The 72,089-nt window shown below is 40.8% G+C and overlaps 4 protein-coding genes and 1 pseudogene across 4 annotated transcripts; 3 read left to right on the top strand and 2 right to left on the bottom strand.

Moving 5' to 3' along the window:
* The first annotated feature begins 7,787 nt into the window (after positions 1 to 7,787).
* Positions 7,788 to 8,279, top strand: LOC122055126 (pathogenesis-related protein PRB1-2-like). Its single transcript, XM_042616513.1, has one exon. It carries the CDS (start codon positions 7,788 to 7,790, stop codon positions 8,277 to 8,279), a length of 492 nt encoding a protein of 163 aa, XP_042472447.1.
* A 2,473-nt stretch (positions 8,280 to 10,752) lies between these two features.
* On the top strand, positions 10,753 to 11,510 carry LOC121968527. The gene has a single exon (XM_042518858.1). It carries the CDS (start codon positions 10,795 to 10,797, stop codon positions 11,326 to 11,328), a length of 534 nt encoding a protein of 177 aa, XP_042374792.1. The 5' UTR covers positions 10,753 to 10,794; the 3' UTR covers positions 11,329 to 11,510.
* Positions 11,511 to 12,896: 1,386 nt separating this feature from the next.
* LOC121968528 (photosynthetic NDH subunit of lumenal location 3, chloroplastic-like) lies at positions 12,897 to 13,995 on the bottom strand. The gene is made up of 3 exons (XM_042518859.1): positions 13,652 to 13,995; positions 13,276 to 13,562; positions 12,897 to 13,089 (listed from the first exon to the last, which is right to left on the bottom strand). The coding sequence occupies exons 1-3, from the start codon at positions 13,929 to 13,931 to the stop codon at positions 12,991 to 12,993; spliced, it is 666 nt and encodes a 221-aa protein (XP_042374793.1). The 5' UTR covers positions 13,932 to 13,995; the 3' UTR covers positions 12,897 to 12,990.
* A 623-nt stretch (positions 13,996 to 14,618) lies between these two features.
* Positions 14,619 to 15,783, top strand: LOC121968530 (peroxidase 57-like). Its single transcript, XM_042518860.1, has 3 exons — positions 14,619 to 14,836; positions 14,898 to 15,246; positions 15,327 to 15,783. The coding sequence occupies exons 1-3, from the start codon at positions 14,639 to 14,641 to the stop codon at positions 15,779 to 15,781; spliced, it is 1,002 nt and encodes a 333-aa protein (XP_042374794.1). The 5' UTR covers positions 14,619 to 14,638; the 3' UTR covers positions 15,782 to 15,783.
* Positions 15,784 to 31,182: 15,399 nt separating this feature from the next.
* Positions 31,183 to 31,254, bottom strand: LOC121968920 (annotated as a pseudogene).
* Between the last annotated feature and the right edge of the window lie 40,835 nt (positions 31,255 to 72,089).

Consider the following 72,089-nt stretch of genomic DNA (forward strand, 5'->3'; position numbering starts at 1 on the left):
TACTTAAAACCAAATTTTTATTTCTACTAAAAGATAAGTAGACGTCTCCCACTGCAACAGCTGCCACCTTAGTAGCATTACCCATGTAGACGGTAATCTCTCCTTCAGATAGTCTTCGGGTTTTCTGGAACCCCTGCATAGAATTGCAGACATAATCAGTGGCTCTCGTATCTACACACCAGGTGCTGGTAGATAACACCGCTAAACATGTTTCAACAACTAGAGCATGAGATATACCTTTGTTTTGGTTCCTACGAGGACAGTCCGCCTTCCAATGTCCTGCCTGCTTGCAGATGAAGCACTTGCCCTTCGGCTTCTTCACTCTAGCTTTAAATCCCGTACTTTGAGATTTATTCACTTTCTTTGCTGAGCCTGCTTGTTTCTTCTTCTTCTTCTTTCCTTTCGGTTTAGAAGTAGAACCATTTTCAGCAAAGTGAATTTGAGAATTGTAACGAAATAATCCTTCTGCTGCTTGAAGTTCTGTCAGTAGTTCCCCTAATGAATAAATCCTTTTATTCATATTATAGTTCAGGCGGAACTGCTCAAAACTTCTAGGTAGCGTTTGGAGGATCATATCGATCTGGGTTTCCCCATCAATTTCTCCTCCAAGGATCTGTATCTCGTTCAGATAAGCCATCATCTTTAGGATATGATCCCTTACAGGAGTACCCTCTTGCATGGTGGCTGTCCGAACGGCATCTGCTTGTAAAGTCGGCCAGAAGTATCCAGCTAGCAGGATCTTCTTAGCTAGTGCTCATCCGCCCGGATGTCCTCCGCACGATCCTTGATGTACTTCTTGGAGGATGTAAGCCGAGTCCTCCGAGCTCACGCATTTCAACAACGGGCGTGAGAAAGCCTTTTTATAAAGCTGATCGCCGATGAGTGTGAACCGACCGGCTCTCCTCCTTAGCAGCTGGGCTTCATATTCATTGGATGGTGTGGCGCCCGAGCGGAGGAACTCTATGATGGGCGTCCGCCAGTCGCTTGGAAATGTGAGGCCTTCCATCCGGTCGACGTGCGCCACCAACAGTACTTTTTCAATTGGCTGCTGAATGGCGACCGGCGTTATTGAGCTCGCGAGCTTGGCTAACTCATCGGCCGCTTGATTTTCTGCTCTGGGTATCTTCTGAACAATAACTTCTCGAAAATCAGCTTTGAGCTTCTCGAAGGCTTCAGCGTAGAGCTTGAGCCGAGCGCTATTGATTTCGAAGGTACCAGAGAGCTGCTGAGCGGCCAACTGCGAGTCCGAGTGGAGTGTTACCCGACCGGCTCCCACATGCCGGGCAGCCTGCAAGCCAGCTATGAGGGCCTCATACTCCGCCTCATTGTGGGTAGCTTTATAATCCAGCCGGACGGATAGGTGCATCTTTTCTTTTTGTGGGGAGAGCAGCAATATTCCAATCCCGCTTCCGAGCCGAGTGGACGACCCATCCACATATATTCTCCACATAGCTTCCGGCTCTGGCCTTTGCACTTCGGTGATAAAATCTGCCAAGGATTGTGCCTTGATTGCCGAGCGGGGTTGGTATTGAATATCGAATTCGCTCAACTCCGTCGTCCATTTGATGAGCCGCCCGGATGCTTCTGGATTCAGTAACACACGACCGAGCGGACTATTGGTCTTAACGATGATGGTGTGCGCCAAGAAGTATGGGCGAAGGCGCCGAGCGGCTAGAACCAGAGCAAAGGCCAACTTCTCGAGCCCGGTATAACGGGATTCAGCATCTTTTAAAATGTGGCTCAGGAAATACACCGGCTGCTCTTCGCCGCTCGACCCCACAAGTGCTGAGCCTACAGCGTGCTTGGTCGAGGATAGATAAATACAAAGTGGCTCACCAATAGTCGACTTGGCTAATACCGGGAGCGAATTCAGATATGCCTTCAAATCTTCGAACGCCCGGTCGCATTCTTCGTCCCAGTAAAATTTTGTAGTTTTGCGTAAGATCTTGAAAAAAGGAAGGCTCCGGTCGGCGGTTTTGGAGATGAATCTGGATAGAGCGGTTATCCGACCGGTCAAACGCTGCACTTCCCTTGTATTTCTTGGGGGCGGCATGTCTTGTAGGGCTTTCACCTTGCTGGGATTTGCTTCGATTCCCCGCTCGGTCACTATGTACCCCAGAAAACGCCCCCCTTTTGCTCCGAACAGGCATTTCTGGGGATTTAGCTTGACTCCATATTTGCGCAGCGTTCGGAAGGTTTCCTCCATGTCTTTGAAGAGATCTGCCGCTCGGACTGATTTGATGAGAATGTCGTCCACATAAACTTCTAGGTTCCGCCCGATCTGCTCTCTGAACACTTTATTCATTAAACGCTGATGTGGCTCCTGCATTCTTCAATCCGAACGACATCACATTATAGCAATAAGTGCCGTCGGCCGTCATGAAGCTGACCTTTTCTTGATCTTCACGGGCGAGCGGCACTTGGTGATAGCCCTGGAAGGCGTCGAGCATACAGATTAATTCGCAGCCGGCCGTAGAGTCCACCAGCTGGTCTATCCGGGGCAGAGGATAAAAATCTTTCGGGCAAGCTTTGTTGAGATCCCGAAAATCTATGCACACTCTCCATTTGTTGCCCGGTTTGGAGACTAATACTACGTTCGCCAGCCAACTCGGCAACTGAACCTCGCAAATATGGCCGGCTTCCAGAAGCTTCTCCACCTCCGCCTGGATGATGACGTTCTGCCCGGCGCTGAAATCTCTTTTTCTCTGCTTTACCGGCCGAGCATCCTGTCGGACATGTAACTCGTGCTGCGCTAGGCTCGGCGAAATTCCGGGCAGCTCATGTGTCGACCAGGCGAAGACATCATGATTTCTTCGGAGGCATTGGATCAGCTCTTCTTTCTGCTTCTCCTCCAGATCGGACGCAATAAAGGTTGTGGCCTCCGATCGGGATGGGTGAATCTGCACTTCCTCTTTTTCTTCATAAATTAAAGAGGGTGGTTTTTCGGTGATGGCGTTTACCTCGATCTGGGGCGCCTTCCGAGCGGAATTGGCTTCTGCTCGGACCATCTCGATGTAGCATCGCCGAGCTGCTAGCTGATCTCCTCGTACTTCTCCCACTTTATCCTCCACGGGGAACTTGATCTTCTGATGGAAGGTGGAGACGACCGCTCGGAATTCGCTGAGCGTCGGTCGTCCCAGAATGACGTTGTAGGACGAGGGAGAGTCGACCACCACAAAGTTTGTAGTCCTTGTCCTCCTGAGCAGCTCTTCTCCCAACGAGGTAGCCAGCCGGATCTGCCCGACCAACTGAACTGCGTTACCCGTAAACCCGTAGAGCGGAGTTGTCATGGGTAACAGCTCGGCTCGATCAATTTGCAGCTGATCGAACGCCTTCTTGAATAAGATGTTGACTGAGCTCCCTGTGTCAACAAATACGCGGTGAATTGTGTAATTGGCTATTACCGCTTTGATGAGCAGAGCATCGTCGTGGGGTACTTCAACTCCTTCCAAGTCCCTTGGCCCGAAACTGATTTCCGGTCCGCTTGCCCGTTCTTGGCTGCAGCCAACGGCATGGATTTGGAGCTGCCGGACGTTCGCGTTTCTTGCTCTGTTAGAGTCTCCTCCGGTTGGCCCGCCAGCAATAACGTTGATATCGCCTCGGGAGGTATTGCTTTTATTTTCCTCTTCCCGAGCGGACGGTCGAGACCGTTCCCTGGACGCTCGGCGATTCTCCTGCCTTGGGGAACGGTGCCGATCGGGAGTCTGTTGCTGTCGCCTGTCAGCTCGCGTCCGATCGACTTCATTAGACCTCTGTCGCCTGTTGGCTGAGGGAGACCGTCGTCCGGCATTCCGAGGCACAGGATGAGCCACAAAGGGAAGACTTCGACAATCCCTCGTGTTGTGCGTATCCGTCCGGTGGAAGGAGAAGAACATCGGGGTCCATTTCTTCTTTGGCTTGGGCGGAGCGGCGGATACCTCTTGCACGTGGGATCTGGCATGGGGGGATCGAATTGCTTCGGCCCTTGGTCCTCTGGGCGGCTGATGAGTGGCGTGTGGTTTCCGCTCGGCCGGAGGAGCCCGCTCGGTTGGAGATTCTTTTTTCCTAGCCGCTTGTACTTCTTCCACGTTGATGTATTCGTTAGCCCGGTATAGCATGTGATCATAATCTCGGGGCGGCTTTCGGATGAGCGCTCGGAAGAAATCCCCATCCACTAGGCCTTGTGTGAAGGCATTCATCATGGTCTCCGAGGTGGCCGTTGGAATGTCCATCGCCACTTGGTTGAACTGCTGGATGTAAGCTCGAAGCGATTCACGGGCTTCTTGTTTGATGGCGAACAGGCTCACGCTCGTTTTCTGGTAGCGTTGACTGCTAGCAAAATGGTGGAGGAAGGCCGTTCGGAAATCTTTGAAGCTTGTGATGGATCCGTCCGGCAATCTCCGAAACCACCGTTGAGCCGACCCGGAGAGGGTGGTGAGGAAAACTCGGCACTTTACTCCATCTGTGTATTGATGGAGAGTAGCTGTGTTGTCAAACTTACCCAGATGATCATCCGGGTCGGTTGTCCCATTGTACTCGCCGATCGCCGGGGGTACGTAGTGCTTAGGCAGAGGATCTCGTAGAATAGCCTCTGAAAATTGGCGATTGATCCGCTCGGGCGATGCGTCCGCTCGGGGGGCTTTTCCTTTTCTCTCGTCTCGTCTGGGCATTTCATCCGAAGAGGATCCCCGATCTCTATGAGCTGCTGTGGCTTCAGGGGTGCGAAATAGGGCTCGATGAAATGCAACGGTGGTCTGCGGTGCTTCCGCTCGGCCACCAGACATCGACGTTGCTTGCTGTTCTGGACGCTCGGCTGTTGTTTTCTATTTTTGCTCCACAAGCTTGGCGGCCCTTATCTCGATCAGAGCGTCGAGTTCCTCATTCGAGAGCGTCACCATATGTTGTCGTCCAGCTTCGTCCATTGTTTCCGGTCGGAAGCAGGAGCGTTCCCACAGACGGCGCCAAATTGATCCTGTCCGAATCGCCAAACCAAAGGACGCTGGGCACGTGTCGCTCTCCTAGTCGATGGCGTAGGCCTCCAAAGCTCCGGCGAACCTGCACAGAAGTCGGGCCGAGAAGGGGTTCCCGGCGGCGACCCTCCGACGCTCAAGTCAGGCGAAGCTCAATAGAGAGAAAGGGGCTCCTAAACTAGTAGCGTGCGTACCTCCGGCGAAGCAAGAGGGCTTTTATATAGGGCAGCGAAGAAGTGGGTGTACACCTACCGAGGTGTACACGTGTCCATGGCCCATACCCCCGTAAGGGCTTGTCAGTGAGCTTCCCTGACCCATACTGCTACAGTCCAAACATGTCCTCGATAGGACAGCGAAATCTCCTGTCATAAGATTTGGAGCATGGCTTGCGCGTGAAACATACCTGCTGTCAGAAAAAGACGTCCCTTGACCTTTTCCCCTTTGCTCCAGATCTGTCGTCCGGTCGGCCAGCTCCTTCAACATCCGGCCGGACGTATGCGGTGATTTACTTGGGGAGATTCTCCATCAACCCTGACTTCCTACAGGGCGCCTTTAACCATCAGCCCGACACCGGCCGGACGACCATCCGGTCGGACCCAGCCCTCCACGGACGTTGACTCCACCGAACGGCCGGTCGGCCGTTCGGACCTCCCATCTCCGGACAGGCATCCTTCCTCTTTGACTTCCACGTGGCGTTGACCTCACCGAACGGGGTCCCCTATTCTTACCACCGGATCACTAGGCTTTTAGTATACACTCTAACAGTAATCTGTGTTGCATGTCGAAGCGGAGTTTACAGGCGGTGAGCAGGAGCGCTACATCCCCAGCTTTTCATCTCATCGACTTTCGGACTCACTTGGAATTCCCTTATCTTATCAAGTATCGAGTCAACTTTGTCCTCTCAGGACGGATAGTTGGCTAGCACATGGTAGTTTGTCATAATGAGATCTGGGGGTCAAGTCTCGGCTAGTAGTAGGGTACTTACCCTCCCCCATGCACTATTCAACTACCCAAGCCTAATAGTCATCCGTAATTTACCTATTCCATGTTGGCCTAGGGACTACCTAACAGAGGCACTGGGGTGAGCGTATCACCTTTTGCCACCAAATATTCGATTAACCTTGACTTACTCGTCTCTTTACTCAACCAACTTAACATATTAATTGATTGTCAAGTATTATGTTACTCTTGATCTACTTATCTCTTCGTTCAACCAACTTAACATATTGATTGACTATTAAATATGAAATCAACCTTGACTTACTTGTCTCTTCACTTAAACTTAACATATTGATTGACTGTCAATTATCAAGTCAATCTCCCCCAGCACCCCCGTCCAAGGGCGGAGCCAAGCATTGGATTACTCGGGCTACAGCCCAGGGGCCCAGCTAAAAATTTGATTACTTTTACTTGTTCACATCTTGCCTTTTGGATTTTCAATGGGAAAAAAAGGGCTTTTAGCCCAGGGGTCATTCGGAGAATTTTTTTAGCCCAGGCAGGCTATCATTCCTAGCTCCGCCAGTGCCCCCGTCAACCCATCTCAAATCCAACACAGAGAAGATAAATCATGGACGGCTACTAGTATTTGGAATAGTGATTAGTACATAAGGGAGGTATTTACCTCGGTTTTATTGAGATTCGAACCATAGAGCTCATAATGATAACATCTCATACGTTAGCAACTCAACTCATTTGAGAAGATAATTAATTAATTGACTATCAAGTATCATGTCAATGTTAACTCATTTGATGTCTCAGTTGATCAATTAATATATTAATCAAATATTAAAATCTGAACTAAAGATGAACTAAACACCTCTCTTCTAAATTTCTAGAAAAAATACATCGGCAACTACCTCATTCAGTTAAAGAGATGTCACCACCTCACGCCAATATACAGTGCCAATAATTTGCAAGCTCCATCTTCTCACTAGACAGAGTCAAGTTCTTCTTGGTTGGAAAAAAATAATGAATATTACAAATTAATTGAAGATAATTTTAAATTAATATATATATATATATATATATAAAAATTTAAAAAAATAAAGATAATTTTAAATTGACACTTCATTAATAAAAGGAATTAAAGAATATTAAAAAATGACAATAATAATTAGAAATTTAAATGATTTCTTACTTGATAATTAATATACTCTATTAAAATAATAAATAAGGAATTAATTATAATTCCTACCAAAATAGTCATATTTTTATTAAAAAATAATAAAAAAAATAAAGATAATTTTAAATTGACACTTCAATATAAAAGGGAACAATTAAAGAATATTAAAAAATGACTATAATAATTAGAGATTAAATTATTTCTTACTCGATAATTAATATACTCTATTAAAATAATAAATAAGGAATTAATTATAATTCCTACCAAAATGGTCATATTTTTATTAAAAAATTAAAAATATAGATAATTTTAAATTGACACTTCAATAATAAAAGGGAACAATTAAAGAATATAAAAAAAATGACTATAATAATTAGATATATAAATTATTTCTTACTTGATAATTAATATACTCTATTAAAATAATAAATAAGGAATTAATTATAATTCCTACCAAAATGGTCATATGTTTATTAAAAAAAATTTATTTTATGTTTACTATAGATTTAAAAAAGTCTTATATTTTAATTATTTAAAATTAATTAAATTTCCATATTTTTTCTAGAATCGTATTTTATTCGCCACCTTTTCCTAATTTACAATGAAAATTTATATTTGCTATATGAGGCACCACTCACGGTGTATAAAAGGCCATATTGTATCACAAATTGAATCAAGTTAATTAGCGAAAAGATTAATTAATTGAGTGAATAATTATGAGGTCGTTGGGTTCCATAATTTGTGTCACCGTGGCTATCGCGATGGCCTACACCACCATCCCCACGCTGGCTCAAAATTCCCCCGGCGACTTCGTGGCCGGCCACAACTCCCCCCGTGCGGCCGTCGGCGTGGGGCCGGTGACGTGGAACAACACGGTGGCGGCCTACGCGCAGACCTACGCGAACCAGCGAATCGGGGACTGCAAGCTGGTGCACTCGAACGGGCCCTACGGGGAGAACCTCTTCTGGGGGTCCGGCGACGGCTTCACGGCGGCTTTCGCGGTGCGCACGTGGGCGGACGAGAAGCAGTACTACAACTACGCGAGCAACAGCTGCGCCGCCGGGAAGGAGTGCGGGCACTACACGCAGGTGGTGTGGCGGTCGTCGACACAGATCGGTTGCGCGCGCGCACGGTGCAAAAGCGGCGGCGTCTTCATCATCTGTAGTTACTACCCGCCGGGCAACTATGTCGGAGAGCGGCCGTACTGATACTTCAGAAAAATAAGAACGGATTACTTTATAAATAATGATTAATTGTTGCTGATTAATCTTTAACTCTGGTTAATTATTGTCAATTCACATCTTTACCTTGCGGATCAAATATTACAAAATATTTTGCTTCATTCTGCCTTATTTGCCTTTAATTACGTTCAAATTTGGTCCTAATTTCTTCTAAAATTATTGAAATATATTTCAATGTGATTTTATTATTATTATTATTATTATTTTTGATTGAAAACATACAAAGAGCTGCTTGATTGATGAAGGTAAAAAAAATCATGGGGTCTAGTTAATGATGCTAATTAAGTTTATTATTATTTTTGATTGACGAATGTAAAATCCTAATTGAAAAAGTGAGTGAGATTGATTACCTCATTTATTCATTTTATGTTTAATTAGTTCATGAGAATAATTGTTTTATTCATTATTTATATATATTTAATATCCTGTCTACTTTATAAGCACATCACACATCTAATTTTTTTCATTTAAAATTTTATTTTATTTCATGTCCATTATTTTTTCCTAAGAATGTAATTTATATTATTTTAAAATGATAAAAAATATCCTATGACCTTTACTAAAAGCTAAAATAAATTAAATTAAAAAAGCTAAAATATGGCCTAAGGTAAAAAGCTATTGACATAGAAAGCTATTTACAAAATATGGCCTAAGGTATAAAGCTACTGACATAAAAAGCTATTTATCCTTCATAGCTTCCGCCCACGGTGACGGCCTAGGCTAAAAAGCCCGTGTATTTAAATATATTTGAAAAAATTTATTTCTATATTTAATTTTAAAAATAATTAATGAAATAGCTATTCTTGTAATTTCAAATTCTTGCTTATTGTATAAAGAATTATAATTTATAATTTTATCACAATTTTGATTTGCCCTACTATAAGCTAATTGAGCTAGATGGATTGAATATGTTATTTAGTTAGTTAATCTGGACAGTTCGATTAGATTGGATGGACAAAATAATTATCTTTCTAATCAAGTTGATTGACCTTATTAGGCCGAATAGTTTGATCAAATTGGTTAGACAATCAAATGAGCTAATATGGTTTGCTGAACAATTTGGACCAACCGATATATCTAGCCAAGTGAACTAATTGACGATCCAGATAGATCAAGGGGGTCAATAAGGATACACAAATTGATTGAGTAGATTGTGAAAGTAACACTTGTCTGTTGGTTTATTTTTAAAAGAGTTTTTCTTAATTATTTTGTACATTATATTTTTTATATTTATCTAAAAATAATAAAACTTTTGATCATTAGAATTTTATCTAGTAATCTGATGAAAGGTATAACTATTTTAAAAATATATTTTATTCTCTATAAATAACTATTTTATTCCTTATCATGGATTAAATACATAAACAAGAGTGACTTCATCCTTATCATATCTTCTAATTTATTGAGAGATGAATGATTAGTTTAATATCTCATATGTTGTCAACTTGATATATAAACATTATGTAATGATGTATATATTGTCAACTTTAATAAAATGCAATGACACATTCAATTTTTCTTAAAAACACATTAGAAATCCATCAACATACGAGTGATAAGATAGATGGCTTCTCCGATCCATACTCAATCAAATCTTTTTTTTTCAAACAAAAAATACAATATTAGAACTCTAGCAAATCGATGTACAATATCTTGATTCATCAAGTAGTGTTTGCAAATAACTGTTCAGCTCATTTAATTAACTGAAAAATTACTGAAGATCTTATTAATTATGTAGAGAAATATTTTCCTTAACTTTCGGTGTTCAAAGAAACCCAAAAAACAGAAATAGTTGAGGGTGAAAATGAAAAATTCTCACCCATTTTATGATAAACATAGATTCTGTTCGGAGCTGTGACAAAGGAGTCGTTAAATTCCTGTTTCCCAAGATTCGCTTTTTTTACTTGCCCCCAACAACTTCCCGTATTTTGCACTGCTGACCTTCCAATTTGTTTGCCCAAAGCTTAGTAAATTCCCCCTCCAACTTTATCAAATCTAGAGTTAACTATTAACTATTAGAACGTTAACTGTTAACTGTTAACTATTAACTATGAAGTAACGAGTCGTTCGTATTTTTCGAATTAACTTGAAATTTTCGATTTAAGTTGATCATCAGTAAAAAAACTTTCAAAATTAAAAATTAAATACTTATTATATATAAAAAAATCGCTGTCTCCATTTTATTTTATTTTATTTTAGATTTGATGAATCAAATAATAGTATCAGATTAGATCAATCAATTCAACTAGCTGAAGCAAGATTATTGCGTCAACGAAATTGCTTTTGTTGAATAGCATTTCCGACCGATTCAATGACAAAAAAAATGCAACTCAAAGTCAAAATTATATACTTTAATTTAGTTCTTGAAAACCTCTCCTTTCTTCTTCGTCGTCTTCTTCTTCTTCTTCTTATAAGCCACTGCAAATTTCAATAAGCAAAAACCTTCCTTAAACCCACCATTAAAGCTTTTTTGTTCTCTCCAATGTCAAAGGCGCCGCCTTTCCTCCTCCTTTTGGCCTTCCTCTGCCTCTCGGCCCTGTTGCCATCTCTTTCCGCCCGCCCCGTCACCTCCGGGGACGTCCTCGTCGGTGGCGGCCGCTCCTTCCGGGAGCTCCTCCGCAGCGAGGGCCTCCCCGGCGGCCTCTTCCCCAGGGGCGTCGAGTACTTCTCCCTCGACCTCTCCTCCGGCCTCCTCGAGGTCCGCCTCCGCGGCCCCTGCTACGCCCGCTACGACGACAACCTCACCTACTTCGAACGCGTCGTGAGGGGCAAGCTCAGCTACGGCGAGCTCACCAACGTCGTCGGGTGGTCAGAGGAGGAGCTCTTCCTTTGGCTCCCCGTCAAGGGCATCCTCGTCTCCGATCCCTCCTCCGGCGTCGTCCTCGTCGACATCGCCCTCGCGCACAAGGAGCTGGCGGCTTCGGTGTTCGAGGAACCGCCGGAGTGCCGCCCGGACGCCGGCGTCGCAGAAGGTCAAGGCGCTGATAGAAATCGGATCTTGATGGGCTTTCTATAAAAACTCTTTCTTTCTATCAGAATTTACCATTTTCTGCCAAAATTTCAGCTTAGATTAGATTTTGTTCCCCCCTTCAATGGTCGAATAAGTCTCTGTAAATACCATCTATGAACTCGATTTTATCAATCAATAACAAGTTCCCAATCCACTTCTCCAATTCTTCTCTGTCCTGAAACTGTTTGTCCTGTGTTCTCCAACATTAGTCTCGACTTTCCATTCGTTTATTCCTTCACATTGCAGAACCCCATTGCAGGAAGAGAGATGATCCCGGAAGCAGAGATGACAACTACTGCCTCCTAAAACTCCACATTTTTCTCTGCGAACTTGTCCCGTTTACTGAAAACTCTCATGAGAAGAGATTCGAGAGCAACGGTAGAAGAAAAAGAAAAAGAAATTCAGTTACTAGTGCAAACGATGGTGTGAAAACAAACCCATAGCTACTAGTCAGTTATTTGCAAATGATGTGTTTTTGATGGTTTGTCAGTGATAATTAATGGAACTCTAATTAAATTGAGCAAAAGAAAGTCAGAAATGAGAACAGAAATGGAGTTTTCAGACAAAGACTGGACTGTCTTTAATTAATCCTCATTCTTAAATACATTGGCCTTCACAATTAGCTTGAAAGGCATATCAACGCCTCACGGGGCTTGGTACGGTAAGAGGCAAGACTCATTCCAATCAAAATTCAAAGGACATTTTTTGTGGAATTTGAACCATTAATAATGTCGGGGTGTCTTGGCCAGATCTACTTACTTGGTAGTCGATCTACCATCTAATTGGACCGATTAATCATAGAGCTGATATAAAAATAAAAAAATAAGAATTGAAAGGCATATCAACCAACTTAGCGTGAGGTTGACATGTGTTTAGCTCATTGGAATGTAGGGCTATTTAATGATGTCATTGCCTTCATGGATTAGTTTTTGAACAGCATTTGTTGGATATTGGGGTTTTAAATGGATCAAAACGATTTTGAGGAAGGAAGCCATCAATTGTTGAAAGTCGTAATTGACTTCAAAATTGAAATCTACGATTCGCGTAGATAGATTTAGACTATTAATTTGCTCAAAACCGATTAAGGGTGAATGAGAAATTAATGTTTAAAGTCGGCCCAAAATAACATTTATTATTCATTAATAAAGTGCATGAGAGAATAGTCCCACATCGGAAATTCTCGATGTGTATTCTCTACTTATTAATGAAGATGTGTTAATGGAGTTAACAGAAAAATAAAAGGACAGGTGCTCCCTTAACCCAGGGCGAGCAGGTGATCGCACCTGTGAGCCCGCCATCCGCCACGTGCGCAATGGGCGCTTTGTAGGCGCACTTTGCACTTCGTATTGACGTGGATGAGATTGAAGTGGGCTTGGAGAAGGGTTACAACCCTTCAGAATGGATGATCTAGATCGATCCAGCCCAAAGAACACATCCACTCACCCAAAGGGCACTCAACCTCTTCTTTCTAGATTCGCTGGTCTCGGAAGTCGGAGTACTACGATATCATTTACGGAGATAATGTCGAACACTAGCCTCGACGATCAATTTACATACTCCAGAAACTACGCGGGTTAAACAACATTTACCTCTGATTCAAAGAAGATTATTACCAAAAGATTTTCGAGTAATAAATCAAAAGTAAAACTACAGCAGCTTGTGTTCAAATCAAGCCATTCGGCTCATCACTTCCTTGAGAATCACTTCTGTCTCAGCGTAGCACGACCTCGTCAACGGCTCGCTCTTCTGCTTCACTGCCGCTTCAAGCTGCCGACCAACATCACACACTAATTCATTAAACCCCCACAAATATTAATTAATTAAGAAAAAAGAATTTCACTTTATTGGGAGGGTAAAATATAAATTGTTTAAAATATGGAGTAAAGTGAAAAATTCGAATTGACTGGAAACCAGGGATGAAATTAGTGGGGTTTATTGCCAAAACGCTACCACCTTCTCGACGCTGTCGAAGAGTCGATTGGCGAGGTCGGTGAGAAGCGGCTTCTGGTCGTCGGCGGCGGCGGAGATAACCTTGTCGAAGTCGTAGTACATGACGGTGGAGCGCAGGCACAGGTACATCCTCACGTAGTTCCACGCGTCCATTTGCTCGATCAGGTCGGCCAGAGCCAGCAGATCGAAGGCGTAGTGCTTCAGCCGGTACGCAGTCATCTCCCCGATCTCCGCCATGAAGATCCCATTCCTCAGGAACGACCTCGTTCCCGTCTCCTTGTTCTCGATCTCTGCATCGCCATGCCCAATTCCATCAAACCCAATTCAAAATCCAATCTTTTCGATCGAACCGCAGCAAGTCAAAATCCAGAGTACTCACTGTTGGTGACGGTCGGAGAGGGAATGGGGCCGGTCAGCCACAGGCCGTTGTCACCTGGCGTGTCCACCTGCTCGGCGGCCGTCGACGGCCGGATCCCCAGCTGCTGAAACAGAGTGACCGCCGTGGCGAGGCCTAGAGAAGCTCTTCTTGATATTAATGGAGGGGGAGATTTGAAATTGGAGGAGGAGAAAGTGGTGACTCCGGCCGGCGATCTTTTGCTCGGGTTGTGGAGGTTCGGCGGAGTCGATGTGGCGTTGAGGTTGGAGAGGGGAGCGGCCATGGCGGCGTGGATGAGTCGAGTGGTGCCTGGCTGAGGCCTTTGAGTTATCCATGGAAGAGAGGTTGGTTGACCACACAAAGGAAATCCACACCATATGGCTATTATGGACTTTTACCACTATGAAACCCTTCAAATATACAAGACTTTAGTGAACTCTAGAGATGCTTCAAACTCCATTTTTAAGTACACCTATAAAGTATTTAACATCCATTAACTTAAACAAACAATCAACAAAATGAAGTCAAGTAGAAGCCCTATAATTAATTCCCTTAAACATCTTCCAAGACTAAACTGGTCAAAAACTGAAAACCGCACTTTAAGAAAAGGCTGCCTTGAAAAACTTAACAAAGAGTTCGGTTACAGTAAAGTTAGCCACCGTCTCCTCCCTCAGTCAACACCACCATCTGGACAAGGCAAGCTTCGAGTATTTAGGAACAAGAAAGAAAAGCAGATTTTTGTGAAGTGTATGTATAACACATTAACAACTTCAAGCAATTGAAGAGTAATTAAGTCCACATGCACACTCATCACAGTGAACTGGCAGGGGGATCCCAAGAAATCAATAGCAATTTAGGCAATTAAGAATCTAATAGAAACATTGGATTCATCTTCGTTTGAGCTTTCATGGTCCCTTTTAAATTTGCCTTCGATAGCAGATCAGTGAGAGCCTGAGAGGGAGGACAACCTTAAGCACCTGTATCAGAAAAATGGCAGCTCTGCCTTTTGTTCTCCTTCTGTTAGCTCTTCCTCCAGCCATCGCGCTCTCTTTGGAAATCCACTATTACAGGTATTCATGTCCCAGAGCAGAGATAATCGTAAAGCGAGTAGTCGAGAAGCATTTCCAACAAGATCCATCTGTTCCTGCTGGCCTACTTCGCCTGCACTTCCATGACTGCTTCGTTCGAGTAAGTTTAATTAGATTAACAGATGTTTTCTAGAGAAGACTAATCTGTTCTATTCGCGCAGGGATGCGATGCTTCCGTTCTTGTTGACAGCACCCCAGGCAATGTAGCTGAGAAAGAGTCTCCCCCTAACCTGACTCTGCGAACGTTCGATGTGATCGACGATATCAAGGCCGAGCTGGAGAAGGAATGCAGCGGAGTAGTGTCCTGTGCAGATATTTTGGCGCTCGCGACGAGAGATGCGGTAGCACTATCAGGAGGTGCAGCTTATGCCCTGCCCACGGGCAGGCGAGATGGCACCATTTCAAGGGCCGCAGACGTGCAACTGCCAAGTCCATCTTCCTCTGTTGAGACAGCCGAAGCTGACTTCAGGAGCATCAATCTGGATTTGGTGGATCTCACTACGCTACTCGGTGAGTATTCACCATTCTCTCGAATGCAATTGGATGCAGCATTAATTGGTGTATAGCTTCTTCTGTACATCTCGATTCAGGTGCTCATGGTGTTGGATTCTGCCATTGTTCACTGGTTACCACCAGGCTCTACAACTACCAAGGCACCGGCCTATCGGATCCGACAATGGATCCTGCCATGCTTGCTAGTCTCAAACAAAAATGCCCACCTGAAGTCGTGCTGCCTAGCAACATAACCAGAGACACCAGGATTTTCTTGAACCAAGCAACGTCTAAACCCTTCTTCCTTGATACCTCATTCTATCAAGGTTTGTTCGGCGAGAAGGCAGTGCTTGAACTAGATCAAGGATTGGCCTTCACGGATGTCACCAGCAAGTTGGCTGCAAGATATGTGAGGAGGCCAAAGAGGTTTGTTCACCAATTCTCGAAGTCAATGATCAAGCTTGGTTATGTGGGGGTGTTAACAGGAGAAGATGGAGAGATCAGGCTCGACTGTAGAAAAGTGAACAATGGCACACAAACAACTTTGTCTTGATGCGAGGGGATACCAATTGCTGAGTTAAAATTTTAGTCTTTAATTGGAATAATTCAATTTGAATACGGTATTATGTCGATATAGATGGGTTTAGTATTATTCAAATAAAAGTGTACACTAATTTAAAAATCATATGGAAGCATCAACTTTTGTGATATTCTTATAAGATAAATTTCTTGTTCTCTTATATAGGTCTAGTGGCTAGCGCATGAAGTGTTATCATAATAAAATTTGGGGTTCGAATCTCGATAAAATCAAGGTAAATATCTCCCTTATGTACTAGTCATTATTTCAAAGGCTAATAGTCATCCATGATTTACCTCCTCCGTGTTGATCCTGAGATGGGTTGCATCATCTGAATCAGGAAATGGAGGAACCACTTGTGTCGTAGCCAGAAGTTGAACTTTATCGAGGCTAAAAAAGAATGAGACCAATAGTGGGCTAATGGTAGAATTTAATCCCGGATAATAAGGGAGATTGGCTTAAAAATTTAGCGATGATGAAGTAAATAATTGAAAACTTAAAATGGTATCTGGTGGAGTCCTCAGGCTACCACTCAGCTACATTAATGCCTGGTTCGCCTTTAGTAACAACACGATAAGGATATATATGTGCCTCAAAGCTTGAGTATGATCATCATCACACAAAACATATTAGACCTATGCTTAAAAGTTGAGTGTCTTCCTAGTTTGGCAGGCATTTAAAAATTGAGTCCTAGTTTTAATGAATTAATAAATAATTTTTTTAATAGACAGTTGATCTAAGAACTTTAGGTTGATGGACTGCTCACTACGAGCTCTTCCTGATTTAGACTGAATTGATTACCCCCAAAATTAATCAGCATAAGTTGAATACCTGGTATGATAAAAAAGTTAAGAGCACGATGAACCTCAATTAAAATCAAAGTTAAACTTTTCCTCGTATTTTGATAACTAATATGGTGAGTAAGGTGGGACCAATGGGACCCTCAAAGTGGAGTTCAACATCAAGAAAGTCATCTAATGTGATTGTCAAAATCAAGAAGGGGTTAACTTTCGGGTCATATCAGTGTCACGCCAAAATAGGTATAGTGTCACTGCCGAGTGCTCTGGCTGATCGGATCAAAAGATCGATTGGACACACTAGGCACATCGCTCGGCTGGACAGAACTTTATATGCAAGTATAGTGGCTGAGTGCAAAATAAACCCCCAACATAAAATTCGATCGGACATATTGTCCGAGCAGACTTCGAATCTCCAAGCATAAACCCGAATGGCTAAAGGCCGGTGGGATCTTAGGAGCTTATCTCCCCACTTTTCCAAATACAAGGCTCTTAGCTTATATTCATCCGGCCCCAGCACCGGTTGGACATCTGGGGCCTAGTTCCTCATATGAGCAAGACGCCTAGTCTACAGTCGGTCGCCCCAAAGTTTGTCGAACTCTCGCTTGGAAACAACACTATATTGTTAAAGAATCGTAACAACCTGTCAGGGAATATGTCACTAATCTGAGGCATACATACAATGGAGCCTTCATTCGCCTATAGGAAGGTTGTCGTACATACTCTATCTCCCGACATACTGTGACACCAGATATTCTCTGCCGCCTCATTAATTACGGAGGTTATGAAAGACTAAATAAAAAGGGGGGGGGGGATGGGTCTTCTCCATTGGCTAGGTACGCCCACCTAGGCGCATGAATGCATATGTATTTGCACACCATTATTGTTTTGCTATTTATCACCTTCTCCATTTCATTCGGCCATTGTTCTGACATGAGCGTCGGAGGACCTGCGCTAGGGACTCCTTCCCTAGTTCTCTCTTTAACGCTTCCATTGGCTTTGTTTATGGTGTGTGAAGGTCCACAACTCTTAGTTCCCGGATCACTTTGCGTCCTCTCCTTCCAGCTAAGAGTCCTCTCAGTCAACATATGAGCCATCTCAATGCTCCCCCTAGTTAATGTGTCATTTCCCTCACTTTCAGACAGGATCAAATTTGGTGCCATCTGTAGAAATTTCATCTGAATCTGAAACACGAAGATGAAAGAAGTTGGGAGACTCACCACCGTCACCTTATCACAAGAAGACTTGGAGCTGCTAATAGCTACCCAAGCGCAGAAGTTAGTGCAACAATAGTAGGCAGTAACTGGATGTCCTTTACCGAACAACCTTACCGTGTCAATATTGGGCCCTCACACCGAACGAGGGACCCAAGTGGAAGGCCCAATGAGGTTCCAACTAATTCCTCCTCCTCCGGCAGGCTTAGTGCAAGCGCCTGCGCAGCTGAGTAGCTTGTCGCTTGTACCACCCTCCCCGCTTGCGTATTGTTGGTACAGGAAGCATCTAACCATCGAACCTAAATTTTGATAATGACAAAGGGTTCAAAGTTAAGGTTATTTGTGGTCTAACAAGTTTGAATGAGATTGCAAGAAAGTCCTAAGGGTTCTTAGGCAAAAGCCCTAGCTGCGGTTAAGCAGGTGGAAAATCCTAGGGGATGGTGACCCTAGGTCCTAGGAGATGGTGATCTTAGGCGGAAAGTCTTGGCGAGTCGAGAGCTTCAGGCAAAATCCTAGAGTCGGGGACTCTAGGTTAAAATCCTGGTGCCGCGAGCCAGGTGGAAGTCTAGACGGGTTGTAGAGCAGACGTCCAACATGAAGACTAGAAGCTTCGAACGCTGAGCAAAAGTCCAGTTGTTCTGGATGATCAATCTGGCAATAGGTAAACTCTCCTGAGTGGAGTAGGTGAGGATGCGTTCCCCGAAGAGGGAATAGTAGACATCGATTCGACCTAGGGTTTTCGGAGGAAATCCGAAGTCAAAACCTGATAGCCCGAAGACTGTCAAATGCTTTATTTTTCATGTCTATATTATGCTAACTTTGTTTTGCAGGGTATGATTGATTTCTTGGACTAACATATTTTGCAGGAAGCGAATTGAGCATGTTTGACTCGGATGAACAGTGTCCGAGGCGCCTTGGCTATAGCTGCGCTAGAAGCAGGGCAGAAGGTGCCTTCCAAGGACGCTGAAGGCACCTTGGACAGCTGATGGAAGGCGCCTTCCAAGGATGTTGAAGGCGCCTTCAGGTGGATAATCAGCGACCACAGCGAAGCTTATCAACGATCGAGATTTGGGGGATAAGAGTTAGCTGAAGGTGCCTTCCAAGGAGCTTGAAGGCGCCTTCAACGACCCTATATAAGTAGGTCACAAATTGATGCACATCAACACTTCCGATTGCGATCCTTCTACTATGCACCGCTCTACAAGACGAACCTACTACTCAGTAATGCAACTTCGACAATCGGGCGACGTGACTCTGACGATCGAGCGATGCGACTCTGGCTACTGAGCAACAAAACTCCGACGACCAAAAGCACGACCATCCAGATCTGTAAAGTAATGTGTGCAAATATTCTGACCATTTACACATATTTTAGCGCACATTTACTTACTTTATGCATACATATTCGTTGTATAATTGCCTCTTTCATCTTGTACTCATTATATATACTCTTTTGTTCAGATATCCACTCTTTGTTTGGTTTTGTATTGATAGGGACAACTTTCGGAGCAAAAGCAGCGATTATCGACGCATCAGAACAACCCAAAGAACATGGCCGTGCAATCTCGCACGATCGTGTGACCAGACCAAAGAGGAGAATTGCACGGTCGTGCAACCCTGCAAGCCCGTACGGCTAAGACCGAGGCACATCAGTACACGACCGTGCAACCTTGCACGACCGTGTTGTTGGAGTGTATACTGAAAGCCTAAGCTTTGTAAAACATTCATTATGAATAAAGAATCACATTTGGTCAAATTGTCTACATTTGTTGTAGTTGTTCGTATAATTTATATTGTAGATAACATAGTATGTGGTGTCACATGCAGAAGATGATGTTATCAGTACCTTATAAATTATAAACAGTAGCTCATGACTAAAATGGAAAGGAACAAACCATTAGAAGGTCGTAGTGTAATTAGGTATTAGTTTATCTTGACTATATAATTACACTAGTACACTCAGAGTGTATTGAGTAGGACCATTAGAGGTCATTTCTTTTATACTGACTTTATAAAGGAACAAAGACCTCAGTTATTATGGAAGTGTGTGCTCTTAATCCTAATATAATAACAAACACATATGTTTGATATTTATTTCTTTAATTTATCAATGGGTGAGATTTAGTTCGATGAATCAATAAACCCGATAAGTTGGGAAATGATATCACTTATAGTGTGTGTTGTTGATTATAGAAGGAAACTGTGTCCTAGAGATACTAGGTTGATAATGTCCTCAAGAGGAGCTCATAAAGATTGTCATGTTAAACCCTGCAGGTGGACTTAGTCCGACATGATAATAAGGTTGAGTGGTACTACTCTTGGACTTAGATATTAATTAAATGAGTTGTCAGTAACTCACTTAATTAGTGGACATTCGATATCTTAAACACAGGGAGACTAACACGCTCATAGTAAGAAGGAGCCCAAAAATGTAATTTGGGATTGGTGCGGTAGTTCAATGATAGTTCTCTAGTGGAATGAATTATCATTGATAAAATTAAGTTGTGTGTTCGGGGCGAACACGGGATGCTTAATTTTATCAGGAGACCAAAACCAATTCCTCCTCTCGGTCCCTATCGTAGCCTCTTATTTGTAGAGTTCTATACCCACCTATACCCACCTTCTATACCCACCCAATAGGGGCCGGCCAAAGCTAGCTTGGGAACAAGCTAGGGCCGGCCTAGGTATGAATTTGGGTGGCCGGCCCTGGCTTGAACCCAAGCTAGTGGGGGCCAGCCAAATTAAATTAAAAAGGAATTTTAATTTTAATTTTTATTATGTGGAAGAAATAATTTATTAAAGAGAATTAAAATTAAAATATCTCTCTTATAAAAGATCTACAAAAGATTAAAGAAAGATATCAAATCTCTTTCCTTATTTGTAGATTGGTGAGATATTTTATTTTTCTCTTTAAAAATTATTCACATGTTATAAAATTAAAATTATAGAAATTTCCTTTTATCAACCATGAAGAGATTTTTTAAAGAGAAATTTTATTTTAAAATTTCTGGAAACAAATTAGGAAGTTTTAATTTGTTGATTGAAACTCTCCTAAATTGCTCTTTTGATTGTGGCCGGCCATCACAAGGTTGATTAGGAAATTTTATTTTATTTTTCTCAATTAATTCATGTCAAGGAAAATTGAGGAAATTTTATTGTAATTAAATTTCCTAATTTGCCTAGGCCAAGGAATATAAAAGAAGGGGTAGGGGTGCCTTCATGAGATACAACCTCTATTATTTTCTCTCCCTCTTTTCCTTGGTGTTGTGGCCGACCATCATCTCTTCTCTTCTTCCTCTTTGTGGTGGCCGAAACTCTCTATTTCTTGGAGCTCTTGTGGAGGCCGGATACTACTTGGAGAAGAAGAAGAAGAAGGAGAGGAAGCTTGCATCTCTTAGAGCTTGGTTGGTGTTTTTCTTCTTCCTTGGTGAAGCTTTCTTGTTTTGGCCGAACCTAGCTAGGAGGAGAAGAAGGTGCTTGGTGGTTTCTCATCTCGGAAGATCATTGCCCACACAACGTCCGAGGTTAGAAGAGGAATACGGTAGAAGATCAAGAGGTTTTTCTACAAGGTATAACTAGTAATTTTTCTTTCCGCATCATGCTAGTTATTTATGGAAATAATACCAAATACAAGAGGTTTACGTTCTAGAATTTCGAATATGTTTTTCGATGTTGTGTTCTTTTGTTTTTTCTTTTCCTTGTGATTTGATTGTTCTCTTTGGTTAACCTAAAGTTATTTTAGGAAATTAAATATTAACTTTCTATAAAAGGTTTTGTCTAATCGGTGGTGGTTGCTCTCATATCCAAGAAGGCCATGTGCCTCGCCACGTCAGTACTGGGAACCAATTATGGAAATTAATATTTAATGGAATTAATAACTTAAGGAGACTTGGGTCGAACGTGTTAAGTTCCGCAGGAGATCCAAGTCAAAACCTAAAAGAACAAATAGATTAAGTTTTGGATCAAACGTGTTAAGTTCCGCAGGCGATCCAAAATTTAATTTAAAAGAACACATGGTAGCTAGGAAAAGGTTCAGACCTTTGTACAAAATTTTTGCATGGAACCTATAGATTTTCCGAGTAGCAACCAACAATTGGTATCGAGCTAGGGTTTTGCCTCTGTGTCTTTGGTATTAGTTTAATTATGCACATGTCATACATAATTTAGGCAAGTTAATAGTAGGATGTGCTAACTTTGTGGATGCAGGATCCAACTATTATGGCTTTTAGTTATTATGTGTGATTGGACCCTTGGACATGTCAAGGGCATTTATATGTGTGTGCATGATTGTATTAAAATACAGCAGGAGCTGTATTTAGTTTTATTAGGATTTTATTTTTGATCTAGATACATGTACATTCCTTTTATGGAATATAGGATCAAAAATGTAAAATTCTATTTATGTCGCGGATCGAATCTTGCAAAGCGTGGAACCTTCTAAGGACCAGAGGCGCAGCGGAACTAGGAGCAAGATGGATGCGACAGCTAGACCCGGTGGCGGTGGCCAAATATGGCAGCAGCTTGGGATGACAACACACGGAGGACAACTAGAGATAAAAGCCATAATAGTTGAAAATTAGTTTCTCTATTTATTGCTTTTATATTGTGCTGTGTGTGCATGTTAGTTTACAAGTAAAGTAGACTAGCATAGTTAAAATTCCTCATTTATAAATAACTAAGTGGGAGAGGGATTTTTAAATAAATCCCATGGTCTCCATTACTGGTTTGTAAGTGATGCAAACAAGCTTGCGCGTTGGCTCTGAGTACCTTCCTCCATAACGGATGAGCTTGTTTGCGGATCACTAGAACATACTTCCATTTATGGATGACTATAGGAAGTTAATTAAGAGCGTGTGATCTTCCCCAACGGAAGGGGCATAATCTTATTAATGGACTTAGTGTCAAGTAATGGTATACACTTAGACACATCTAATAGTATCCTCCCGAGTCACTGCTATTATTTGTGTGACCAAATAATACCAACTATTAATTTTATTTGTCAAAAGTTAGGTTGACAAGATAATAAAATTAATGGGTTAAAATCCTCCTTTACAAATGTTGAATTTGTATACGTCCACACTAACGTGGCATACAAAATTCACGGTGTTATGAGGTGTTGGTTAATTTAAAATAGTATTGTTTGAGGAATCAATATTATTCTAAATTTAGAGTTCTGACCAAAAGTTATTTGTGATTCTTAGGATGACTTTCAACCCATTGGCCATCATACTAACAGAATAGACTTTCTGGACCTAATTACATAGATTGGAAAAGAAACCGGACATTGTTCTTATCTGCTGAAAGCTATAAATTTATCTGAGCGGTGCCCTGAAGCACCTACTCGTGAATCTACCCAAGAGGAGATTGAATTTCATAGGAAATGGGTAAAAGCAGATGAGATGGCGCGGTGTTACATTTTGGCTTCAATGTCAAATGTATTGCAACATCAGCATCAAGATTTACCAACAGCCTATGATATTATGAACAATCTCAAGGAACTCTTTGGTCATCAGGATAGGGCTTCTAGGCAAGAAGCCATGAGAAAGATAATGACTGCCACCATGCAAGAGGGTACTCCTGTAAGGGATCATATCCTAAAGATGATGGCTTATCTGAACGAGATACAGATCCTTGGAGGAGAAATTGATGGGGAAACCCAGATCGATATGATCCTCCAAACGCTACCTAGAAGTTTTGAGCAGTTCCGCCTGAACTATAATATGAATAAAAGGATTTATTCATTAGGGGAACTACTGACAGAACTTCAAGCAGCAGAAGGATTATTTCGTCACAATTCTCAAATTCACTTTGCTGAAAATGGTTCTACTTCTAAACCGAGAGGAAAGAAGAAGAAGAAACAAGTTGGCTCAGCAAAGAAAGTGAATAAATCTCAGAGTACGGGATTTAAAGCTGGAGTGAAGAAGCCGAAGGGCAAGTGCTTCATCTGCAAGCAGGCAGGACATTGGAAGGCGGACTGTCCTCGTAGGAACCAAAACAAAGGTATATCTCATGCTCTAGTTGTTGAAACATGTTTAGCGGTGTTATCTACCAGCACCTGGTGTGTAGATACGGGAGCCACTGATCATGTCTGCAATTCCTTGCAGGGGTTCAAGGAAACCCGACGACTATCTGAAGGGGAGATTATCGTCTACATGGGCAATGCTACTAAGGTGGCAGCTGTTGCAGTGGGAGACGTCTACTTATCTTTTAGTAGAAATAGAAATTTGGTTTTAAGAAATTGTCTTTATGTACCCAGTTTTAGAAAGAATTTAATTTCAGTTTCTAAACTGTTTTTAGATGGATATTCAGTTTCTTTCAGTAACGATGTAGTTATTAAAAGAAATAAAGAGATTATCTGTTCTGGTGCATTAGTTGGCAATTTGTATACTTTAAATCCATTTTCTTCCACAAAGCAAAACATGGAAATTTATAACTCATCTTCTAATTCTAATAAGAGAAAAGAACCTTTGGAAATGAACCAAGCATATCTTTGGCATCTAAGGCTAGGTCATATTAACTTAAGTAGGATTCAGAGGCTTATAGCCGATGGACTTTTGAGTTCATTAGAGTTGGAAAATTTTCCAACTTGTGAATCCTGCTTAGAAGGAAAAATGACCAAGAGGCCGTTCAAGGCCAAGGGGTATAGAGCCAAAGAAGTGTTAGAATTGGTTCACTCTGATTTGTGTGGTCCTATGTCTGTCCAAGCAAGAGGAGGTTTTGAATATTTTGTCTCTTTCATAGACGATTATTCAAGATATGGATACATTTACCTAATGCGCCGCAAGTCCGAGTGCTTTGATAAGTTCAAAGAATACAAGGCTGATGTGGAGAAATGACTAGGTAAAAGTATCAAGACACTACGGTCTGATTGTGGTGGCGAATACCTCTTAGGAGAGTTTAGGAATTACTTATCAGAGGCCGGGATTCAATCCCAATTGTCTGCACCTGGAACACCCCAACAGAATGGTGTAGCAGAACGAAGGAACAGGACTCTTATGGAGATGGTTAGATCGATGATGAGTTATTCAGAATTACCAAATTCATTTTGGGGATATGCTCTGGAAACAGCAGTATACGTTCTGAACTTAGTACCTTCTAAATCAGTTTCTTCTACTCCCATAGAATTGTGGAATGGGCGAAAACCCAGTCTAAGACATATTCGGATTTGGGGTAGTCCAGCACATGTGCTGAAACCAGATGCTGATAAATTAGAATCCAGTACAGAAGTTCGCGTGTTTGTAGGATATCCCAAAGGAACGAAAGATGGTTTATTTTATAGTCCTAAAGACCAGAAGGTCATTGTTAGCACCAATGCCCAGTTTTTAGAAGAAGACTATATAATGGATCACAAGCCCAGTAGCAAAGTTGTTTTGGAAGAACTTAGAGAGGACATGTCTACTTCAGTACCAACAGTACAAGATGAAGTACCACAAGAGACTGCAACACGTGTCACACATGATACACAACCACAGACAGTGCCTCGTCGTAGTGGGAGGGTTGTAAGGCAGCCTGAAAGGTTCATGTTTTTGGGAGAGTCTTCGGACTTGATCCCGGGAAAACATAAACCTGATCCACGAACATATGACGAAGCACTCCAAGATATAGATGCAACATCTTGGCAAAAGGCAATGAATTCTGAAATAGAGTCTATGTACTCTAATAAGGTCTGGGAGCTTGTAGAACCACCTGATGGTGTAAAAGCCGTTGGATGCAAGTGGATCTACAAAAGGAAAAGAGGGACAGACGGGAAGGTAGAAACCTTCAAAGCTAGGCTTGTTGCGAAAGGGTACACTCAGAAAGAGGGAATCGATTATGAGGAAACCTTTTCACCGGTAGCCATGCTTAAGTCTATCCGGATACTCTTATCCATTGCTACTCATATGGATTATGAGATTTGGCAAATGGATGTCAAGACAGCTTTCCTTAATGGAAGTCTTGAAGAAAACATCCATATGAAGCAACCAGAAGGATTTATTGAAAAAGGCAAAGAGCATCTAGTGTGCAAGCTTAATCGGTCCATTTATGGACTAAAGCAAGCTTCAAGATCTTGGAACATCCGGTTTAATGAAGTAATCCAGTCATATGGATTTATTCAAAGTCCGGATGAGTCTTGTGTATATAAGAAGTGTAACGGAAACGTGGTGGTATTTCTTGTACTATACGTAGATGATATTTTGTTAATTGGCAACAATGTTAAGGTATTATCAGACGTAAGGGTATGGTTGTCCAAACAATTTGATATGAAGGACTTAGGAGATTGTGCACATATTCTTGGGATCAAAGTTATAAGGGATCGTAAGAAAAGAATGTTGTGTCATCCCAAGCTTCATATATAGATACAATCCTTGCTCGCTTTAGCATGCAGGATTCCAAGAAAGGTTTCTTACCTTTTAGACATGGAGTAGCTCTATCTAAAGAGATGTCTCCAAAGACATCGAAAGAGATAGAGGACATGAAAGCTGTTCTTCATTTGTAGGAAGCCTAATGTATGCAATGCTATGTAGGAGACCCGATATCTGTTTTGCCTAGTGCATAGATATCGAGTAACCTGGACAAGGACATTGACTTCGGTAAAGCATATATTAAAGTACCGAGAAGGACTAGAGATTATATGCTAGTTTACCAAGCACACGATCGCTTCCCGTGGGTTACACGGATTCGATTTTCAATCGATAGGGATAAATAAGTCTACATCAGGCTATGTGTTTACTTTAGGAGGTGGAGCCATTTCATGGAGGAGTGTTAAGCAGAAATGCGTTTCGGACTCAACCATGGAAGCTGAGTATGTAGCAGCCTCTGAGGCAGCTAAAGAAGCAGTATGGCTCAGGAACTTTCTAATGGACTTAGATGTGATTCCTGGTTTGCCCAAAATCATCACAATTTATTGTGATAATAGTGGTGCAGTTGAAAACTCGAAGGAACCACGAGCTCATAAGGCAAGTAAACATATAGAGCGCAAGTACCACCTGATACGAGATATCGTGAAGCGAGGAGAAGTTGTCATCGCCAAGATTGCATCAGTGGATAACCTGGCAGATCCTTTCACTAAGGCCCTTCCGGCGAAAGCTTTCGATCGGCATGTGGAGGGAATGGGAATCAGATGTATGGTAGAAGATATGGCAGCTTAGTCATTAGTATAAGTGGGAGATTGTTGGAGTGTATACTGAAAGCCTAAGCTTTGTAAACATTCATTATGAATAAAGAATCACATTTGGTCAAATTGTCTACATTTGTTTGTAGTTGTTCATATAATTTATATTGTAGATAACATAGTATGTGGTGTCACATGCAGAAGATGATGTTATCAGTACCTTATAAATTATAAACAGTAGCTCACGACTAAAATGGAAAGGAACAAACCATTAGAAGGTCGTAGTGTAATTAGGTATTAGTTTATCTTGACTATATAATTACACTAGTACACTCAGAGTGTATTGAGTAGGACCATTAGAGGTCGTTTCTTTTATACTGACTTTATAAAGGAACAAAGACCTCAGTTATTATGGAAGTGTGTGCTCCTAATCCTAATATAATAACAAGCACATATGTTTGATATTTATTTCTTTAATTTATCAATGGGTGAGATTTAGTTCGATGAATCAATAAACCCGATAAGTTGGGAAATGGTATCACTTATAGTGTGTGTTGTTGATTATAGAAGGAAGCGTGTCCTAGAGATACTAGGTTGATAATGTCCTCAAGAGGAGCTCATAAAGATTGTCATGTTAAACCCTGCAGGTGGACTTAGTCCGACATGATAATAAGGTTGAGTGGTACTACTCTTGGACTTAGATATTAATTAAATGAGTTGTCAGTAACTCACTTAATTAGTGGACATTCGATATCTTAAACACAGGGAGACTAACACGCTCATAATAAGAAGGAGCCCAAAAATGTAATTTGGGATTGGTGCGGTAGTTCAATGATAGTTCTCTAGTGGAATGAATTATCATTGATAAAATTAAGTTGTGTGTTCAATGAATGCTTAATTTTATCGGGAGACCAAAACCAATTCCTCCTCTCGGTCCCTATCGTAGCCTCTTATTTGTAGAGTTCTATACCCACCTATACCCACCTTCTATACCCACCCAATAGGGGCCGGCCAAAGCTAGCTTGGGAACAAGCTAGGGCCGACCTAGGTATGAATTTGGGTGGCCGGCCCTAGCTTGAACCCAAGCTAGTGGGGGCCAGCCAAATTAAATTAAAAAGGAATTTTAATTTTAATTTTTATTATGTGGAAGAAATAATTTATTAAAAAGAATTAAAATTAAAATATCTCTCTTATAAAAGATCTACAAAAGATTAAAGAAAGATATCAAATCTCTTTCCTTATTTGTAGATTGGCGAGATATTTTATTTTTCTCTTTAAAAATTATTCACATGTTATAAAATTAAAATTATAGAAATTTCCTTTTATCAACCATGAAGAGATTTTTTAAAGAGAAATTTTATTTTAAAATTTCTGGAAACAAATTAGGAAGTTTTAATTTGTTGATTGAAACTCTCCTAAATTGCTCTTTTGATTGTGGCCGACCATCACAAGGTTGATTGGGAAATTTTATTTTATTTTTCTCAATTAATTCATGTCAAGGAAAATTGAGGAAATTTTATTGTAATTAAATTTCCTAATTTGCCTAGGCCAAGGAATATAAAAGAAGGGGTAGGGGTGCCTTCATGAGATACAACCTCTATTATTTTCTCTCCCTCTTTTCCTTGGTGTTGTGGCCGGCCATCATCTCTTCTCTTCTTCCTCTTTGTGGTGGCCGAAACTCTCTATTGCTTGGAGCTCTTGTGGAGGCCGGATACTACTTGGAGAAGAAGAAGAAGGAGAGGAAGATTGCATCTCTTAGAGCTTGGTTGGTGTTTTCTTCTTCCTTGGTGAAGCTTTCTTGTTTTGGCCGAACCTAGCTAGGAGGAGAAGAAGGTGCTTGGTGGTTTCTCATCTCGGAAGATCGTTGCCCACACAACGTCCGAGGTTAGAAGAGGAATACGGTAGAAGATCAAGAGGTTTTTCTACAAGGTATAACTAGTAATTTTTCTTTCCGCATCATGCTAGTTATTTATGGAAATAATACCAAATACAAGAGGTTTACGTTCTAGAATTTCGAATATGTTTTTCGATGTTGTGTTCTTTTGTTTTTTCTTTTCCTTGTGATTTGATTGTTCTCTTTGGTTAACCTAAAGTTATTTTAGGAAATTAAATATTAGCTTTCTATAAAAGGTTTTGTCTAGTCGGTGGTGGTTGCTCCCATATCCAAGAAGGCCATGTGCCTCGCCACGTCAGTACTGGGAACCAATTATGTAAATTAATATTTAATGGAATTAATAACTTAAGGAGACTTGGGTCGAACGTGTTACGTTCCGCAGGAGATCCAAGTCAAAACCTAAAAGAACAAATAGATTAAGTTTTGGATCAAACGTGTTAAGTTCCGCAGGCGATCCAAAATTTAATTTAAAAGAACACATGGTAGCTAGGAAAAGGTTCAGACCTTTGTACAAAATTTTTGTACAGTGGAACCTATAGGTTTTCCGAGTAGCAACCAACACGTGTCACCCCATGACCGAGACCAAGAAGTGCACGGTTGTGCATCCTCGCACGGCCGTGCCCCAGGAGTCGAGCCCGGACACCAAACGGTCGTGCTAATTGGCACGGCCGTGCGACACGATCAGAGAAGGGAAAGGGCATGGCCGTGCTTGCTAAATTGGCACGGCCGTGCCGCCGCAGCCGTGCCCTATCCTATATAACGGTTTTAACCCTTTGTCTCCAGGGGAGGGGCCGGGGAAGTAAGTCGTCGGTTGGAGAAACATCTTGGTGTCATCCCACGCCATCTTGGACCTTCGTCCAGCGATCTTCCATCACCATATCGACTCCAGAAGCAGAGAATTGGATCCGAAGGTCACTCGTCATCATTGGATAAGAACATCTCTTCTTTCTTTCTTCGTATTTGAAGATTGTATGTCTATCTACATTATGTCTTCGGGGATCTTTCTGGCACTTATGGAGTAGATTCCTTATTCTAGGACTAAGGAGTAGTTGTGGCTCGGTTTGATGTAAAACTCGTATTTATGCTTATACTCGTTGGATGATCTCTTATGCTTTGTCTCAATTGCATGTTGGTTGATTGTGTAGAAATTTGTCAGCCTGGTAGAGGGATTATCTCTAGATCATACACTTAAGGGGCCCTAGTGACAGAGGTAACCCGTTCATGGACATCTAGGATACTTCCTTGAAAGGAGAGGCAAATTCTCCTCAAGGAAGTGAGAGACCAAACTTAGCTCTTATTCTCTATTCTTAATATTACCAATTAAAGTTGTGTCCTCAAGATTTGCCGAGGCGCCCTAGTGACAGGGGTAAACCGTAACAGGACTTCTTAGGATCCCTCTTTATTCTGGTACATAAGAATAGTCACTTTAGCTTCCGACAAATACGTGTCGAAGGACAATGAGTGTAGGATAGAACGTTACATATCAATACCACCATAACAAAACTAACCTCCTAGAACTCCCCATTACCAAGTTTTGCACTTCGACTTACTAGCTCTTGACTCTTCTTCCCGATCTTTCTTCTTTAGATTATTCCCAACCATTGGTAGTCTAGCTAAACCTAAGTAAATAATTGCTATTGCTTATAACCAGTCCCTGTGGGATCGATATTTTTATTACTGACGATGAATCCGTGCGCTTGCGATTTGTAATAAGTTTTTTACGTCGTTGCCGGGGGTTGCGTCTATAACATTAGCAAAATCATATTTGATTAGACTAGGCTTTGCTTTTTTTCTTCATTTTCTGCATTTTTTTTATTTTATATTCTGCTACTATATTCCAAGTAGCATCTTATTATTGCATGCAAAGAGCTAACCTTTCAGGACAGCTACTACCATTCGATCCAGAGATTGATAGGACTTTTCTAAGAAGAAGAAATCTACAGAAAGCATTCCAAGTAGCATAAGAATCCTCAGAAATGGTCGATAAACTGTTGAAAGATTATGTGGCACCATATGCACGAGGGGTTCGGTCCAGCATCACCGACCACCCATTGAAGCCAACAACTTCAAATCAAGCCTACAGTAATCCACATGGTCCAGTAAAATCAATTCGGAAGAGGACCGCATGAGGATGCAAACCACCACCTAGAGCTGTTCTACGAGATCTGTGGCACTATGAAGGTGAACGGAGTCCCTCCAGATTCAGTTAGACTACTTCTCTTCGGGTTTTCCCTGAAAGACAGAGCCAAGCAGTGGCTGAACTCCCTTCCAGCAAACAGCATATCATCTTGGGAGCAATGTGAATAGAAATTTCTGGATAAGTTCTACCCACCCAGCAAAACTGCTCACATGAGGAACCTGATTGCTAGCTTCAAATAGATAGACTCAGAATCATTATTTGAAACTTGGGACAGATTCAAGAGCATGCTGAGACAGTGCCCCCATCATGGTCTTGAAAAATGGTTGATTCTACATACTTTCTACAATGGAATCAATTATCACATGAAGGTATCTCTTGATTCTGCAGCAGGAGGAGCATTGATGAATAAAAGCCTTGATGAAGCTGAAGAAATCATAGAGAATGTGGCACAGAACCACCATCAGTGGGCATATGAAAGATCTAGTGGCTCCTTCACAGGGAATCCAATTAAAGCGTCAGGGAAATTCGACGTGGATGCAGTCACACTCATGTCTGCAAAGCTGGACGCTCTGACCAAGAAATTTGAAGCCATAGGAAGCAACATAGCTAATACAAATAGCATGTGTCTGCGACGCTTGTGGAAGTACGGATCACGCTCAAGACACTTGCCCCTTTGGGCCGATTCAGGCACAGATAAACCAACTTGAGCAATGCAATGCAATAGCCAGCTACAATCAGAGGTAAAATAATTCGTACTCCAACATATACAACCCTGGGTGGAGGAACCGCCCAATTTCTCATACCGGAATAATCAGGACCAAGGACTAGCACATCAAAGTCATCAGCCTGGGCAACAGAGCTACTAATCTGGATAACAGACTTATCAACAGCAGCAACCTTCACAACTGTCCAGGATTGAAAAGATTCTTGAGGAAGCTCTCTCAGAACAAAAGGAGATGAAGAATGAGATCAAGCAATTGACTCAGAGGCTGGAAAATTTTGAAAAACATCAAAAGATACAAGACAGCCAGATAGCACATATAGCTCAGTCTTTCTCAAGAGCACAGGGAACGTTCCCAGAAAAGCCTGATATAAATCCAGTAGAACATTGCAACTGCATCGAGCTAAGGAGCGGACGGACTTTGGGAGATCCCCTAGATTACCTCCCAGAAAGAACTTGACTCAGAGGGAGAGCCCAATCAGATCCAAAACAAGGGTGGAGAGGAAATAACCGAGAAGACACAAGGAACTTTTCAAATACCTCCATAGAGTAAGACAATTCCTTTCCCTCAAAAGATGATAGCATCCCAGAAAGACGAAGAGTTTGACCGATTCCTGAAGAAGATCAAAGAGGTCTGCATAGAAGTACCACTGATAGATGTGTTGCACTAGATGCCGAAGTTCGCAAAATTTTTAAAGGGAATTTTATCTAATAGGATGTAAAAAGGTGACTTCGAGACCGTGACATTGACAGAGAGTTGCAGCACTATACTCATGGCGAACACTCCACCAAAGCTTCAGGACCCAGGGAACTTTTCCATACCTTGAAAAATCGGCTCTGAAATCATACAGAAGGCTTTCTGCGACCTGGGAGTTAGCGTTAGTTTACTCCCGTACTCTTTATGCAAGAAGCTGAGACTACAGAACATTAAACTGACTACCATGGCACTGCAATTAGTTGATCACTCATGTAGATATCCAATGGGAATAGTAGAAGACGTGCCAGTAGAAGTGGGTGGATGTCTCATTCCTACCGATTTCATCATTCTGGATATGGAGGAGGACCCCAAGATACCGATCATCCTTGGAAGACCATTCCTTGCCACCGTTGGAGCCCTCATTGATGTGAAGAGTCACAAGTTATCCTTGGAGATTGGCAAGGAAATGATTGAATTTGATTTATCCGACTCTTCTAACCGCGTCTCCTTTTCTCAGGAAAGCTCTAGCAGGATGAACATACACAGAGCTGAAGCATGTAGTTCCTATCAGAGTTCACCTCCAGTAAACAGTAAGAAGTATATATGTCCCGCACGAGCAAAACTAAAGGCGCAGGCTAGAGCACTAATCCTAGGAGGAGAGTCGTGCTTCCATGGGTTTAGTCCACACTAACTGAACGGGGTCGAGCTAAAGACCTAAAACAAGCGCTTCTTGGGAGGCAACCCAAGGATTTTTTTATTTCAATTTATTGTCCCGTTATTTGTTTCATTCCTTTAGTTGGTTTAGTTGAGTATTTTATTTTGGGTATTTCATTTTCAGGATGTGCATAGCCTCCACAAGCTGGCTGTGAGCATTTCATGGGCGTGGAAGCATCGGAGGAGCCAAAATGATGAAGGGCGAATCACTTTGAGCTTAAAGGAGCTAGCCATGTTACTCCACACAGCCGTACGAAGCCAACAAAGAAAAAAAGCCATGTGTTGTGCAACCCTGCACGACCGTGTGGCTTGTGCGGAGAAGAAAGGGGCACGGGTCGTGCCAATTGGCATGGTCGTGCTACACTGCAAGAGAGGAAGAAGATCCAGGCCGTGCCTATCGGCACGGGCATGCGACCCATGCAGAAGAGAAGGAGACAGGAGCCGTGCCAATTGGCACGGTCGTGCCACTTCGGCCGAGGGGAGAAAGGAGGAGGCCGTGCCAATCAGCACGGCCGTGCAGCATCAGACTTGACTTGGCCGTGTCTCAACCCGTGCGCGTCGCCTCCCCCTCCAAAAAAAACCCTATTTCCATCTCCCTCTCTCCCAAAAGCCTTCTCCTCTCTACTATACCTCATCAAACCCTGATTTCCCACCTCTAGAGCCCACTTTTGTTTAGATCTACATCTAGATCTAAAACTTCTTCAAGTCACAAATCCAAAAAGAGAGAAGAAACTTCCCTATTTTCCCTTCCTTCTACTCCCTTTCCATCCTCAAGACCCATTTCCACAAGAAACCCCTCAAAGCCTTGCACCATGTCACAGAACTTGAAGAGACTTGGTTGAGGAAGCGGTGGATCTGACGAAGGAGACGCACCGGGAGGCGACAAAGACAAAGGGAAGGCTTATACTTCAAAAGGCAAAGGAAAAAGGGTGGCATGCGATGAAGGTAACGAAAACGAATTCAATATCATTTTTAAAAATCATGAACAAAAAGCTAGATATGATATACTTGTCGCTAGGAAAATTACATGCACTAAATATATGGATATTATTACTATGAGCATGTTAGGAATTAGGGATGATGTAGGCTGGATGATAAGCTCTTTAGATTGGAATGATATCATATACGCTCATGCACCGACCTACCCCCGCCTAGTCCTTGAATTTTTGAGCTCACTTGATGCAAATTTTCTTCTGAAGATGACTATGTAGGGGTTATAACTTTTAGGATGATGAATAAAGAAGTTCGGTGGAATTTTAGTGATTTCAATAACTGTTTTGGTTTACCCATTGGTGGTGCCCAAGGATTTGATAATGAAATTAGGTGGAATGAATTTTGGACGTCGATAAGCAGATCAAAAGACCCTTATGAGCCCTCTAGAGCCAAAGCATGGCGCATGCAAAACCCGACCTTTAGATACCTTCACCGAGTGATGAGCAAAACGATCTTTGGTCGATGAGAGAGTGATGGGTAGTTAGAAAGATAGAACTGTATTCTCTTTGGGCGGTGTTAAATAAAGTTGATTTTGATTCGAAATTTCATTTCTTGCAAACTCTGTGAAAGGCAGTTAAGGCATCTTCGGGGATGATAGTGTTTGGAGGATTGATCACCCAAGTAGCATTCAATCTGGGTTGTGCACTTGATAGATTAGAGGTGATTCATGGTAATGACAAGATCGACATCGATTCTTGTCTTGCCATGAAAATGATTTGTCGGGATGAGAATGAGTTTGCTTTCCCTAGAACTAATGGTTTTCCATTACCCCTTCCTTGCCTCAAGCGCACTTCGGTTCGCGACCTCGCGAATTGGGTGATTACTGATCTACACCCCGAGACTGTACCCTCCATTGTAGAAGAACCCAAATACCACCAAGAACCCTCGTCATCAGGAGTCCCACTGCCTTCCGGACATCCGGAACCTCCTAGACACTCTTTTGCATATGACACGGGACCCTCTATGTTTGATTTTTCTGACTTCCGTACCTCTTTAGACTCCCTTCACGAGAAGTAAAATACCCAACAACGATTGTTGGAGGGTCGCTTTAAATTATCCGACGACCAGTTTAGGAAGGTACAAGATCATTTTCAGTTCACTAGGAACTTCTATAGTCAGGTGACAGGGTTCGTTCAGGACTATGATGTTGACCAGGAAAGAATGAGAAATTTTATGGATGATATGGATATCACTAGACAACAAGTAGATGCCTATATCAATATCATCAACACCTTGGCCATCTTCCTGGTATGCCTAGATTTCCCCCTGATACACATCGGGGGCCCCCTTATCCCCCACCCCCGCCAACGTATTGATTTCATCGGGACAATGAAAAGTCTAAGTCTGAGGGGGGGGGTGTTGTGTCCGTCTGCACAACCTGAGTCGGTTCTTCGTGTTTTCTTTTCTGCTTTGCATATTTCGTGTCTTCTGCATTTTTCTTGTTTCATGTTTTTATTTTGCATCTCATTTGTATTTTCCTTTCATTTTGTGGCATAATTGAGAACATCAACTATCTACTTTTTATGCTACTTGTCCGATAGTAAAATGGCTAGCATTTTCTTAGTTCATGAGTTGTCCAGATAGTGTCAGTATGTTTGGTGTATCTCCTTTCTCTATCTTTAGTAGCATGAAATAAGCTAAGTATTGTACGGAGTTTGGTATAAGTTTTGGCCTAACCTTAAGGACCTTATTTTTCTCTACACTTAAGTACTTAAGCTTGCATGGTAGATATACTTTTGAAATAGTTATGATTCATCCAAATTGTTTAGTACTTTTATTCCCATGGTGATTCCTTATTTTCATTTTGGTTACTGGATGGCCTCAGATCATGGAAGTGTTGGTTGCTACTCGGAAAACCTAATGGTTCCACTGTACAAAAATTTTGTACAAAGGTCTGAACCTTTTCCTAGCTACCATGTGTTCTTTTAAATTAAACTCGGATCGCCTGCGGAACTTAACACGTTTGATCCTAAGTTTAATTTATTTGTTCTTTTAGGTTTAGACTTGGATCTCCTGCGGAACTTAACACTTTCAATCTAAATCACCTAGGTTATTAATTCTATTAAATATTAATTTTCAAAATTGGCTTCCAGTATTGACGTGGCGAGGCACATGGCCTTCTTGGATATGGGAGCAACCACCACCGACTAAACAAAGCCTTTTAAGGAAAGCTAATATTTAATTACCTTAAATAACTTTAGGTCAACCAAAAAGAACAATCAAATCACAAGGAAAAAGAAAAACAAAAGAACACAACATCGAAAATAAATTCGAAATACTAGAAACGTATGCCTCTTGTATTTGATATTTTTACAAAGAAATAAAACTAGCATGATGCGGAAAAACATTACTAGTTATACCTTTCTTTTGAAGATAAAAACCTCTTGATCTTCTACCGTATTCCTCTTCTAACCTCGGACGTTGTGTGGGCAACGATCTTCCGAGATGAGAACCACCTTTCCACCTTCCTTCTTTCTTCTAGATTTCGGCCACAATAAATTTCTTCAAGGATGAAGAATTTCGGCCACCATCAATGCTCCAAGGGATGCTAGAGACGAGGCTTGCTTTCTCTTCTTCTTCTCCTTCCTTGATCCGGCCACAAACAAGAACTCCACCAAGAAGATAGGTTTCGGCCAACAAGAGGAGAGGAGAGAAATAGGGCCGGCCACCAAAACCAAAGAAGAGAGGGAGGAAAAGAATAGAGGTTGTTCCCTCATGAAGGCTCCTCCACCTCCTCTTTTATAATCCTTGGTCTTGGCAAATAAGGAAATTTTAATAAAAACTTCCTTAATTCTTTTGCCATGAAAAGGAAAATTTTATTTAATTAAAAATAAATTTTCTTCTCATTATTATAATGGCCGGCCAAACCAAATCTCCAAGCAAATAAAAATTTTAAACACAAATTAAAACTTCCTTATTTGCTTCCGGAAATTTTATAAAAAAAAATTCTCCAATAATTTTTATCCCTTCATGATTAGTTAAAAGGAATTTTTATAAATTAAATCTTTCTTTAAACATGTGGATAATTTCCAGAAAGTTATCTCTAAAAATTAAAATCTCCTTTCAATCTACAAATAAGGAAAGATATCAAATCTTTTCTTAATCTTTTGTAGAAACTAATAAAAGAGAATTATTAATTTTTAAACTTTTAAATCATGAATATGGTTAAAAGGAAAGTTTTTACCAAAATTAAAATCAACCTTTTTAATCTACAAATAAGGAAAGAGATTTAGCTCTTCTCTTAATCTTTTGTAGAATCTTATAAAAGGAAAGATTTAAATTTTTAAACTCTCTTTTAAATCATGTTATCCACATAAGAAAAATTTTAAAAATAAAAATCCTTTTATTTTAATTTGGGCCGGCCACACCAAGCTTGAACCCAAGCTAGGGCCGGCCACCTTGAAGCACCCATGAACCAAACTTTGGCCGGCCCTAGCTTGGTCTCCAAGCTAGCTTGGCCGGCCCCTATGGGATGGGTAAGAAGGTGGGTATAGTACTCTATAATTAAGAGGCTACGATAGGGACCGAGAGGAGGAATTGGTTTTGGTCTCCCGATAAAATTAAGCATCCCGTGTTCGCCCCGAACACACAACTTAATTTTATCAATAATAATTCATTCCACTAGAGAACTATTATTGAACTACCGCACCAATCCCAAATTACATTTTGGGCTCCTTCTTATTATGAGTGTGTTAGTCTCCCTGTGTTTAAGATGTCGAATGTCCACTAATTAAGTGAGTTACTGACAACTCATTTAATTAATATCTTAGTCCAAGAGTAGTACCACTCAACCTTATCGTCATGTCGGACTAAGTCCACCTGCAGGGTTTAACATGACAATCCTTATGAGCTCCTCTTGGGGACATTCTCAACCTACATTACTAGGACACAGTTTCCTTCTATAATCAACAACACACACTATAAGTGATATCATTTCCCAATTTATCGGGCTTATTGATTTATCAAACTAAATCTCACCCATTGATAAATTAAAGAAATAAATATCAAATATATATGCTTGTTATTATATTAGGATTAAGAGCACACATTTCCATAATAACTGAGGTCTTTGTTCCTTTATAAAGTCAGTATAAAAGAAACGACATCTAATGGTCCTACTCAATACACTCTAAGTGTACTAGTGTAAGTATATAGTTAAGATAAACTAATACCTAATTACACTACGACTTACCAATGGTTTGTTCCTTTCCATTTTGGTCGTGAGCTACTGTTTATAATTTATAAGGTACTGATAACATGATCCTCTGTGTGTGACACCACACACCATGTTATCTACAATATAAATTAATTGAACAACTACATTTATCATAAATGTAGACATTTGACCAATGTGATTCTTATTTCTAGATAAATGTTTATACCAAAAGCTAGACTTTTAGTATACATCCTAACAGGAAGCTCATTTGAAAAAATCTAAATCCCAGTATATGCAGCTCGCATGTGTGCAAAAAAAAAAAAATTAAGACAAAAAAAAATGATGATGAATAAGGGATAAAAAAACAATTATCGTGAGTTGAAACTAACAATTTACCCCTTTGAGACCGAGTTAGGTTACTGGGGAAATGAATGTTATGTTTCTCTTGATTCCGAGTAGTATCCTTTGAGACTTTGTGTAATTTAAAGAAAATGAACCAAGTGTGTGGCAGGTAAGTGCCTATCACTGAGAACATTAGAAACTCAATTGTATGACGACTTACCTAGGATAGAGAATTGAAACTTGAAGGGTTTGAGCTACTTACTGCACCGAGCACAAAGGACTTATGCTTAGGCCATACTTAGGTTACTCCACAATCATGCTTATCAATGAAACTAGTTGATAGAGTTAGGCGAATGCACTAGGGATTATGAAGCACTGCAGGAACTTATGAACATAGTTTGTAGCATTTTACTTGAGGACAAGCAAAGGTTCGAGTTTGGGGGTGTGATGTGCGCAAATATTATGACCATTTATGCATGTTTTAGCACACATTTACTTACTTTATGCATACATATTCGTTGCATAATCGCCTCTTTCATCTTATACTCATTATATATCACTACAACAAAAATGTCAAAAGACAACACCACAAAGACAACGATTTTGGAAGAAACTGTTGTGAATTTGATAAAAGACAACGATTTTTGACAAAACCGCTGTCTTTGATCTCCCATAAAATATAAAAGACAACAGTTTTGTTAAAACTGTTGTTGTTGAGCGATTTTATTTTAAATTAACGACACATTTTACAACGGTTATCTAAAACCATTGTCTTTAAATACTTTTTAGGGGTTAAGACAACAGTTTTATAAACCGTTGTATTTTTATATTGTTTTATATTGTCAAAGACAATAGTTTTAATAAACCGTTGTCTTTGACTTTATTCTTTCATTGTTTTCCCCTTCACAATTTTTATTGCAATCGTGTTTTACTTTCCCTTTCTGCCAAAAATTTTTAGCGCCATGTTTGCCCCCCTTAGCCTTCTCGAACCCTAACCTATTTTTCTTTCCCTCTCCTTATACAATCGTTGTAACTGGTTGCCCCAAAAATGGTTGTAACTGGTAGAAAAATGCTCTAAATAACAACGGTTTTAAACTGTTGTCTTTTCATTGAAAGACACCGATTTAAAATCGTTGTAAAACTGTTGTCTTTTCACTCAAAGACAATGGTTTAAAATCGTTGTCGTAGTCTCCCACTTTTAACAACACTGCCAATTACAACGATTTTAAAGGACCTACGACAATAGTTTTTAACCGTTGTCTTTTAATGTTTTTGTTGTAGTGTATACTCTTTTGTTCGGATATCTGCTCTTTATTTGGTTTTGTGTTGACAGGGATAACTTTCGGAGCAAAAGCAGCAATTATCGACGCACCGGAACAAGACAAAGAACATGGTTGTGCAATCTCGCACGGCCATGTGACCATACCGAAGAGGAGAAGTGCACGGTCGTGCAACCCTGCACGACCGTGCGACCAAGATCGAAGCATATCAGCACACGACCGTGCAACCCTGCACGGCCGTGCCACCCCATGACCAAGACAAAGAAGTGCACGACCGTGCATCCTCGCACGACCGTGCCCCAGGAGCCGAGCTCGGACACCACACGGTCGTGCCAATTGGCACGGTTGTTTTAGAGTGTATACTAAAAGCCTAGCTTTTGTAAACATTTATTTTGAAATAAAGAATTACATTGGTCAAAAATGTCTACATTTATATGCTAAGTGTAGTTATTCAATTAATTTATATTGTAGATAACATGGTGTGTGGTATCACACACAGAAGATCATGTTATCGGTTCTTTATAAATTATAAACAGTAGCTCACGACTAAGATGGAAAGGAACAAACCATTGGAATAGTCGTAGTGTAATTAGGTATTAGTTTATCTTAACTAATATATTACACTAGTACACTTTGTGTGTATTGAGCAGGACCATTTTGTTAGTTAGAGCCCTAGAGCCAATCATTTAATGATTGTATGGACTCATGTATATCATATTCTTATATTAATAAAGGCAATAGTTTGGTTATTATGCTTATTTATTTTAGTGCCAAATAAACTAAGTATAGTAACGTCCTTGAGTAGAGCGTTCTTACCTATATCAATCGATTGGTTGAATCGATAGTGAGATGATATAGGGAACACTACTCTTAATCATTCCTAGTCGAGTATTAACATTCAGGGACGATGTTAATGCAATAAGACTAGCATGTAGGTCAACTCGATGACTTGATCTCACAAGTCATGGATATGGAGATATCAAGTTGACACATGGGTATATATTGGAGAATGTATACTGAATGACCCGCCATGAGAAAGTATCATGGATCGTTATATGAGTGTCATATACTTTCTCATGTGGCTATTAGTATGACTATTAGTCCTTAGACCTGAAGTCACCATGGATCCCTACATAAGGAGTTATGTACTTTGGTTTCGTCAAACGTCACCCGTAACTGGGTGGACTATAAAGGCGATTACTGGGTATATAACGAATTATGCAGAGGGATGTGAGTGATGTAGATGGGATCTATCCCTCCCATATGACGGGAGCGACATCACTATTCTTGATAGAGTGAGACCACTAAGTGCATGGCCATGCCCAAATGAGTCAACATTAGATGTTGAGCTCATTTGATCGAGTGCGTCTACTTGGAGTTCAAGATTTAGATTGATTAGAGGATGACACGGTCTATGCCTCACATTGATCAATCTAGATGTCTAGGATAGAAGGACAATGCCACATATTGTGAGGAGTCACAATTAGTAGTCACAAGGTGATGTTGGATCTCAACATTTCTTGTAACTTGGGTAGCAATGATGTATTGCTAGATGCCGCTCATTGCTTATGTTTCTAAAAGAGTTTAGAAACATTGCCAACGTTACAAGAACCTATTGGGTCACACACAAAGAACATGTGGATGGAGATTAGGTTAATATGATGAACTAATAGGATTAGGTTCATATGATGAACCAAAGATTGGATTCGAATTAGACTTATTGAGTTAGACTCAATTAGATTCAATTGTTGAATGAGTCTAATTTACATTTGATTCATTGAGTCAATTTATATTAATGAATTGAGATTCATTAAATTAAAATTGACTTGAATCAAAGCTTGGATTTAACTCAACAAGGAAGAGATTGGGTCAAGTTTGACTTGACCAAATTGGAAGTTGAAACATCAAGTTTGACTTGATGCATTGCCACATCATGTAGGTTGACTCATCCTACATGGCATGACACATAGTTGCCACATCACCTCCACCTCATGAGGTGTGCCACCTCATTGGAGGTTACACTCTCCTTTCTTTAATGTGGCCGGCCACATTAATGAGAGGAGTTATGTGGCCGGCCACACTTAATGGTGTGTGGGTTTTTTATTTGTGTGTATTGATGTGGTTTTATTGTATCATCTTCCTTCTTGCTTTGGCTCTCCATGGCTGATGGTTGCCGTGCACTTCATTAGGAGGAGAGGTGTGAGTTAAGTCCAAGACAATAAGAGAGTGTGAAGGTCACAAAGGAGAAGACTACTAGAGGAGTGGTGAGATTCTTCTTGTTTTCTCTTCTTTTCTCTTCTTTCCAATCCCATCCGAGAGCATCTAGAGAGTGCTAGCACACTTGTGGTGCTCTCTCTTCCATCCTTGAGAGTTAGAGAACCCTCCTTGTTCGTGTGGATACCGAGAGAGGATTGTCTACGTTGACAATCTTGAGATCCGACGATTTTGGACCTTGCGGGATTGCGAAAGGCACGCTACAAGGGTAAACATTTTTCCTCGTAGATCTAAGTAGTAGATCAGTTAGTTAACTCGTACAAGAAATAGTTTTTCGAATTTTGTATACGAATCTTTGCACGGATCTAAGGCTTTGGGTCCTTCGGGGTTTCCGCGACGCGAAAAAGCGGTTTTCGTGGCCCGAAGAACCCAACAGTGGTATCAGAGCCACGTGCAAAGACTTGTACGAGTTAGTTTTTGGTTTTTGGAAAACAAAAAGCTTCTGTGATTTTCTGTAAAAATTCAATTTTTATGTTTTTATGGGTAATTTTTCCTTATAGGCAAAGCACAAGTGTCTCGGCACTTGTAGGCTTCGGCTATCGGGAAGAATTTTCCCAAACGGCTTCGTTTCGACCCAAAATCTTTTGGGACAGTAGACTCGGGTGCCTTTAGATCGCAACGGAGCAACTCACGATGGTTAGATCTTGGGTAGGGGCGCTGCCCCTAACCCCGCAAGGGGATTTGCTCCGCGATCGCACCCAAAATCGCTAAAAACGAACCCGTCGGGAAGATTTTTCCGAAACGGTAATGTCTCGGCCCAAATCGTTTTGGGATAGCGGGTTTGGGCGCTGTTGGATCGCAATGGGACCCTCGCGATGGTTAGATCGCGGGTAGGGGCGCTGCCCCTGGCCCCGCAAGGGGATCTTGCGTCCGAAACCGCTAACCGGGGCCGCCGGGAAATTTTACTTGTAAAATTGTAAAAAATTATTTTTAAAATTACAGAAAATAAGAAAATATATAATTTTGAATTATATATTAATTTTGTGATAGTCATGGCCCAAAACCCAATATGATTGGTTGTGTTGTAATTCATAATACGGCCTGCGTGATGTGTTTTCGCGTGTTGTATTTATTTTATTATTCGCGACCTGCGCGTCGTGCCTCGCTCTTTTATTCTTGTTGTAAATTAGATTTAGACTCGAATGTAACTCGAGTTTCAAATTGTAATGTACAAATTGGAGCGGTGGAGGGTCCACACGAGACGGAGTTCCGAGGCGGGCACGAGCAACACAAGGTGGTCAAAGGGAGGAGCTTGGAAAAGCTGTTGACCCTAGGTTGACCATTCGATCTTCTCATTGGCTTGAGAAGATCGTAGTAGGGCCATGACTAAATCACAAATAGATTAATTAATTAATTATTATGTATCTGATGCATGTTTAATAGTTAATTAATTAATTAGTGCCTTAACGATTAGATTAGATCTAAGTCGTGCACATGATGCACCCTTGCGATTAGATTAGATCAAAGTCGTGCACAAGATGCATCCTTCTCGATTAGATTAGATCTAGATCGAACCAACTCTAAATGCCTAACCGTGCCGTGATACCTATCACTACCTCGATCACATGTATTGTTGAATCTGCCAAAGCAGAGCAATACATATTATCTTGGTAGGGTACGGAGGGACAATCTTGGTCCCGCCTATCAACGCATGGGTGAATACAAACTCAATTAGATTGAGTATTCCTAGTTACTCGGTTGGATCGAGTTAACTATAGGCATTATTCCAACGGTTGGAAAAGATAGGTCAAAATCACATCTATATTAACTCTCGGGCGTATTAGCCGAAGCTAACTCGAGTTTTAATATAAATGCGGATATTGATTCTATAAACAAGAGTTGCATAGAGATGTAATTGGTAATCGTTACCTACCGATCATACTAAGCCTTGGGCGTATTAGCCAAAGCTAACTCAAGGGTTAGTATGATGTGGATCTTGTCCCACAAGAATTATAGAATTCAGTGGGAGCATCATTTAATTAAAGGCCTAATTAAATGATTTTTAAAAGAATATGATATTTATTTCTGCAAATTTTTCTGTTGTAGATAACCATGACGTCGAATACGAACACTTTCTCCCTGCGATCTATCCTTGAGAAGGAAAAGCTCAACGGAGCGAATTTCCTGGACTGGTACAGGAACTTGAGAATAGTTCTCACCCAGGAGCGTAAGCCGTACATTATGGAGCAGTCTATTCCTGAGGCTCCTCCTGCCAATGCCCCGCGAGCCGACAAAGATGCTTATAAGAAGCATCAAGACGACGCATTAGATGTGTCCTGTCTAATGCTCGCGACCATGAACTCAGAGCTTCAGAAGCAACATGAGTTGATGGGCGCTTACGATATGGTTGAGCATCTTCGCCAACTATATCAGGGACAAGCGAGGCATGAGAGATTTGAGATCTCGAAGGCACTGTTTCAGTGCAAGATGTCAGACGGGGCTCTTGTAGGTCCTTATGTACTCAAGATGATTGGGTACATAGAGAACCTACAAAGACTGGGGTTCCCACTTGGCCAAGAGCTGGCCACTGACTTGATCTTGCAGTCCTTGCCAGATAGCTATAGTCAATTCGTTCTGAACTATCACATGAACGAGATTGACAAGCCACTGTCCGAGCTACTTAGTATGTTACGAACTGTTGAGATTAACCTTAAGAAGGTTAAGCCCATTCTGATGGTTCAGAAGCACAAGGGCAAGGGCAAGCCCAAAGGTAAGGGAAAGTCCCAAACCAAGGGCAAAGGCAAGGCACTGAAGCCTGGAGGAGGGGTTGCCAAGGATGCTACCTGCTTCCACTGCGGTCAGACCGGGCACTGGAAGAGGAACTGCAAGGTATACTTGGAGGATCTAAAGAAGAAGCGAAATGAGACTTCTACTTCAGGTATATATGTTATAGAAGTCAATCTATCTATTTCTACATCTTGGGTATTAGATACTGGATGTGCTTCTCACATTTGTATTGATGTGCAGGCGCTGAGAAATAGCAGGGCATTGACAAAGGGCGAGGTGGACCTACGAGAAGGCAATGGAGCACGGGTTGCTGCTGTTGCTGTAGGGATTTACTTTCTATCTCTGCCCTCTGGGCTTGTACTAGAGTTAGTCGATTGTTGTTATGTGCCTGCTCTTACTAAGAACATAGTTTCAGTTTCTTGTTTAGACAAGAAAGGATACTCTTTTATAATAAAAGACAAATGTTGTTCTGTTTATTTGAAAGATATGTTCTATTGTAGTGCACCACTAATAAACGGACTCTATATTCTAGACCTTGAGAGCCCTATCTATAACATTAGTACCAAGAGGTTCAAGTCAAATGACATGAACCAAACCTACCTCTGGCACTGTCGCTTAGGTCATATAAATGACAAGCGCTTATCCCAGCTCCATAAGGATGGTTTGCTGGACTCATTTGATTTAGAATCATATGAGATATGCGAGTCATGCCTACGAGGCAAGATGACCAAGACGCCCTTTAGTGGGCATAGCGAGAGAGCAACTGATTTGTTAGGACTCATACATAGTGATGTATGTGGCCCTTTCAATGTTGCTGCTAGAAGCGGTTATAGGTACTTCATCATATTTACTGATGACTTCAGTAAATATGGTTATGTGTACTTGATGACACATAAGTCTGAATCCTTTGAAAAGTTCAAAGAATTCAAGAATGAAGTACAGAACCAGCTTGGCAAGAGTATTAAGATACTTCGATCAGATTGAGGTGGAGAATACCTTAGCCATGAGTTTCGTGACTATTTAGCTGAGTGTGGGATTCTATCCCAACTCACTCCTCCTGGAACACCACAGTGGAATGATGTATCCGAAAGGAGGAATCGTACCCTATTAGATATGGTACGATCTATGATGAGTCACACAGATCTTCCAACATATCTATGGGGATATGCTCTAGACACGGCAGCTTTCATTCTCAACCGAGTTTCATCCAAGGCCGTGATAAAGACACCATATAGGATATGGACTGGGAGAGATGCCCAGGTGTCTTTCATGAGGATTTGGGGTTGTGAGGCTTACGTTCGACGTCAAGTCTCAGACAAATTAGGGCCAAATCCGACAAATGCTTTTTCATTGGATATCCCAAGGAAACTAAGGGATATTACTTCTACATTCCCAGTCAGCACAAGGTAGTTGTGGCAAAGACTGGGGTCTTTCTAGAAACGGATTTTGTTTCTAGAAAGACTAGTGGGAGCACGTTCGATCTTGAAGAAGTTCAAGATGCGAACAATAGCAATAATGCCTCAATGGAAATTGAACTGGAACCACAAAGTGTTGTGGATGATGTTGTTCCACAAGGAGTTGAGGAACAACAACCAGTTCAAGTAGACATACCTCTTCGCAGGTCTGATAGGGTACGTCGTCAGCCTGAGAGATATTCATTTCTCGTGTCTGACCATAATGACGTTGTGCTCATAGAGGATGAGCCTAACACCTATCAGGAAGCTGTGATGAGACCAGATTCCGACATATGGCGGATGGATATCAAAAACCGTGTTTCTGAATGGAAACATACTCGAGAATGTGTACATGACACAACCTGAGGGTTTTTGTAGTTCCACAGCCATAGGATCTATCATGTATGCCATGTTATGTACTCGACCTGATGTCTCGTATGCTATGAGCATGACGAGCAGATACCAGTTAGATCCAGGTGAAAGTCACTGGATAGCGGTCAAGAATATTCTTATGTACTTGAGAAGGACTAAAGAATATTTCTTGATATATGGAGGCGATGATGAGCTAGCTGTAAAGGGTTACAGTGATGCTAGCTTCCAGACCGACCAGGATGATTAAAAATCGCAGTCAAGGTTCGTGTTTTGCTTGAATGGTAGTGCTATAAGCTGGCAGAGTTCCCAACAGTTCTACAACGTTTCCATCTCATTCGAGAGATTATCGATAGAGGAGATGTGAAGATTTACAGAGTACCTACAGAGGCTAACATTGCAGATCCCTTGACCAAGGCTTTGGCACAGAGAAAGCATGATGGTCACACTAGGTCTTTAGGCTTTAGAGCCTATACTGATTGGCACTAGTGCTAGTGGGAGATGGTTAGTTAGAGCCCTAGAGCCAATCATTTGATGATTGTATGGACTCATGTATATCATATTCTTATATTAATAAAGGCAATAGTTTGGTTATTATGCTTATTTGTTTTAGTGCCAAATAAACTAAGTATAGTAACGTCCTTGAGTAGAGCGTTCTTACCTATATCAATCGATTGGTTGAATCGATAGTGAGATGATATAGGGAACACTACTCTTAATCATTCCTAGTCGAGTATTAACATTCAGGGACGATGTTAATGCAATAAGACTAGCATGTAGGTCAACTCGATGACTTGATCTCACAAGTCATGAATATGGAGATATCAAGTTGACACATGGGTATATATTGGAGAATGTATACTGAATGACCCGCCATGAGAAAGTATCATGGATCGTTATATGAGTGTCATATACTTTCTCATGTGGCTATTAGTATGACTATTAGTCCTTAGACCTGAAGTCACCATGGATCCCTACATAAGGAGTTATGTACTTTGGTTTCGTCAAACGTCACCCGTAACTGGGTGGACTATAAAGGCAATTACTGGGTATATAACGAATTATGCAGAGGGATGTGAGTGATGTAGATGGGATCTATCCCTCCCATATGACGGAAGCGACATCGCTATTCTTGATAGAGTGAGACCACTAAGTGCATGGCCATGCCCAAATGAGTCAACATTAGATGTTGAGCTCATTTGATCGAGTGCGTCTACTTGGAGTTCAAGATTTAGATTGATTAGAGGATGACACGGTCTATGCCTCACATTGATCAATCTAGATGTCTAGGATAGAAGGACAATGTCACATATTGTGAGGAGTCACAATTAGTAGTCACAAGGTGATGTTGGATCTCAACATTTCTTGTAACTTGGGTAGCAATGATGTATTGCTAGATGCCGCTCATTGCTTATGTTTCTAAAAGAGTTTAGAAACATTGCCAACGTTACAAGAACCTATTGGGTTACACACAAAGAACATGTGGATGGAGATTAGGTTCATATGATGAACCAATAGGATTAGGTTCATATGATGAACCAAAGATTGGATTCGAATTAGACTTATTGAGTTAGACTCAATTAGATTCAATTGTTGAATGAGTCTAATTTACATTTGATTCATTGAGTCAATTTATATTAATGAATTGAGATTCATTAAATTAAAATTGACTTGAATCAAAGCTTGGATTTAACTCAACAAGGAAGAGATTGGGTCAAGTTTGACTTGACCAAATTGGAAGTTGAAACATCAAGTTTGACTTGATGCATTGCCACATCATGTAGGTTGACTCATCCTACATGGCATGACACATAGTTGCCACATCACCTCCACCTCATGAGGTGTGCCACCTCATTGGAGGTTACACTCTCCTTTCTTTAATGTGGCCGGCCACATTAATGAGAGGAGTTATGTGGCCGGCCACACTTAATGGTGTGGAGTTTTTTCATTTGTGTGTATTGATGTGGTTTTATTGTATCATCTTCCTTCTTGCTTTGGCTCTCCATGGCTGATGGTTGCCGTGCACTTCATTAGGAGGAGAGGTGTGAGTTAAGTCCAAGACAATAAGAGAGTGTGAAGGTCACAAAGGAGAAGACTACTAGAGGAGTGGTGAGATTCTTCTTGTTTTCTCTTCTTTTCTCTTCTTTCCAATCCCATCCGAGAGCATCTAGAGAGTGCTAGCACACTTGTGGTGCTCTCTCTTCCATCCTTGAGAGTTAGAGAACCCTCCTTGTTCGTGTGGATACCGAGAGAGGATTGTCTACGTTGACAATCTTGAGATCCGACGATTTTGGACCTTGCAGGATTGCGAAAGGCACGCTACAAGGGTAAACATTTTTCCTCGTAGATCTAAGTAGTAGATCATTTAGTTAACTCGTACAAGAAATAGTTTTTCGAATTTTGTATACGAATCTTTGCACGGATCTACGGCTTTGGGTCCTTCGGGGTTTCCGCGACGCGAAAAAGCGGTTTTCGTGGCCCGAAGAACCCAACACATTTAAGGTAAGTTCTTTTTATACTGACTTAATAAAAGAACAAGACATTAGTTATTGTGGAAGTATGTGCTCTTAATCCTAATATAATAACAAGCACATATATTTAGTATTTATTTCTTTAACTTATCAAATGGTGAGATTTAGCTCGATAAATCAAAAGGCCCGATAAGTTGGGAAGTGATATTATTTATAGTATGTGTTGTTTATTATAGAAGAAAAATTGTGTCCTAGTAATCTAGGTTGATAATGTCCCTAAGAGGAGCTCATAAGGATTGTCATGTTAAACCCTGCAAGTGGACTTAGCCCGACATGACGATAAGGTTGAGTGGTACTACTCTTGGACTAAGATATTAATTAAAGAGAGTTGTCAGTAACTCATTTAATTAGTGGGCATTCGACATCTTAAACACAGGGAGACTAACACACTCATAATAAGAAGGATCCCAAAATGTAATTTGGAATTGGTGCTGTAGTTTAATAATAATTCTTTAGTGGTATGAATTATTATTGATGAAATTAAGTTAGGTATTCGGGGCGAACACAGGAAGCTTAATTTCATCGGGAGACCAAAACTAATTCCTCCTCTCGGTCCCTATCGTAGCCTCTTGTATATAGAGAATTATACCCACTGCATACTCACTTCCTACCCACCCTTAGGTGGCTGACCAAGAAAGCTTGGAGTCCAAGCTTGGGCCGGCAAAGGCAAGGGTTGAGCCAAGTTAAGGGGGTCGGCCATAGCTTGGAGCCCAAGGTTGTTGTGGCCGGCCCTAATAAAATTAAAAGGATTTTATTTTAAAATCTTTTCTTATGTGGATATCATGATTTTAAAAAAGAGCTTAAAATTTAAATCTTTCTTTTTATAGGTATCTTTCCTTATTTGTAGTTAAAAGGAAGATTTTAATTTTTTGATAAAACTTTCCTTTTTGTAACCATGTTCATGATTTAAAAAGAGAGTTTTAAAATTAAATATTTCCTTTTATAAGTTTCTACAAAAGATTAAGAAAAGATTTGATATCTTTTCTTATTTGTAGATTGAAAGGAAGATTTTAATTTTAGAGAAAACTTTCCTTTTTGGAAATCATCCACATGTTTTAAAAGAGAGATTTTAATTTATAAAATTTCCTTTTATAACCAACCATGGAGGGGAAAATTATTAGAGAAATTTTTATTTTAAAAATTTCCGGAAACAAATAAGGAAGTTTTAATTTTGTGTTTAAAACTTGACTTATTTAGGAGCTTGTGATGTGGCCGGCCATGATAAGGGTTAAAAGGAAAGTTTAATTAAATTTTCCTTATTAACTAATGGCAAGGAGAATAAGGGAATTTTAATTATAATTAAATTTCCTTATTTGCCAAGACCAAGGAATATAAAAGAGGCGGTAGAGGTGCCTCACCTCACACAACATATCATCTAGTATTCCCTCTCCTCTTCCTTGGTGTAGCCAACCCTATTCATCTCCTCTTTTCTTCTCTTCTTCTTTAGCGGCCGGTTCATCCCTCTCTTGGAGCTCTTGTTGGTGGCCGGTTCTTGCTAGGAGAAGGAGGAAAGAAAGGAGGCTTTGCTCTTGCATCCCTTGGAGCTTGAAGGTTGGTGGCCGAATCTTGCTAGAAGGAAGGTGTTGGTGGTTCTCATCTCGGTAGATCGTTGCCCACACAACGTCCGAGATAAGAAGAGGAATACGGTAGAAGATCAAGAGGTTATTGCTTACAAAGAAAGGTATAACTAGTTATTATTTTCCGCATCATACTAGTTTTCTTTGTATGAATTCCAAACACAAGAGGCTAGAGATTCTAGATTTTCATATTTGTAATTCGAAGTTGTGTTTCTTTTATTTTATTTATCGATCTTGTGATTCAATTGTTCTTTTTGGTTAAACCTAAGGTTATATAAGGAAATTAAATATTGAATTTCGTTAAGAGGCTTTGTCGAGGCAGTGGTGGATGTTCCCATACCCAAGAAGGCCAAGTGTCTCACCATGTTTGACCTGGGAGCCAATTTTCGAAATAAATATTTAATTAAATTTGTAACCTAGGTGGATTTGGATCTGTAATGTTAAATATCGTTTACAATCCAAATCTAAACCACTAAGAACAGATAAGTTAAATTTGGAATCAATAATGTTAAGTTCTGTTTGCGATTCCGAATTTAATTTCTAAAGAACATAATAGGTTGTTAGGAAAGGTTCGACACTTGTACAAAATTTTTGTACAGTGGAAACGGTACGATCTTCCTAGGACCAACCAACAGGTCATGCAGCGCGATCAGAGAAGGGAAAGGGCACGACCGTGCCAAATTGGCACGGTCGTGCCGCCGCAGCCGTGCCCTAGCCTATATAAGGGTTTTAACCCTTTGTCTCCGGGGGAGGAGCCGGGGAAGCAAGTCGTCGGTTGGAGAAACATCTTGGTGCCATCCCACGCTGTCTTGGACCTCCGTCCAGCGATCTTCCTTCGCCACATCGACTCCAGAAGCAGAGAATTGGATCCGAAGGCCACTCGTCGTCATTGGATAAGCACATCTCTTCTTTATTTCTTCGTGTTTGAAGATTGTATGTCTATCTACATTATGTCTTAGGGGATCTTTCTGTCACTTATGGAGTAGATTCCTTGTTTTAGGACTAGGGAGTAGTTGTGGCTCGGTTTGATGTAAAACTCGTATTTATGCTTATATTTGTTGGATGATCTCTTATGCTTTGTCTTAATTGCATGTCGGTTGATTGTATAGAAATTTGTCAGCCTCGTAGAGGGATTATCTCTAGATCGTACACTCGAGGGGCCCTAGTGACAGGGGTAACCCGTTCACGGACATCTAGGATACTTCCTTGAAAGGAGAGGCAAATTCTCCTCAAGGAAGTGAGAGACCAAACTTAGCTCTTATTCTCTATTCTTAATATTACCAATTAAAATTGTGTCCTCAAGATTTGCCAAGGTGCCCTAGTGATAGGGGTAAACTATAACAGGACTTCTTAGGATCCCTATTTATTCTGGTACATAAGAATAGTCGCTTTAGCTTCCAACAAATGCGTGTCGAAGGACAGTGAGTGTAGGATAGAACATGACACATCAATACCGCCACAACGAAACCGACCTCCTAGAACTCCCCATAACCAAGTTTTACACTTCGACTTACTAGCTCTAGACTCTTCTTCCCGATCTTTCTTCTTTAGATTATTCCCAACCATTGGTAGTCTAGCTAAACCTAAGTGAATAATTGTTATTGCTTATAACCAGTCCCTGTGGGATCGATATTTTTATTACTGACGATGAATCCGTGTACTTGCGGTTCGTAACAGAAAGTCATCGGTATACTTTAATTATTGCACTTAAAATATAAATAATTGTACTTCAGTACTTGTAATTTCTCGAGTTTATAGTGATTGCCCATCGAAAGTACTCTCACGTGCGAGCCTTGGAGTAGGAGTCGCCACATACTTCGAACCAAGTAAATCCTGTTGGGGCAATTTTCCTAGGTCAAGTTTGACCAGTTTGACTAAGCTTGAGTCAAGATTTGAGTTTTGATGTTTAACAATATATGGAGATTGCTAGGGCAATCGTCCAGTTGTAGAGATGGTCAAAGGGTTGACCAGGTTGAGAAGAAGACAAGTCAAGTAGGTCAGGGATGATAGAAGACTTGACTGGGTAAGTCCTAACTGGAGGTTAGGTGTCTAGAAGTCCTAACTGGAGGTTAGGTGTCTGGAAGTCCTAACTGGAGATTAGGCAGTGGAGAAGTCCTAACTGGAGGTTAGGCAGTGGTGAAGTCCTAACTGGAGGTTAGGCAGTGGAGAAGTCCTAACTGGAGTTTAGGCAATCGAAAAGTCCTAACTGGAGTTTAGGCATCTGGGAAAGTCCTAACTGGAGGTTAGGCAAGAGAGAAGTCAAGTAGGTCAAGGTTGACACGAGACTTGACTGGGAAAGTCCAAATTGGAGATTAGGCAAAGGTAAGTCCAACAGGAAGGTTGGCAAGAGTGAAAATCCAAGTAGGTCAGTGTTGACTAGACTTGGTGGTGAAAGTACTGATAAGTGAGCCAAGCAATTGGGAAAATCCAAGTGTGATCTTGGCAAAGGTTGAAAGTCCAAACATGTGGTCTTAGCTGTTGTTCCCCATGGGTGTTTTGATGTGATCAACCAAGTTGGTTAGGTCCTGTTGTGTTTGATCCCTGTGTCTGAGTGTGTAGGAGCTTAGGAGCACAGGAAGTCGAGCGGAAGACGCAGCTAGCGAGAAGGACGGCACGGGAAGGGAGCCGACAGGCTCGGTGCGTCCGAAGGACGAGAGAGCTGCGGAAGAGTACTCCAGTGGAGCGAGAAGAACGTGCACGGCGTTCGAGGGACGAGAAGCCGGACGGAAGCCTGCTCGAGGAGAAGGCCGGGAATTGGGTTCGGGTGAGCCCTATTTCAGTTGGCCGCAATCACCCAAAAGAACGGAGCTTCAGAAGCCAAAGCGAAGAAGAAAAGGATACAAAAAGAGACTGAAATTACTGTAGCAGAAATTACTGTAGCAGGAACCTTGAAGACACCTTAAACATATTGAAGGCACCTTAAACACATTGAAGGCGCCTTAAACATATTCAAGGTGCCTTCAACATTGAAGGCGCCTTGAAAGGCTTGTTTAAGGCGCCTTGAGCCTGGTCAGTTTGATCATTTGCGCTGCGGATAAAGTTTTATTCGCTGACCGAGCTGGAGGTGCCTTGAACCTTGTTGGATGCGCCTTGGACTCTCGGGATAAGATTTCCAGGACCTATATAAAGGCCCCTGGAGCTAGGAAAGTAAGACCAACTTTTACATTCAACTCTGTACTTAATTCCTAGCAATAGTTCTGAGCTATTAGTGTATAAAAGGCTTCTCCGCCTTCAGCGAAGGAGATTCTTCTAGTGCGTTTTTTCATCGCCCTGGATTAACAACCTCCTTGGTTGTAACCAGGTTAATTGCTGAGTCTTTTTTTATTTCTGTTGATTTAATTGTTATTATTTTACTATTGCTTTTCTGTGTTGAAATCCGAGGAGGGTATAGTTTATTTTTGATTTCAGCAATTCACCCCCCTCTTGTCGGCCTCCGCTGCACCTACAATTGGTATCAGAGCCAGACCGCTCAGAAGGACTAACCGCCGACTGACGCACAACGATCAAAACGATGGCCGGAGACAGTGATTACCCACCTGCATTTGAGGGGGAGTTTGCTTCATGGAAGCAAAAGATGGAGGTATACCTTAACTCTGATTTTTCTATTTATTTAATAATGAAATCTGGTTATGAAGCACCAAAGAAAGCAAACGGAGAAGAGCTCGAAAAATACCTCTGGAACGAGAAGCAACGTGATGAGTTTATGGCAAATGCACGGGCTGAATTTCATCTTCTAACCACAATACCAAATAAAGATCTCGACAAAGTCGGAGAGTACAATAGCGTAAAAGAACTTCGGGAAAAGTTCTTAAAACTCCACGAAGAACAAATTGAAGTTGAATCCGACTCCTCGATGGACACTGATCCGACGTCAGAAGAGTCCGAAACTGAGGTAAGTGCCAAGACAGAACTAGTAACCGAACTCCAACTTGAAGACCTAGAATGCTCATCACAAATGAGCATCGATGAAGGGGGAGAAACATCAGAAGACGAAAACAACTCAACAGGGGGAGAATCAACCGCCGACAAGGTAAGTCAGGTATGGTCTCCACCTCTTGGCAAATTATTTGTTTCAATTGAAATATTGCCGAAAGGTTTTCGTGAATTACAAATTATTTCGTTGAAAGAATATTTTAAATTAAAAACTGAAAAACTATTAAAGAATATTGAGTTAAAAGACACAATTTGTCAATTAAAAGATTTTAACAAACTAACAATAAAAAATGTACAAGTTTTTGCATGCTCAATATTTTTTGCCATAATTCTAAAAAACTGTGAATTAAGAACTCATGAGAAGTTAAAATGGAAATTTAAAAATCATAATATTTGATCTTAATTGAAATATTAGACTTAGCGCTTTCCGAGAAGAAAATTAAACAGTAAATTTCTTTATAAAGCTTTGTCAAGGAAGTGGTTGTTGCTCCAATAACCAAGAAGGCCTAGTGCCTCGCCACGACCTGGAAGCTGAAATATTGAAATGAAAGGTTTAATTAACTTTCTGAAAATGCATTTAAAAATTAGAATTAAATAATGCTTTGAAAGTTTAATCAAACATTTTTGAAAATTTTGTTTATAATTCATTTTTAGAAATATTTTTCCTGAAAAATTCTAAAGACTTAATTTGCTTTTTGACTTGAATTTTTTTTTAAATCCTTAGAATTTCTTTTTCGAAATATTCTTCTGGAAAATTCTAAAAGTTCATTTACTTGGATTTTTTTTTAAAGTTCAAAAAGTCTTTTAACTTAGAATTTTTTTTTTTCAAAAAATTCATTTTGGGTAGAAATATTTTTTCTAGAAAGTTCTGTTTGAAAATTCATTTACTTAGATTTTTTTTTTAAAAAAATCCCTCTAATTAGGACCCCATTTTTGCTGTGATCAAAGGGGGAGAGAAAAGTACAAGTTGAGGGGGAGTTAGGAAAATTAAAATTTTTCTTTCTAACTATGTTGCAATTTTATTTTATTGCAAAACTTATGCTTAATATGTTAGTTTAGTAATTTTTCTTTAAAATTACTTTTTGTGTCTATTTTTACCCTAACTTGAATTTGGGTTGATGCACATCAAAAAGGGGGAGATTGTTGTTCCCCGTGGGTGTTTTGATGTGATCAACCAAGTTGGTTAGGTCCTATTGCGTTTGATCCCTGTGTATGAGTGTGCAGGAGCTTAGGAGCACAGGAAGTCGAGTGGAAGACGCAGCTAGCGAGAAGGACGACACGGGAAGGGAGCCGACGGGCTCGGTGCGTCCGAAGGACGAGAGAGCTGTGGAAGAGTACTCTGGTGGAGCGAGAAGAACGTGCGCGGCGTTCGAGGGACGAGAAGCCGGACGGAAGCCTGCTCGAGGAGAAGGCCGGGAATTGGGTTCGGGTGAGCCCTATTTTGGTTGGACGCAATCACCCAAAAGAACGGAGCTTCGGAAGCCAAAGCGAAGAAGAAAAGGATACAAAAAGAGGCTGAAATTACTGTAGCAGAAATTACTGTAGCAGGAACCTTGAAGGTGCCTTAAACATATTGAAGGCACCTTAAACACATTGAAGGCGCCTTAAACATATTCAAGGTGCCTTCAACATTGAAGGCGCCTTGAAAGGCTTGTTTAAGGCGCCTTGAGCCTGGTCAGTTTGACTGTTTGCGTTGCGGATAAAGTTTTATCCGCTGACCGAGCTGGAGGTGCCTTGAACCTTGTTAGAGGCGCCTTGGACTCTCAGGATAAGATTTCCAGGACCTATATAAAGGCCCCTGGAGCTAGGAAAGTAAGAACAACTTCTACATTCAACTCTGTACTTAATTCCTAGCAATAGTTCTGAGCTGTTAGTGTGTAAAAGGCTTCTCCGCCTTCAGCAAAGGAGATTCTTCTAGTGTGCTTTTTCATCGCCCTGGATTAACAACCTCCTTGGTTGTAACCAGGTTAATTGCTGAGTCTCTTTTTATTTCTGTTGATTTAATTGTTATTATTTTACTATTTCTTTTCTGTGTTGAAATCCGAGGAGGGTATAGTTTATTTTTGATTTCAGCAATTCACCCCCCTCTTGTCGGCCTCCGCCGCACCTACATTAGCAAGGTAAGTCCTAGTGTGACTTGGCAAAGAGAACTCGATAACTAAGATGAGGCTGAAGGAAGCTCCTGAAGGCAAGACGTGAAGGATGGGAGATATCCGAGGGACGCGAGGCTGATGGAGGAGGCTAGAAGGCTAGTTCGAGGTTGATCGAGTGTGGTGTATAATCCGACAACTAGGATGAGGCCAAAGGAAGCTCCTGAAGGCAATGCGTGAAAGATGGGAGATATCCGAGGGACGTAAGGCTGATGGAGGAGGCTAGAAGGCTAATTCGAGGTCAGTCGGGTGTTGGCCAAATGCTAGGCATGGATACCCAACAGGTCATGGTTGACCGGGAGTTGGGTTTGCGACCTTGAACTTGAGTTTGAGGCAAGTTCAGGATGTTCAATTAATCGATCGATCAATTGAACCAGTGTCCAATCTATAGGTCGATCGATTGAACCAGTGTCCAATCGATCGGTCGATCCATTGAACTAGTGTCCAATCGATCGGTCAATCGATTGAACCAGTCTCCAATCGATCGGTCAATCGATTGGAGTGTGCTGCGAGTGTGGGATGACTCCAATCGATCAGCCGATCGATTGGGAGTATTACTCGCAAGCACAGAAGCTTTCCCAATCGATCGGGTGATCGATTGGGATCTACCAATTGATCGGGCGATCGATTGGGATCTACCAATCGATCGGTCGATCGATTGGGGAGGAGAAGCTCTCACGCGGACGCGAGAGAACAGAATGGGTTTGAATCAATCGGTCGATCGATTCAGATGGTCCCAATCGATCGGTCGATCGATTGGGAAGTGACCGTTGAGCAGGAAACGAGTAATGGACGACTGGGATTGTGCAGATGTGACGTGACAATTGATTGAGACTAATTTTGATCGATTGGGAGCACTGTATAAAGCCTGGGCGGAGCGTTTTCTTCGCCAGAACTTTGCGTTCTTTCCTGCGATTCTTCTGCGACTTTCACAGCGACTTCTCCAAAACTCTCTCCACCAGTCTTGAAGGTTCTTGGAGGCATGCCCAAGTCAAGAGGTGAGTTGCAACAAGAAGAAGAAGCTAGGGTTAGGATTTATTATACAAATCTTGTAAGATTTCCCTTGTATTTGCTTCTCTTTATATTCTTGTTGTATTGTGAGCTTGTAAGGTTTCTCCGCCTTCGGTAGTTACCACAAAGGAGTGGTTTTATAGTAGAGGGTGTGTGAGTGTGTGGATCCTTGGACTAGTCACCTCTGCTCGAGGTGGATACCAAGTAAATCCCTAGAGTTAGCGTTGTTGGTGTTTGGTTCTTGTATTTTCCGCTGCACATCATCCAGAAGAAACAAACCAACTCAAGCGCGATAAACCGCTATTCACCCCCCCCCTCTAGCAGACATCACGGTCCCAACAATTGGTATCAGAGCGAGGTCGCTCTTCTACGGACTAACCGCCAAGAGAGCAAGAAGCTAGAGGAAGAAGAAGATGGACTTGGGAGGTCCACTTGGATGGGACATCCGGATTCCTCCGCCATATGACAAGGAAGATTTCGCGTTTTGGAGGAATCGGCTGGAGACATAATTCCAAATGGAATGGAACCAATGAGTTATCTTGAGTGACCCATTTGAAGCTCCTACGGACAAGAAGGGTAAACGCCTCCGACCTCGGCATTGGACCGAAGAGAAATGAGAGCAATCAGAGGCGGACAAGGAGGTAATGAGAATTTTGCATAATTTACTACATTCAAATATTTTGTTGAGTGTAGGTGAAACCACAAATACAAGTGATCTTTGGAAAAAGATCATTACCTATCATAAAGACCCTACACAAGTCCAAGGAGTGGAAGATCCCAAGGAGAAGGGTTCATTGGTCCAAGAAGAGAAGGACCAATCCGATGTTGACACGAGGTCAACGTCCGAAGAAGAAGAGGAAGAAAAGATGCAATCCGATGTTGATGAAAGGTCAACATTCGAGGAGGAAAAGGAAGAGAAGGAAGAGGTGGAAGAGGAGAGTTCTTCCACATCCTCAAGAGATGAAGTAGTGGAAGAGTCCATATCCTCAAGTGAAGAGGAAGAAATAGAAGATGATGTCATCTCTACATTGCAAGAAAAATCAAATGGAGGATCAAGCATCAACCCTACAAGCAAAGGTATAAAGATTTCAATTATTAAAGATAAAAATCATATCATTTACTTTGAGTGTAGGGAGCATGGGCACTACAAGAACAAATGCCCCAAATTGGCCAAGAAGAAGGGCCAAGTAGCAACAAAGGGCAAAGAAAAACTCAAGGAGACAATCCCCACAATAAAGAGAAGCAAGGAACACATTGTGTGTTTCTTGTGCAACCAAAATGGACATTATCAAAGTCAATGTCCAAAGGGGAAGAAGTCGGTTAAAGTCAAAGGAAGAAGTACAAATCAAGGGGGAGCTTCTTAGAGCAAACCCAAGGTAACTTTTAATAGTGCAATTCCTTTGAGACATGATAAAATGCATGTTAGAAATAATTCTTATCATTTTAATGCAAATTATTATGAAAATAGAAAGCATGATAGCTTTAAGGGAAAATATATACCTCCTCATGCTAGATCTACCATACCTAAGGTTAGGAAGGTAGATAACTACTTAGGCAACAATTCTAAGGATTTTAGATATAAGCCTAAGGCTAGCAATGCTCATAGGAATCAACAAAAATCCAAATCTATGGACTTAGTAAGGGAAAACCAAGTCTTAAGGTCAAGACTTGATAACTTAGAGAGAACCTTAACAAGAATGGAAAACTTGCTTAAGGGGCAAAGTGAACATCACCTAGGGAGAGCTAGATAAGAGCCATCCAATGGCTATAGAGGTTTGGGATACAAACCTAAAGCCAAGAAGGATGTGACTTCCTATCATAGGGTTTCATATAGCTATGAAACCAAACCTAGGTCTAGTGGTCAAGCCAAAAAATACTAGGGAAGTCATCCCTAAGAGTACATTTGTCAAGACCAAGGTGACTAAGGCTCTAAAAAGGCCTAATAAAGTCACAAAGAAGGTTACAAGGGAAGTTATTCCTAGGAGTGACCTAGAAGAAGTGACCAAGGCTTCTAAGAAGCATAGAAAGGTCTTTAGGAAGGTGACTAGGGAAGTCATCCCTAGTGAGTACCTAGAGCATCCAAGGAGTACCAATAGGTTTTGGGTTCCTAGGAGCATATTCTCTACACCCTAGATGGGTTTAGAGAGTGTCAACTCTAATTGGAAGGGTGGTTAACCCAACCTTGATAAAAGTTGACACTTAAGAGCATTTTCAAGGTTATTGTTAACCTTTGTAAATGAAAAGGATTATGCTGTTACTCTTTGAAAGAGTAACATATGCCAAATCTTAAGAAATTATGTTTGAATTAAATTGACACAATTTGAGGAAACATAAGAAACACCAAATTGGGGTTTTGGTATTTTCTTAGGACAATTAAAGGAAAATCTAGGTCCTAATGTAAGATAATTACTCCTTGGAAGAGTAAGTTGTGCCAAACTTTGAGGAATCACACTTAATGTAAGTTGGTACACTTGGAAAAAGGATACGAAATGGCTAGTTGAGATCTTAGTATGTTCTTAAGGAACTAAGAGCAAATCTAAATCTTAAGTCTTAACGGTTAATCCTTAAGAGGAGTAATTTGTGTCAAATTTTGAGGATTTGAACTTGATTTAAGTTGACACATTTAGGAAATGATAAGAAATGCTAAGTTGGGGGTTTTGGCATTTTCTTAGAAGGTTAAAGGCGAATCTAAGCCTTAATTTGATTTCATTTACTCTTTAAAAGAGTTAAATGTGTCATACTTTGAGGAATTTATTTAATTTAAAATGGCACAAATTAGAAAGGGAAACAGAAATGTCAAAATTGGGTTTGACACCTTCTTGATGAAATTGAGCAATCTAGGATTTAATTTTAAAGTTTAGCTAAGAATTAAGGATGCTTAGATAGATTATCTAGGTATATTTTGTTTATACTAAAATACCATGATTGTTTGCCCATCATATGTCATGATATCATATTTATTTTTTCATTCATGATTATTATGAAAAATATCAAAAATATCATATCATGTCATACATACATCATGTAGCTATAGGAATTTTCTTTTGAAAATTCTTTCTTTTTGATGTATGTCATACATAACATATCATGCATTATGGTAATTTCCTTGTAATTAAGGACAAATGTCAACAATTGTGGGCTTATACCAAGTGACATCCTTGGTGGATGATCATGGTTCTCACAATGCCTAGATAGATATGCATGATCCCTTAGATTAGGGAAAAACTAAATGTACATCTCACAAAGAATCATAAGGTGACTTATATGTGTTTTAATACACATTAGATACAAGTGATATGTTAGGATGGTGAACAAAACTCAAGATGTTGATTTAGTGCATCTTGTTGAGTTTTAGGTTCATCAAAACACATAGTTATGTGTCTTCCAATCATTGGGAGAGCTAATGTACAAGTCATGTGCATTGAGCCCAAAGAACATGGTTGGATATTGGTTTTAAAATTATTTTAAAATGCTTTTGGAAAACCTTGGTGAAGACTATCTTTTGATAGTAATCATCATTAGAAAGTTAGACACAAACTAGGAGAAAACATTGAAGTTTTCAAGAGTTTTTGAACTTGTGTCAATATTTGAAAATAGGAAGTATTTTTATAGAAAATTATTTTTCCTTGATAAAGTATACTCTAAATAATGTCTACATAAATTTTATGATTTTTAGAATTCTATAAAATTTTTGGGGAGTTTCTGAATTTCACTGAAATTGAATTTCAGGAAATCAGAAACCCAATCGATCGATCGATCGATTGGGATGGTTTCGATCGATCAGTCGATCAATTGGAAAACCAATTCCCGCGAACAGAAGGGTAGTGAATTGATCAGACGATCGATTGACTCAATCTGGATCGATCAGTCGATCGATTCAGAGAGAATTTCTACGAGCAGTAGCTTGCGGAATCGATCAATGGATCGATTGAAGTGATTTCAATCGATTGAGTCCCAACTTCAATCGATTGGGAAGTCTGATTTTGGCTGGAAAAGTCTAATTTTAGCACTTCAAGTCACTTCGAGTCCTAATAACCATTCCAAACCCCTTGGAATACATTTGTATATATTTAGGGGGAGTTTTCTTGATGAAAACAGATATGGATTGGTTAATATAAATCAAAGTGAAGTTTAGGATGAGGTTTAGTTTCAATTTCAAATCTTGGAGCCTCAAAACTTCAAGTTTTGGTTTTCAAGGGTCATTAACCATTCCTAATCCTTTGGAATATATTTGTATACATTAAGTGGGAGTTTTCATGATGAAAACAAGTATGGTTTGGTTAATGTCGACTTAGGTGAAGTTTAGATTGAGATTAGTTTCATTATTGAATTTTGAATCTCAAAACTTTGAGTTTTGGTTTTCCTAATTATTTAGGAACCCCAAGTCATTGTTGGTGCAATGATAGAAGTTTGACCATATTTTTAGGGGGAGTTACTCTTTGAAAACATTAAAATGTTTTCAAAGACCTTGGAAGGTGGGTTAAACTTCCGTGATGAATTAATACTCAGGGTCGAGTATTGGAGAGCAATGGAAGGTTGGTTATCTTCATTGCTAGGATGTTAAATGCTCTTGGATGAGCATTTTGGAGTAGATGTTTGCTCAAGGGGGAGCATTGGGTTCAATGAGGGGGATCTGACCTTCATTGGTAAAGTAAAAAATGCTCTTGGATGAGCATTGAGAAGAATATTACTGCTCAAAGGGGAGTATTGGATACAATGAATGGGATTTTCATTGGTAAAATGGTGAATGCTTTAGGTTGAGCATTGTGGAGTCAAGTAGAGCTCAAGGGGGAGCTTTGGAGACAATAAAGGGTATGTGATCTTCATTGTGAGGTTAACTCTTATGGGGAAGAGTTGTTTTCTATTTTTAATATGTGACAAAGGGGGGGAATTGAAGGTTAAGTTAGGCCTTCATTCATACTTTGTCATGGAAAGGTTAAGGCTATGGGATTTAGCCTTGTGATAAAGAAGAAGTTAAGGCTATGGGATTTAGCCTAACTTAGAGGTATTAACTAAGAAGGATTGTCAAACATCAAAAAGGGAGAGATTGTTGGGGTAATTTTCCTTGGTCAAGTTTGACCAGTTTGACTAAGCTTGAGTTGAGATCTGAGTTTTGATGTTTGACAATATATGGAGATAGCTAGGGCAATCGTCTGATTGTGGAGATGATCAAAGGGTTGACCAAGTTGAGAAGAAGACAAGTCATGTAGGTCAGAGATGACAAGAGACTTGACTGGGTAAGTCCTAACTGGAGGTTAGGTGTCTGGAAGTCCTAACTGGAGGTTAGGCTGTAAAATACCGAAAAATGGCGAATAATGATAAGGGAATTTTCTAGAATTTTTAGGAATTTTTCGGGAATTTTTTGGAGCATGTATGAGTGAATTTACAGGGATAAAAATGGGGCTCAGGAAAGCCTGTTTAGGCTACCCTATTTTAAAGAGGAAAAGTTTTATTTCTCCTTTTCTTTTATTCCTTTTCTTTTCCTCTTATTCCCGTGCCCTAACCCATGCAACGCCGTCCCCTTTCCGATCCCGACAGTTCTTCCTTCCTCTTCCTCTCCGATCGAACGCCGGCCAAGCTTCTTCTTCCCCTCTCTTCCTCCTCGCCAGCGTTTGAACAAGAGCCGTCAGATACCTCTCCCCTCCAGCGACGCCAACCATTGCTGCCCTTGTCGTCGCCGCAAATCGGCCATGAGATACTCGGGCCCGTCGCTTTTGCCCTAGTCTCTCCGCCACCCCTCTCCGATCCCCATTGTTGCTCTCCTCTGCCTGACGCCGACGACGCCATGGAACAAAGAGTCGACGGCTGAGCTTCGCCTTTCCTCTCCCTCTTCCCTCTCGGTGCCCTAATCTTTGCTTCGCTGCCCAGTCGAGCCACCGGCCGACATCTACTAGCGCCGCACCGTGCCCTAGTTTCCACTGCCGTAGCCACCTAGCATCATCCCCACTATCGTCAGTGACACCGTGCCCTAGATCTGTTCCTCGCTGCCGTCACTGTGCCCTGCCGACGCTGTCGTCTCTCGACTCGAACAACGCCGGCCTCCTCCACGCGGTGCTCTAGTTTCCAGATGCCGAATTCTTTCTCCCACTGATCTGGAATAGAGGTAGTGATCTCATTTTCAATTTCTATTGTGGAGGGATAAATACTTGCTTAAAATTTGGTTTTTATGGCAGATTAGAGTTTTAATCTACTGTGGCTGATCTTGCTTCAGTTGAGGGTTTTTAAGGGGAGGTTGATTTTGTATGAATTGTTGGCATTTGGAAAGTTTTGGATAGATAATGTTGCTGCTGGATTGTGGTAGTAAATAAACTTCATGGTTGCTTCGTTGATCCTCTTTTGTCAAGGCAGTGCGGAAATTTCCAACAAGAGTAATGATGTTTCTCCGAGGATTCCCAACAGCTACAATCCCTGGCTGTGGATAAGCAGTGGCTGTAAGTTGAGGTAGGTAAAGGGGAATTAGGTAATAATTCTTGTTCACTTGTACCACGATGTAGAATTTGGTACCTTACTGTAAGAACTCCTGATTGATTGATTTTGGGATTGTTTTCTTCTGGATAGCAGTGGACGATTGGTTCGAAGTTGTTGGATTCCAGCCACCACAGCACAGAATAGCTGGTTATTTTTTTTTATCACCATTTTGATTAGATCAGTGTAAGTGTTTTCGGCCAGTGAATTTCTGTTCTGTAGATTTGGATTGTTAGTTGTGTTAGAAAGAGATGTTTATGTAGGTTGATTAGGATCTTATCCCATTGGTCGTTGAGATTTTATTTAGCTATTCGTTGAGTTCTAGCTAAATAAATGTATGTATATCGGTTGACACAGGACTTTGACGCGAGACGAGTATCTCGACGTCGGATTTGGATCGATTGGACTTTTCCTATTGGAGGCGGGTACCTCTTTACTTATCTTTTATGATATTGTCATTTGGATATGTATAGTATTTTATAGCTACAAGTAATGATCATGTTTGCCTTTGGTATGTCACAGTTTGATACCCATAGCATGTTCTGTTTTGTCGCTTGTTATGTATCCATGTTTATACCTTGTGATTATTGCCATGAGTACCTTAGTTCCTAGAGTAAGTGACATACCATGCTTTACTGAGTTTAGGATTAGACTCTGGATTTTTATTATCTGACATGTGCATCTATATTTTTATATCATACCTGATCTGTGTACCTAGACCTTTTGCTTTGATCCATGTACATTGTTGGTACATATTTTATGAAGGTGGATATGTTCAAGACCTAAGTTGTTATACCATAGAGGGCCTGTATACCCTAGATCTGTGGATTTGACTTACTTGTACTAGGGTACACATTTTTATATATATATGTGGATTTGGTTCAGGATATTGTCATGCTTAGTTTCATGCACCATTCGCATGATTGCATGCTGCGTGATAGGCTGCTCCATTATTGTAGAGCATATCGCTAGTTTCATTACTGTTCGGTGCTCCGTTGATCCGCTCATGGGTAGTGTGACGCAGCGTGGTAGCACGTCAGTTTTGCTCTGTTCGGTGCTCCGTTAGTCCGCTCATGGGTAGTGTGATGCATGCAGCGTGGTAGCACGTCAGGGATCCCTCTCCGTCATGATGTACCGGGAGATGAGAGCATTGCGCTCCCCCACTTATGATTTCGGGTAGGAGTATGTGTGTACTCCGACAGTATCCCGTCCACTCGGTCACTCATCAGGAGCAGTTTCGTCAGAGTGCATGGTTGTCACAACCCTACCCACTCAGTCTCACATTGTGTGTGAGATGACTGACTAGTGTCAGGGGTGACCATGTCATTGGCACCATATGCATTTATTGCATTTATTTGCTTGTGATTGCTGCACTTATATGCTGCATTTTGGTGGATGCATTTGTTTGACATGCATAAAGGAGTCATATTGTGTATCTGGTTTGACGACCCTTTTGTTCTGGATAGGAGTTCCTGGTGAGTACAACTTCTTCAGTTACCTTTCAGTTTTGCATATTTCCTATATATGATTAGGAAGCTGTATTCCATGTTTATTATTGTTAGATATTTCTTACTAGGCATGTCTATTGGTATCCGCTGAGTTGTTGAACTCACCCCCATGGACACTATCTTTTTCAGGTACCAGGTTGGTTATGATGTCGCTTGGAGTATCCTGTCTGCTAGTCCCCACGTCACCTCAGAAGATCTATCGGTTTCAATTATGTTTTGTTTGTTTTTATGTGTTAGTGTGTTTAGGTTGTGCTCCTGTTTTGTTTCTGGAGTTTTGAAGTTGTTATGTGGTATTTTGTATTATTGTTGGTTGTGTAAGCCTAGCCGGCTAGCAGTTTTGTGTTTGATTTGTATTTGGTTTATGACATTTTCCGTTGTGATTTGGTTTTGGTATAGCCGAGTGGGCTGCTTTACATATAACTGCGTGGTTGTGTTTTTATTGTATCAGCCGAGTAGGCTATATCATATAACTGCGTGGTTGTGTGTATATTCCAGCCACCTGTGGCTGATGTATATTGTGCATGTAGAAATGATTCAGATTGTCAGCCGTACAGGGGAGGTGCTGCCGAAATTTCTTCGGACAGGGACTCCCCCGGGGCATGACATAGGCAGTGGAGAAGTCCTAACTGAAGTTTAGGCAATGGAAAAGTCCTAACTGAAGTTTAGGCATATGGGAAAGTCCTAACTGGAGGTTAGGCAAGAGAGAAGTCAAGTAAGTCAAGGTTGACAGGAGACTTGACTGGGAAAGTCCAAATTGGAGATTAGGCAAAGGTAAGTCCAATAGGAAGGTTGGCAAGAGTGAAAATCCAAGTAGGTCAGTGTTGACTAGACTTGGTGGTGAAAGTCCTGATAAGTGAGCCAGGCAATTGGGAAAGTCCAAGTGTGATCTTGGAAAGGTTAAAAGTCCAAGCATGTGGTTTTAGCAAGGTAAGTCCTAGTGTGACTTGGCAAGGAGAACTCGATAACTAGGATGAGGCCGAAGGAAGCTCCTGAAGACAAGGCGTGAAGGATGGGAGATATCCGAGGGACGCGAGGCTGATGGAGGAGGCTAGAAGGCTAGTTCGAGGTTGATCGAGTGTAGTGTATAATCCGACAACTAGGATGAGGCCGAAGGAAGCTCCTGAAGGTAAGGAGTGAAGGATGAGAGATATCCTAGGGACGTAAGGCTGATGGAGGAGACTAGAAGGCTAGTTCGAGGTCGGTCGGGTGTTGGCCAAATGCTAGGCATGGATACCCAACATGTCATGGTTGACCGGGAGTTGGGTTTGGGACCTTGAATTTGAGTTTGAGGCAAGTTCAGGGTGTTAAATTAATCGGTCGATCAATTGAACTAGGCCAGTCGATTGGGAGTATTACTCCTAAGCATAAAAGCTTTCCCAATCGATCGAGTGATCGATTGGGATCTACCAATCGATCGGTCGATCGATTGGGGAGGAGAAGCTCTCATGCAGACGCAAGAGCATAGAATGGGTTTGAATCGATAGCCCGATCGATTCAGATGGTCCCAATCGATCGGTCGATCGATTGGGAAGTGACCGTTGAGCAGGAAACGAGCAATGGACGGCTGGGATTGTGCAAATGTGACGTGACAATCGATTGGGACTAATTTTGATCGATTGGGAGCACTGTATAAAGCCTGGGCGGAGCATTTTCTTCGCCAGAACTTTGCATTCTTTCTTGCGATTCTTCTGTGACTTTCACAGCGACTTCTCCATAACTCTCTCCGCCAGTCTTGAAGGTTCTTGGAGGCACGTCCAAGTCAAGAGGCGAGTTGCAACAAGAAGAAGAAGCTAGGGTTAGGGTTTATTGTACCAATCTTGTAAGATTTCCCTTGTATTTGCTTCTCTTTATATTCTTGTTGTATTGTGAGCTTGTAAGGCTTCTCCGCCTTTGGTAGTTACCGAGAAGGAGTGGTTTTATAGTGGAGGGTGCGTGAGTGTGTGGATCATTGTACTAGTCACCTCTGCTTGAGGTGGATACCAAGTAAATCCCTAGATTTAGCGTTGTTGGTGTTTGGTTCTTGTATTTTCCGCTGCACATCATCCAGAAGAAACAAACCAACTCAAGCACGACGAACCGCTATTCACCCCCCTCTAGCGGACATCACGGTCCCAACAAATCTTTGGTGTTTGTTTTTTATTTATCTCTCTCTTATTTCCGCTACGTATTTACTTTGAGTTTACTCGAAACAAACGAATTAGCCACGAGCGCTATTCACCCCCCCCTAACGCTTTTCAATCCTACAATTGGTATTAGATCCAGACCGCTCTGAATTGGTGAAACCACCAATCGAGCATAGGAGACTCTTTTTAAAAATTAATAGTTTTTTTTATTTTATCAATTTTTTAAAATTAGTGAATTGTTAGTTTTACTTTTCTACTGCACTATTAATCCAAGACCAAGTCTTGGAACATTTGTTATTATTCTTTTGTGTGCAAGATTTTTGTTTTAATGGCCCACCAAGAAGACTACAACACAGCTCGTCCGCCTCTTTTTTCCAGCGAAGATTTTGGCTATTAGAAGGGTCGAATGGAGTACTACCTCCAAACCCAACTCGAGATGTGGATGATCATCAAAATCGACATCTCACTCCCACTCGACGGTACTGGAAAACCAATATCATGCGAGAACTGGGACGCAAGTCTGATGAAGAAGGTCTAGGCCAATTCCAAAGCGACATGTACTCTTCAATGTGGTTTAACAAAGGAGGACCTAAACCGAGTAGGCTCGTTCTCAAGCGCCAAAGACTTATGGGAGAAGCTAATTGAGTTGCATGAAGGGACCTCCGATACTAAGGTAAGTAAAAGAGATTTAATTTTAAATAAGTTGTATAACATAAAAATGTAGGATGACAAATCTGCGAGTCGACAACATGCACACATCCAAGACCTTCTCAACGGTCTCCACGTAATCAGACAAAAGATAGAAAATCGCAACATCATCAGGTATGCATTAAATGCATTTCCTAGGAACACCTTGTGGGCATCAATGGTAGATGCTTACAAGGTTTCTAAGGACCTTTCCTCAATTAGATTAGATGAATTATTTTCAGAGTTTGAATTACATGAATAGACTAATACACCTATAGCCGAGAAAGGTATTACTTTAATTGCAGGTACGAGCAGAACACGGGAAGCAAAAGCAAAGCACAGAATTGAACTCGAGTCCGAAGAAGAACCGGACTCAGATGACGACAACGATAAAATCACAGCCGAGCTGGTAAATCTAGTACGAAAACTCTACAAGAAGAAGAAAGGATTCACCAAGAAGGACATCGAGAAGGTGATTCAGTCCAAGACAGTGTAAGCAAGAAAAGTGAAGTCTGAGGCAACCTACTACGGCTGCAACAAGAAGGGAAACAAAGAAGCAAAGGAAAAAAGAAAGCACTGTAGATGACATGGGATGAGTCTTCTTCATAACCCAAAAAAGTCTTACCAGACACCAGGCACACCGCTCGATTGGACCAGGCACACCAATGGTTCGAGTTCAGGGATTTCCTAAACCAAAAAAAAGTAAGGATAGGGGCGGAGATGGGGACGGGGATGAAATTCAGGGCCGGGGATGGGGATGGCAAACCCATCCCTGCCCCGCCCTATTGTCATTCCTACTTATGAAATAGAATTTTCATTCTATGTCACTACATACAAAGCTTCTATTATAAACCATGCAAACGTTATTTTTTCCTAGTGATCAAGAAGCATTAAATTCTAAGAGGGACAATCTAATGCAAATGTTCCCATACACTCCGTGTGATGCTAAGGAATAAGTCATACATTAAATTATAAAAGGGACCATTAAAGGAAAGAATGCTTTAAATAAAATGAATCCAGAAAGTTACCATAGGCTCTGGATTAATCCTTTAAGTTTACATTGATCATGAGCTAAATCTTAAGAAGAGAAGTGGAGTGACATGTTATATCAGTTGACTTTCTAATCTTTAGTTTAAGTTTCACCATTTAAAGAAACAAGTCTATTTCTACCCTCTTAGAATCACAAGATCTATTACATCATTAAATTGATGCATAGAATACCAATTTAAATGTTAACAGCTTATAAAATATATTCCTCATCAAATTTGTGTAACGCCCCTAGTTTTTTTTTAAACACATAATAAAATGTAAACTACGGGCATCACCTATTCCTACTTCCATAAAGGTTTCTTAGTTCAAATTACATAGACGGTTCAAAAATAAACATAACAAAATACAGAATTTAATCTGAATGATTTTCGGACTGTACTACTCTTGTTCTGAGCTAGCTCACTAGTCAATGCCTCTTGTCTCATTTGTCTCATTATCTGAAAAAAGTATAATCTGTGAGTCGAAAGACTCAGCATGTTCGAAACAGTGTTATGTATTAATTAGCGAATATAATCTAGTGTACTAAGGGGAATCACATACAAGGTAACTTGGGCTCTCTCTACTAGCATTCTATGAACGTAAGCATAGACACCGATATAAGTAAGAGAGAATAAACATGAGCATGCATATTAACAACCATAATCATGAGCATGAACATAAGCATAATATAAGCATATGAATAGACTTAATCGTGGGAATGAACATAACATATCATGAACTTAACATTTTTATAACATATTATGGACTTAACGTATTCATAGCATAACATGGATCTGAATTTAGCTTATCCTGAACCTAACTTATTCATAACATATTATGGAAATTGATATTGGGCTCCCTCTAGGGCTTTGTCCCATAAACGGGCTCCCTCCGGGGCCTTTTCCCTCACAGTATTCCCATCAAACTTCATCATGTTGTCGCAGTAGACTTATCGATATTGGGCTCCCTCTGGGGCCTTCTCCTGTAGACGGGCTCCCTCTGGGGTCTTCTCCCGTAAACAGGCTCCCTCTCGAGCCTTCTCCCTCACGGTATCCTCATTAATTTTTTATTAATTAATTTACCTGATATTGGGCTCCCTCTGGGGTCTTCTCCTGTCAACGGGCTCCCTCTGAGGTCTTCTCCCATAAACGGGCTTCCTCTGGGGCCTTCTCCCGTAAACAGGCTCCCTCTGGAGCCTTTTCCCTCATGATATCTTCATTGAATCTCATTAACCACTTGTTAATTAATGCGTTAATACTATTTTACTAAAACTAGAATTAAAGTTCAGATTATCAATTAAACCGTTATAAAATTGCTTAACCAATTCCATTAACTAAATCATAGATTAATTAACTTACCTTAATTAATTCCTTAATTAATTCCTTAATTAATCCCTCAATCATCCTTATTAATTAGTTAATCTATCAAACTAAATTAATCAATTAAGTTGATTAAATTACTTAACCTACTTTTTAATTAATAATCTTAATTATGCAACCCCTCTAATTAATTTTCTGATTACATTAATTAATCGTATTAATCAAATGACTTAATTAATTAACTATTGCTTCAATAATCAAACTACACTAATAGCTCGGTTAATATTACTTGATCGACCCATTAAATATGTCTTCAATCATATTAATAGTTAATGCAGTTAATCACATACTAATCAATCTCAACCAATTAATGAATATCTATTATTAAATCACATCAATCTATGAATAATAAATTATAAACAATTCAATTCATTAAATCTCTAATCAAGATTAGATTATCATACCATATATAAATTACATAGTAGACCTATTCATCTATTCGTTAAGATATTAAATTTAACTAACAATGGGAATCAAATAAATAGAATAAATCTTACGGTTAATTGAAGAAATAAATCATAATTTTAATTAATTAAACCACATGGTCCCTACCAAAAAGTCATTAGAACTTCAAATCATGAACAAGAAGAGAAAAGCATAATCATTACCAATAAAACATGCATTGATTTTTGTAGCATGCAAAAGCATAGAACCAAAATTAACATAACATACTAAATTATCTCTTAAACATGGTTGGGTTTACTATTCCTAAGCATCATTATATGAACTGAATATTGCATAATTGGTTTAGAACATGCACAAGTTATATCGAACCAAAACATGATATCATGATAAGAAAACAAGCGCAACCTTACAAGCTGTAAAATTAATAACTTCACAAAATTATAGACACTAATTAATAGCATTAACATAATTAAAAACATGCACAATTCAATTAACTTAAACATGATATCATAACCAGGAAACAAGCTAACCTTACAAGCTATAAAAATTCCAACCTTCACAAGATTATAGAAACTAATTAACAGCATTAACATAATTGAAAACATGCACCATTCATTGAAATC

This window comes from Zingiber officinale, chromosome 3B, assembly GCF_018446385.1.
Source record: "Zingiber officinale cultivar Zhangliang chromosome 3B, Zo_v1.1, whole genome shotgun sequence".
Classification (NCBI taxonomy): Eukaryota; Viridiplantae; Streptophyta; class Magnoliopsida; order Zingiberales; family Zingiberaceae; genus Zingiber; species Zingiber officinale.

Bases quoted from the DNA above. Each gene is read 5' to 3' on its own strand.
- LOC122055126 (XM_042616513.1), top strand. From the start codon at position 7,788: ATGAGGTCGTTGGGTTCCATAATTTGTGTCACCGTGGCTATCGCGATG.
- LOC121968530 (XM_042518860.1), top strand. From the start codon at position 14,639: ATGGCAGCTCTGCCTTTTGTTCTCCTTCTGTTAGCTCTTCCTCCAGCC. The intron at 14,837-14,897 runs GTAAGTTTAATT...CTATTCGCGCAG, and splicing joins TCCATGACTGCTTCGTTCGA to GGATGCGATGCTTCCGTTCT. The intron at 15,247-15,326 runs GTGAGTATTCAC...ATCTCGATTCAG, and splicing joins GGATCTCACTACGCTACTCG to GTGCTCATGGTGTTGGATTC.
- LOC121968528 (XM_042518859.1), bottom strand. From the start codon at position 13,931: ATGGCCGCTCCCCTCTCCAACCTCAACGCCACATCGACTCCGCCGAAC. The intron at 13,563-13,651 runs GTGAGTACTCTG...ATGGCGATGCAG, and splicing joins CTCTCCGACCGTCACCAACA to AGATCGAGAACAAGGAGACG. The intron at 13,090-13,275 runs GTGGTAGCGTTT...GTTGGTCGGCAG, and splicing joins TCTTCGACAGCGTCGAGAAG to CTTGAAGCGGCAGTGAAGCA.
- LOC121968527 (XM_042518858.1), top strand. From the start codon at position 10,795: ATGTCAAAGGCGCCGCCTTTCCTCCTCCTTTTGGCCTTCCTCTGCCTC.